General features: G+C 39.7%; 2 protein-coding genes and 2 long non-coding RNA genes across 7 annotated transcripts; 3 read left to right on the forward strand and 1 right to left on the reverse strand.

Moving 5' to 3' along the window:
• Positions 1-1,123: 1,123 nt before the first annotated feature.
• Positions 1,124-1,620, forward strand: LOC116220564. Its single transcript, XR_004163745.2, has 3 exons — positions 1,124-1,214; positions 1,298-1,358; positions 1,603-1,620. It is a non-coding gene; the product is annotated as an uncharacterized LOC116220564 (long non-coding RNA).
• Positions 1,621-12,642: 11,022 nt separating this feature from the next.
• LOC116220555 lies at positions 12,643-59,367 on the forward strand. 4 transcript variants are annotated; one of them, XM_031568398.1, is made up of 10 exons: positions 12,643-12,808; positions 13,253-13,279; positions 13,506-13,799; positions 13,891-14,446; positions 15,201-15,726; positions 15,821-15,852; positions 15,952-15,992; positions 16,062-16,125; positions 16,430-16,470; positions 58,901-59,367. In XM_031568398.1, exons 5-10 carry the CDS (start codon positions 15,659-15,661, stop codon positions 59,045-59,047), a joined length of 393 nt encoding a protein of 130 aa, XP_031424258.1. In that variant the 5' UTR covers positions 12,643-12,808; positions 13,253-13,279; positions 13,506-13,799; positions 13,891-14,446; positions 15,201-15,658; the 3' UTR covers positions 59,048-59,367. The 4 variants fall into 4 exon arrangements, with proteins under 4 accessions (XP_031424258.1, XP_031424259.1, XP_031424257.1 ...); XM_031568399.1 differs by lacking the exon at positions 58,901-59,367 and adding an exon at positions 16,923-17,831; XM_031568400.1 differs by lacking the exons at positions 12,643-12,808; positions 13,253-13,279; positions 13,506-13,799; positions 13,891-14,446 and having other exon boundaries at positions 14,649-15,290; positions 15,708-15,726.
• On the forward strand, positions 36,447-40,963 carry LOC116220561. The gene is made up of 6 exons (XM_042707898.1): positions 36,447-36,749; positions 36,841-37,398; positions 38,649-38,717; positions 38,887-38,940; positions 39,046-39,099; positions 40,417-40,963. The coding sequence occupies exons 1-6, from the start codon at positions 36,626-36,628 to the stop codon at positions 40,443-40,445; spliced, it is 888 nt and encodes a 295-aa protein (XP_042563832.1). The 5' UTR covers positions 36,447-36,625; the 3' UTR covers positions 40,446-40,963.
• An 8,995-nt stretch (positions 59,368-68,362) lies between the features above and the next one.
• On the reverse strand, positions 68,363-70,102 carry LOC116220580. The gene is made up of 3 exons (XR_004163762.2): positions 69,939-70,102; positions 69,772-69,812; positions 68,363-68,397 (listed from the first exon to the last, which is right to left on the reverse strand). It is a non-coding gene; the product is annotated as an uncharacterized LOC116220580 (long non-coding RNA).
• Between the last annotated feature and the right edge of the window lie 1,987 nt (positions 70,103-72,089).

Raw genomic sequence — 72,089 nt, forward strand, 5'->3', positions numbered from 1 at the left:
TAACTTGTTAGGGCAATGGCTTGTTCACAATTGTCGTTAGGAAAGGCCAGGTGATGTACATTTCAAAGCTTTATAAACACTCAGACTCCTCAAACCTTGTCCCAAAATTCAATTAAATACCACTAAATTCTGGAAGCAAACATAACAGGTCACACCTCAAAATCCTCAATTCACTACCTCAAGAGGCACAAGCTGAAGGTTTTGCCTTGGCCCACGGTCACCCAACCTAAACATCATTACAAATCTGTGGCTGGACTCAAACTAAACTAGAAGCCATTGGCAAGGAAGGCCAGGTGAAATCCCCCAAATAACAGTTGAAAGCTGGCTTCAAAAAGCGTTTACAGGCTGTGATACTGTTACTAGGTACTGACCATGCAGGGAACCCAAACCTTTTGCTTTGGGTCTTTTTCATTTTTTGTTATTTTGAAACTGTAAAATGAAAAAAAAAAAAACTTGATGAAAGAAATGTCATCTTTAACTTCATGCCTTTTAGAAATAATCATCTTGTACTCGCTTAGCTACTCACAGTAACATACATTTTAAAATGGCGTGTCCAGACTTTAGCATGCTATTAATTGTGGTGTTCTTCCAGCTTGATAGGGGGAATGATGAGCGTTTCCCTACTATCTTAGACACCTCAGGTAAAAACTGCATCTGCATTATTGATTTTAGTTTAAGTTATTTAAATATGTAATTGTAAAGATTGATTAAGATCCAATTTTCCCTCCAGCTTTAATAACACATCTAACATGAAAACACATCTGGACATGTCGTATGTGATAATCATGACATTTCATTCATAGACTAGCTCTAGGGAAAATATGCTTTATGTTTTATAGGCAACTGGTTTTGTTATCATCTTGAAATTCATTTTGATGCATTGTGGTCATATGACGGACATTCACACTAGTCTAGTAGCCTAGGCTATGCACTGTGTAGTTTGATTGACATTGCCAACTATATCTCCAAAGGTCACCAGCTGGCACATTAGCAAGCTTTTATCGGTGTCAGATGTGCTGTTGTTTGTGTTTACAAGGTTTTTGCATGTCTCAGAAGTTTTAGACCAAAACAGAGACAGAGTAAGATCCTATATGTTTTCAAACCCACCATATGTGTAGTCTATGTACTGGGAGGAACATGTTAATTTACAGACTATTTGTTTTTGTGCTTCAGAGAATCACCCGGACATTATGCCTGCACATAGTACAATTAGAGTAAGTATGTTTACTGTCATTGATACTCTGAAACAATACAAGTAACACAGTGAAATTACAAACTGTGCTTTTTCATCCTTCAGACTGTTGACACTGTTGTAACCTACACCATGATCACCTCAACACCCCTGACTGTAGCTCCAGGTAAAAAAAAGATTATTTTCATTTACAAAGAGGAGTTCTACTAACCTGAGTATTCAATAAGATGCAAAAGATGATCAATCTTCCATTGATGCTCATTCTTATATCTTGTCTCTGCCACACACACACGCACACAAAACCCTCTAAGATATGCAGATTTTCTCTTACAGTATGAAGAAGCTAGTACCATATACTGTATATGACAATTACAGTTATCACATTTGACTCTGTTCATTAAATCTTTCAGATGTTGACAAAAGGGAAGATATTTTCTCTGAACAGGATGATGTGAGTGCTCTATGTGCAAAGTACTGCGCTATGGATGTATAGCAAAAATCAATGGCTTTTCTTTCAGATTAATTTACAGGGCCATCAGATATGTTTAGCTGTGTTTATCGCAACTGTTGTTGTTAAGTATTGATATGATGGTTGTAGTGCACCCTGTTGTCTTATAATACTTAAGCAAAGTTGTTGGGTATGAGTACTTGGATGGATAATGAGAGGTTTAGCTGCTGTGGGAAGCCCCCAACCAATAGCACAAGTAATTTAACATCTACTAGAAATACTGTATTTACTATGTGTGCCAGTAAAAGGCCATAAACTACTTTTATGTTAGTTTATTAAACCTTTAGTTAAATGTGTAGTCTTTTTTTAACTAACGCACTTGTGCTCTCTCCCAGGTAAACCAATATAATACAGTTACATACATCTTGGTGCAGGACCACAGGAGCCCTGTTGTCATACAGCAGGACATGACCTACAACCTTATGCAGATGCACTGATACAGCTGCACATACTGTGTAACTGTATATTATCTAAATATGAACTGTTAACAATTGATTATTTTAAAATGTATGAGGTTACAGCATTTATTATGATTTAAAAGGCTTGTCTTGTGTTGTGTTTATATAGTGTTTGTTTGTAGTATGTGTAGTGTATAAAGTATAGTATATAGTGTTTTGAATGCCAGCATATAAAGAAAATATCTACAATGGCATATTGAGGGTTTAATGGACACCTTATCCAGTGAAATTTCTGTTGTATTTTAGCTAGAATGTAAAGATTTCAGGAGGCAAGTTGAATACCGGTTTGCGGTATATAGGCATATTTACTAACGGTAAATACATTGTTAAATAAGCCACGCCCACATATGCATGTCCCAAAATTGCCCAAAATTACTGTCTCTATGAGTCCATCTGCCAATTAGTTAGTGTTACATCATTAGGCTAGTTATTATTGTTAGACTTTTAGATAAGAAATGTAAACTTTGAAATGTATTATTTATTTAGAAATCCAGATAATGTTGCTTGGTTCTCTGTATATAATAAAAAAAATGGTCAATACAATCTGAATAAAATGGTTATTTTAAGTGGTACTGTAAGTGTGCCGCCTCCGTCTGAATGAACAAAAGCCTGGTAGTATAAGTGCATTCATCTTTGCCAAGAGCTCACTGGTGCATGAGATACGAGGCAAAGCACCTCTACTTCAAAAAGGTAGGTCCGTGAGCATCTTAGTTTGGGACTTAGTTTGTGTGTCATCTAAAAAAAGAAAGCAGACCTGTGGTGAACTTAGAGGAAGTTTTTAGAATGATTCTGGTTGCAAGGGGGCTGCAGGCAATGATGATGTGTCTCTCCTCCTAAAGAAAAGCTACATGACAGTAAGAGCTCAGATAACTAAATCTAATTAAACATTGATATCAAGATCTCTTGGGGTAGAACATTTACACTTTTTCTGTGAGGGGTATTTAGAAACATTGGGAACAAGACTTGCTTTTAAATGTTATAAAATGAAAGGAGAACAAAGCATTTTCTAGCTAAGAAACAGTGGATATGACATGAAGCAGCACAGCAGGCATCCATGTCTTTACCCACAAAGTAGAAATGCCACACTGACACAAGAATGGGCCAGTGAATCTCACAGCTAACTGCTACGTCACTCAAAGAGTTTTATGGGACTCTTTACCTTATTGCACATCCTTAGGAAGCCTTGACTTCTGAGTGGTTGGAAAGAGCAAAGACGCCGCCGTTTGACTGCAAGTAGTTTTAATAGAATGAGGAAGTAGGCAGCTGACAGACAAATAGGAAACTGCTAAATTCAACTAAAGATGGTCTGACACACAAACACCACAATTGTCACTGATGCTTGTTGTTATACTGACTCAGAGACTTTGACCTGACAATGCATGATTATCATATAATTTATCCTAATCAGTTCTTCTAAGAAGCTGCCTGAGCCCAGCCATGAAACAGAAAAGCAGAGAGACTCAGACCCTGGACATTTACCCTAGTGATCAGGGACGTGCACAGATAGACCCCTAGTGGTGCTCAAGCACCTGCCCTTTTGCCCTGGATGAGAAAAGTGCCCCTTCTGCTGGAACCAAATTTTTTCTTCATTCATCAATATTTAAGAATAAAAAATACTCTCTCTGTCATCAATTCCGTCTGTCATCAATTCCCCCCAAATGTGTTTTGATATATGACGGGGCATTTATTTGAGTTCTTGTGAGAATTTCGCCCCGACATGCTCCGCGGCGCTCACAAGCCCCACGCGCCCCTCCCTCATCCTCCTCCACTTAGTGCGTATGCAGTGCTGAGCGCCAGGCCAAACGGCTGCAGCCTACTTCTTCTCTGACCTGCAGCATCAGACAAACAGGTAATGACGTTGTTTGGTGATAAATTAACCACAACATTAGCGCCGCTGAAAACATTACGTCGCAACTGGGGTACGTTCGTCGTAGGATTGAAGCTAAGTTAATCAATTGGCCTTTTAGCCCGTTAAGATTAGCGAGCTGATTGAGAACAGCAAATATCGGTTCGTTAACGGCTGACCCGCATCCTAATCATGTGGTTAATTTCAAGCAGGCTAAAGTTATCATGGCGTTTGCGCGTGCACGTCCTACTTCAAAAGGCAGGAAAGGTCGATCACCAAAACCATGACTTTCTAACGGTATAATGGTTCTAAACTCAAAGAAAAGGGCTCTTTTTTTCTCCGATGGCGAGTAGGAGATGAACATGAACGCTTATGAAGAATACAAGACCATAATCATGGCAAAATTCAACACCACCACCGCTGTGAGAGCAAGGTGTGTTGGGATGTATATACCGTGATATCTTTGTATGAATATCTGATGGCAAGTGTCAACTGGTACAGAGGTTTCCTCTACCGGTTTGAATCTAAGGTTGCTAGTTCGAATCCCCTCACCTCCTTCCTCGATGTAGTTTTACATTTCCTTGGAAGTCGCTTTGAATAAAAGCGTCTGTTAAATGACTAAATGTATTAATAACAAATGCTATAAATTGAAGCAGTGAAAATAAATTGTCTGTATTTCTCTCTATTCTTATCATGCGTCCACCTTAATCATTTTCTACAATAATGATATGCTATGGTGTACTAATAGCACTCATATAATTATGAGTGCTTTGTTCTCTGCATCACCGACACTACAAAAATGTACCACTCGCAAAAAAGCGCAAGACAGTCAATGTTCGACTGTGGTGTTTGCAATAAATTACTCGAGAAGGTCTTGTAAATTAATGATTCCTTGTCGGCTGAATCGGTAGCGCTCATGCAAGAATAATGGATCTTGGCGATCGCAAAGAACTCTCTCCCTCCGCTAATCTAACTCTAATATCAGTCCTTGGTCAATGGGATCCCTCCTTTTTCCGGGGGTGTGGCAAGCTTATCCAGCTACACTTAAGTTAGCCTGCCCTGGAGCAGGTTAGTGCTAATCGATATGTAACTATGGTGATTTATCAAAAGTTGCTTCCACGAACCAAAAAGAGGGGCGTTTTTTTATCTTAACCTGAAAATTAGCTCGCTAAACCGTTTAGTGAGCTACGACGAATACCCCCCTGGTCCGACGTTTCCTTAAACAATAAACAAACACAAAACTCACGAAATCCGTGATTTCAAAGACTTGTCCAGCTGTTTACTGACGTTTGTCAAGTTTAATGAAGGGAGAGAGATACAGGCAGGCAGACAGACAGACAGGCAGGCAGGCAAACAGGCAGGCAGGCAGGCAGATAATTTAAAGGGGCCATATTATGAAAATTCCACTTTTTTAGTGCTTCTACACATTCATTTGGGTATCTGGCGTGTCTACCAACCCAAAAACGCTGGAAAAAAACCATTGGCGATCTTTGTTATGGTTCCTGGAGCTTTGTTATGGTCAGAAACGTCATGATTGAGTCTGCGAATGAGATTCCCGTGTGGTGGCCTGTCACAACACATTGGGAGGTTCCCTTCATGGCCTTGGCCCACCTCCCACCTCATCCCCAGCCCCCCCCCCCCCCCACACACACACACTCATTACATATTTGCCAGAGCGCAAGCCATTATTGCAAAGCTTTGAATAGCTAGCTAGCTAGCAGCATGAAGCAAACTAAGTACTCAAGATGCGCTGTGGTGGGCCGCACAGATCTCTACATCACGTTCCAGCCTCAGAAGACACGAGCGAAATGGATTGAATTCATATTTGAAGGCAATGTCCCTGAATGAACTTTAGGCGAGGGAAATGTAAGTATTTTTAAAAATAATTCTGTTACTTGCCCATTCAGTGTGGTGGTTAACGACGTTAGCATGTTGTAGGGGGACTAATTCAAACAGCGATTTATGAACCGTGTTATTTTAGTGGTGGTTAATTGATACAATCGTGAATAAGTGCTGTGTCTTATCTCCTGAGCAAGCAAGAGTGTCAATATGGGCTAACGAGTTGTAGCTAAAGCCCATAGAAAAGAGCTATACAGCTCGCTAGCTATTAGCACTCTAGCTTGATCAGGAGAGTTTAGCTGCAGAGAGAAGACACAGCAATTATTCACGATTGTATCAATTGTACATCTAGGTTTCTTTGGCGTCTGTTGTCACGTCCAACAGCACAACATATCACGGGCATTTAGAACTTTGTGTGGGTTGTGGCCGTAAACAGCTCGCTAGCTATTAGCGCTCAAGGCAGTATCATAGCTAATAATAGTTGAAAACCAACGGATAATAATGTATCGCTAAAATGTATGATTCCCGTTGTTAAGGTTAGAGAATTCTTGCACCAAAAAGGCATCATTCATAAACGACTTGATAAGCAGCTTAGACTCACCTGCAGTTACCAAAACAGTTTGTCAATGTGGGGCATTTGAGGATTTTGTGTATAGTACAGCACAAGTTAAAAATACTGTTCACTGTATGATTATTTCATAATGATTTATGAGAAAAATGCCGGGTTGGTAGTATGCCAATGTTATTGTACCTACTTTTCTGTGTTGTGAAACTGATATTAGGTGTAATGGAATACAACATTTCTTCAAATGCTAGAGATGTATTGGCTTTTAGTTCATGTTTCATGCATTGCAGTGCAAGGATAATGGTCAGTGAGATGACATTTTATTTACAGTATGGAGTATTTTCCTTTTATTACATTCAGGAAAAAACATGAATAACATTGCTGCTCTTGTGGTTAAGGAAGAACATCTGAACAGTGTCCTAGGCTACATCATGTGGCCTGTCAGACAGATCCTCCAAAGCACCATCTGGAGCAGAAGAGCAGGACCACCCAGATTCTCCGTCCCAGAAAGCCCCAAGACCTGCTAACAAAGCTTCTGTACACCAAATACCTGTAACGTCTGAGCAAAGTTTACATTGTATTTAGAGAATAAATGGTGACACACATCTATTGAGTCTTCCTTTGTTAACAGTATGGCTACTGATGGCACAAATTGTGATTTTGTAATCAATGTTTTTATTATAATTGGTCTTTTTTGTATTTATTACCCATGTACTAGCCAGTACATTTAATAACTATGTTTAAAAAGCTCTGTGGCATTCTTTGAAGCAAGTCTATAGAAACAGTTTTGGTATGTAACATGTCAACAGTTGACACATGCAAGATGAGCAGTAAGCAAAGTAAGACAGAGGGAAGATGAATTTCTTGTATTTTCTTCCCCAGATATATTTGTATTGCAGAAATCACTGATGACTCATATGCATAAAAAACAAAACAACTTACTGCTATATTCCCCTTAGACATAAGGCCCATAGTCTGCTCTATAGATGTTGAATGCATTCTGTAGTGAGAACACATTCAATCACACAGCTAAAAGTCCCGGATGATGCACGTTGGTTGGTTTGGAAGCTGCAGTAGTCTTCTTGTTACCTTGAATATTGAAAGTGTAAGTATCATGGAATATAAAACAAGATGACTGCATAATTACCATGTCATTCACAAATAATTTTACCTGTGGCATCTCCCTGCAGCATCCATTCTCAGGCTCTGTAGGCATTTGCTCACACTTGGCACAATTACGCCTGTATAGATAAAGGGTTTTAAAAAGTGACAACATTGCAGGTGAAGTGTATTTGAATGTTGTGTTACAATTACAGACACAAGTTGACAAATACAACGATATAATGAGAAAACAATGTTTGAACGCTAATAAACGGAGGTAAACACGTTACGTTATGTTCTACATCTGTGTTAGTGCCATTTTCCACATTGTAATTTAGACTCAGATTAAGATATTATTTTGTTTAGATTCATATTTAGTGATTGCTCATTATAATGATTGCATAATTGTATTTTATAGTTTTGCATTTCAGTTTAATATATGTTTAGTGTACATGCAATGCTTAGAATAACCAGATATGCATGGGACATAAGAGTTGCTTTGGAGTGCGCGTGGTAGTGAGCTACGACGTAGTCTGCTCGACATTGATGGAATGTATAAGAACTGCCATTCATTTCACTGTTTTCTACCGTTGTTAAACGCACTAAACACGCGTAAAGACTCGTTCTTTCCGTCTAGAGTGGTTAAGTGAATGAATATGTTGAAAATGAATTCCTGATAACAAGAAGGGAACTTTAGCCACTACAACCTGCTTGGTCCATTACTGTTGTCAGATAACATTTTACTTTCCAGCTGGAGCTTTACTCGTGTAGCAGGCATAATGGCGTTCCCGTTACTTGCATTTACATAAACACTTTTCACAAACAGTAACTTACATAAACACACTGTATTTGTGACATACTCGTACATGCACACACTATTATCTAGCATTGCGATGTTCTCGTCACCGACTAGACCGTATGACCTTAGCCAAAGTAAAAACAAGTGAAGTGACAAAGTGTACTTACCATTCAGAAACGTCCTGTTGTACCCTAAATTCTCGAACTTGTTTGGGAACCTCTTCTTATTCAGGGTCTGAACAATCTCGTATCCAGTCGCCATATTTTACAAAACTAAACTTGGTAAGAATGAGTAGCTAAAAACTAAAAGGTTAGAATGATTAGCCCAAAACCGTAGAGGAGGGGGGAGGAGGGCGGGGGGAGGCTGTGAGAGCAAGGTGTGTTGGGATGTTTATAGGGTGATATCTATGTATGAATACCTGACGACAAGTGTCAACTGGTACAGAGGTTTCCTCTACTGGTTCGAATCTGCAAGGTTGCTAGTTCAAATCCCCTCACCTTCTTCCTTGATGTAGTTTTACATTTCGTTGTAAGTCGCTTTGAATAAAAGCGTCTGTTAAATAACAAATGCAATAAATTGAAGCAGTGAAAATAAATTGTCTGTATTTCTCTCTATTCTTATCATGAGTCCACCTTAATCATTTTCTACAATAATGATATGCTATGGTGTACTAATAACACTCATTTAATTAGGAGTGCTTTGTTCTCCGCATCACCGACACTACAACATGTCGGCATCATCCTCCAACATCTACCTCTAACTGCCCCCAGCTGATCGAGGCCAGAGGGGCCGCATCGTGATGGTTCCATGTGACACAGAGTACCCTGCCTTTGTTTCTGAGCGCACCATCAAAGAGACGGCTGGGAACATTGACTGTGAGGGGTGCATGAGGTACAGCAGCCTGAAATAAACACCAGTACACAGTATACAGAGTTCTGTTCATTCAGGATGTGGTCTTGTCCTCAAGCTCCTGACATGCAGTAGTGTGTAGACATTTAAAAACAGCACCGAAAGAACACAAGAATACCAAGAACACATCCCTCAGAGCCCCCTGTCCACTTATCTTGCTATCCCCTGCAGCATTGTAAAGGTTGATACTGCCAGGTAGTTAACCAGCATTTTCTCACTGAGTTGCTTTCGTTTGTGGGAACCCAACCTCTGCAGTACTGAAAATAGGGTTGGTGGGAAAGTCTTTACAGAACAAACTCAAACTTTTTTTTTTACCTCAACAAAATAGCCTTAAAAATAAAAGACAAGCAATAGTGGGTAGACAGTTCAGTGGCTTTCATGTGTGGGAACCTAGAAGTGAATAAGTGCATGCTAGCTAGTTAGCAGCCCTGTCCACTGTGTTCCTCTACCTCAGCTGGTACAGTAAGTTGATCCAGCTGATCTGTAGGGAACATAGATATAAATACCTTAGCTTCTCTAAAGAACTGATTTCTATTAAAACATATATTTATTGTAAATAAAATGATAAAACATTCACCCGATAAGTCATCTGCCCCCTTTGTTTGCAGGACCTTTGTCATTCAGCAGATTCCCAGCAGTAACCTCTTCATGGTTGTCGTGGACAACAAATGTGATTGTAGCTCCATCTCTTCAGTTACCATGGAGCCTATTGAGATCATGTATATCCTTTCCTGAACTGTTAGTGACAATATTGGCACCAATATGTTTCAGTGTGATAATTATAGAAAGTGTGAAATTTATATCAATATAGACAAGAAATGTTTCCTCTCTAGTTCTATCTAGGCAACAAGGTTATGACGCTAATGTTCATTCGTGCTTCTCACAAAGTGATATTGATGTACACAATGTTTTCCAAGAATACAATAGTGGCTACCTTGTCATATAATACTATTTCCACAAAAGCTCATCTACTGGTGAGTCTGTTTCTGTGTTTGGCCTTTGATTCCTGTGAACACAACGAGTCTCTGAAGTGTGAGCGCCTGAAGTTCCAGAAGGACAGGAAGAAACCAGACTCCTGCCACCCTTTCCATCCTGAGGTGGGACCCACATCCCAAAACAACCACCTCCTTGTGTGTGTGTGTGTGCGTGTGTGTGTGTGTGTGTGTGTGTGTGTGTGTGTGTGTGTGTGTGTGTGTGTGTGTGTGTGTGTGTGTGTGTGTGTGTGTGTGTGTGTGTGTGTGTGTGTGTGTGTGTGTGTGTGTGTGTGTGTGTGTGTGTGTGTGTGTGTGTGTGTGTGTGTGTGTGTGTCTGTGCGTGTGGTCTTGAGAGATTTGGAGTATCAATCCATAATAACCTGACAAATATTTCTTGCCCAGAAATGCATTAGAAATTACACATAGAATTTTACATATTATTAAAATTAGTATTCCCTTAGTATTAGTATACCATGACTAATACAGCACCTACAATCTGCAACTTCATCATGGTTATTGTTTTTTTGCATGCAGGAGAATGCAAGGGAGTGTGGAGGCCGCCTCGTGTCTCTCTCCCCACCTCACAGCTGCTCTGCTCCCCCTACTGATCCCCCTCATCACCAGGTGACCTTCTTGGACCCACGCTGACCTGTGAAGGCCACCTATCAGAGAACACCATACAGATGACTAATATCAGATGCCACCTATCAGAGAACACCATACAGATGACTTATATCAGATGCCACCAGTCAAAGCCAACCATGTTAATAACCTACAATGGAAGCCGCTAATCAGAGCACATCACGCTTAACCAAGAGCAAACGGTGACCTCTATGCATAGAAAGCCTTGCGTATTCGGAGGGAGATTTCCAATTAGAGCTCACTATGCTGTGAACATATAGACGAAACTGCCATCCAGAGAGCACATCGCTGTAGGAAAGGCCATCTACTAGAGAGATCTTTCAAAAACCTCTTTGTTGCTCACTGTGGGCCATAGCTCTGCTGTTGGTCAGACTGACTTTCCAAACTGGAATACCATTTAGACACTGGACAGAATATGTAAGAAAAGTGTATCAAATGTTACAACCAGCACCATTAAGGCTGACATGACAGTATATAGGAATGACGTTTTGCCGTGAATGCCGTCTATTGAATAGTCTGATGTGTTTAAGTTTGGGTTTTAATCAAAAAGAATGACAAATATCCTGCTGTCCATTTCATTCTACCTCTTCATTTTAACAGGTGAGGTGATTTCATATAGACGTAAAACTGAATAAAAAACGGTGCATGTTAAAATTGAGGACCCTGTTCTAGTATATAAGCATATAACCGTCGCAGTGAGCTTTTAAAACCACAGTGTCAGTGGGTTTCACTGCAGAGCTTCAGGCTGCTAATGAAAACCCACAACTACTTGCCTGTTTTAAGAACATCGCTTTTATAAAGAGCTTCAAAGACATACGTACATTTTGTCCTCTCAAGAGTAAGAAAAAACTGCTGTTAAATTAGACATGTTTTCCACTGTGCGTTCTAGTCTTTGTGTATCTCATGTGTTAGCCTGAGTACATGCAGAGTGAGTGTAGTTTGGATTTCAATACATTATATATATTATATATATATATATATATATACAGCAAAGTTTTATTTTCAAAATGTTGTATTGTTATATGAACGTTGTACTGCAGAGGTCAAGAGATCGTATAATGTGGTAAAAATCTTAGGTGTAAGCTTTATTCACGGCACCGGGGAAAGTTACAAGCAACAAATCCAAAGCTCTGTGGGGCAAGGCCCCTTCTTATTACAAACTCAACTCATGTCACACATACAGTCCCATTATTTCAGTAAAAGACATGTGGCTAACAAACATATGACCAAACTAGTTTTGGCTGGTTTCTATCAAGACCAGGAAAAAGTGATGACTCGGGGGGGTCGTAAACTTAAATTTAAGTAGAAAAGGCTTTGACCAGATTCTGGCCTAATGATTACATTCTGTTTCTGTTTCATCAGAAATGTGGACTATTTTTGCAACTCCTTGCCCACAACAGGCCAAACACAGCAGAATAACTTTTTTAAATTGAGTCCAGTTTTATATAATGCTGTTTAGATTGTGAACTACTACAACAGCATTCAAATTCCTGCCACTGTAGATTTTTTAAGGGGACAGCCGATCTGGTCTGTCTCAGCCTGTCTGAAATATATAACACAATCACGATGAATTACAATACAAAGGCATTCAAGCATAGTTATTGCTTTTTTTCCAATTTGTGTCAAAAAAATCAAGCATTGTTAATGCTGTGGGATGTTTTTTCAATTTGTGCCAAACTGCAATGCAGAAAAATTCAAGCTCTGTCATTGCGATACGTTATTGCAGATCTCGGTCAGTCATTTCCAGAAGTTGCAGATCTCGGTGGAAAACCTCTGAGTGTCTAAAGACTTTAACTTGCAGCTTGCAAAGTACTTGTGGGTTTCCTGTCTGCTTGTCCGCAAACTGCCTCCTTATTTCATTAGTATTTAATGCAACACTTGTTGCTTGTTCTCAGTTACACATGAATGGGTAAAATGGCATCTTTCACAGTATTTCTGCCATCCTTTTACTTGTTTTGGATCATCACTCCTTACTGTAAGTAATTCCTGTTTTCTGTTTCTGTTTTGTAGCCTGATGGTAAACCATTTCAGTTATCCAAGGACCTCATGACATTTCTTTGTGCCCAACTGTTCATGTATAATACTATTGAGAAACAACTGAAAACAAACAAAAACAACAAAATACCTCATGTTACCAATGTGCTTTAACATCAGTATTATGTAAGAAATCAATGTGTTATATGGTATTCTCCATTTAATCAGTTTGTTCTTGGTACGTTTTGTATAGGTAGACACAGTTCACACTTCACTTTCAGTAAATTATCTATTCACTCTCAGTTTGAGTAGTTTGTGGGTACTGAATGCTTGGAGTACTGTATTCAGAAAGCCATTAACAGATAGGGAACAGAGCTGATGAAGTTACACATGCAGGGCTCATCTTTGACAGTTGTGCTGATGTTTTTTCATCTCATTTTTATAGTCCTGTTTGCATTCACTCATGTCCATGGTAAGTTTACAAAATATTAATACAAATATTAATTAAAGTAAGATAGATCCCCCTGTAGATGTCTTAGTGAATATGACATGCAAGCATAGGAGTCATACATCTTTTCAACAAACAAGCAAATATGAATCAAATGACTACAATCATTTTAAAGTCGTTTTTTTGAGCTAATGTATTATATTTGTCCTTAATGACGATGACATAACACATATTATTACTTTTGTTTAAGGACTCCCGAAACCTGAGCTGTTTGTATCCTCCTCAGTAATTTTGCCGACAACCACAGTCCATCTGAGTTGTGTAGTCCCTCAGGATCCAGTAGATCAGTGTATTTTCATGGTGGGAAAGACATACACCACCTCTACATCATCATGCGAGCTGACCCTCACAGGAGAACAAATTATAGTCCGGGGACATGTAAACCCACCTTCAGTGCTTCCAGTGAAATGTTTCTACACTGTAAAAGGGTCTGGTGTTAATCGTCCCTCTGATCACTCTTCTCCTGTTTCGGTGCTTGTGCTGGGTGAGTGAAGAAGCATCACTGCTGTTAATTCACTTAACATTCACTCTGTTTGGCATTTCTGAGTTCATTCCTGCCTTCTGTCTGCTGATAGATAATTTGCAGAAACCCAAGGTAAGCGTGCATCATGACCGAACAAATAAGCTGTTCGACATTGTTTGTGAAATACCCAAGCAGTCCTGGAATGTCACTGGATGCCAGTTTTATACTGGACATGGGGAGAACTTGTACCCGACAGCTAAAATAGCATCTGGAAACTGCCATTTGTATTCTGTGGACGAGGATGATTTATTCAGACGTCTGCAGTCAGTGGGGAGCGGAGAGGTGAGCTGTGATTATATAGTGAACACAGAACCTTCATCTCTCTCTCCACGCAGTGACCCTTACACCATTCAAGGTCAGTATGCTCAAAATATTATTAATGTATTATTAAATACATACTATTGACATGACTCCTTATGTCTGTCTGATGTCTGTTTTAACAAGTTTTGTATTGTTGGTCTTGGCAGTTTTGTAAAACAAAAATGACTTTTAAAAATAGTGAATCAGAGACTATCCTGCATCCTGCATTTATTGTGCATTTAAAGTATTTCTTGTTACAGGATACCAGCCCCCGACCAAAAATACTCCTTTAAGACCATCAGAAGCAGGTAAGTCATTTTTGCAACACTCCTGGGTAGACAGCAGTAATAGCTTGTTCTTCGAATCACTTTGGACTCCTCATTAGATTCAAAATTCATCGATCAGATTCAATACATCTCAAAGAACTATCCCAAAGGTCCTCAAAGAACTATCCTAAAGGTCCTCAAAGAACTATCCCAAAGGTCCTCAAAGAACTATCCCAAAGGTCCTCAAAGAACTATCCTAAGGATGCTACAACAGTTGATAAATTCGAAGTTCAAAGATATAGTATTATTGTGCATTGATGAGTGCATAAGTGATGCTATATCTTACTGGTCACTTAAAGTGATGCTTGTATGTACATTATGTGTATGTCAACTGCACAGAACAATACTGTTGAAAAAACATTGGTCTGTTTTCAACAAATTATTTTCTCACACACTGACCCCCTCTACAGGTAAAGTCTCTGAGCATGGTTCACCAGATTCACATGTCTGTTTATGTGACTACCACAGCTAAAACTAAATTTCACACAGGAAAAGTGGGTAACAATTTATAGTAACAGGCCACAATAAATGGCAAAATAACCGTTACCAAATAGTTTGTTGATTGTTGATAGTGAAAACGGTGGTTAACAGTCTGGAAATTAAGGTGATAAAAATGTTTTTAAAATTTCTTGCCAAGCTTTGCTCTGTGTATTTTCCCCAATCCCCTCCTGTTTTCCTTATCTCATGAAAGCTTTCATTATATGAATTATTTGTGCATCTCACTTATTTATTTCAGTGTCATGGGGAACAGTGTTGATCTTGGCGGTGACTAGCCTGTGCATTGGCCTGGCTGGCGTGTCAGCAATCTGTCTCATCTGGACATGTCGTATGTGATAATCATGACATTTCATTCATAGAATAGCTCTAGGAAAACACATTCATGCTGAAGGTAACACATTTGCAACTTTCCTAGGTGTGTTTTATAGACAACTGGTTTTGTTACCATCTTAAAATTCATTTGATGCGTTGTGGTCATATGAAGGACCGATAAAGACTCCTGTCATTCCCACTATTCGCCCAGGCTATACACTGTGTAGTTTGGTGGTCTGGGACAGACACGGATTGACATTGCCAATTATATCTCCAAAGGTCACCAGCTGGCACATTAGCAAGCTTTTATCAGTGTCAGATGTGCTGTTGTTAGTGTTTACAAGGTTTTTGCATGCAGCCTAATTTATTTTATATATCTGAAAGATGCAGCCTTATTTACTCTCTGATAGGCACATCTTATTTTCTCTTTCAGGGAAACATAAACATCAGAGGTGAGATCCTATGTGTTTCATTCTTTCAAAAAACACGTTCATCGTTTTAAAGGACCATAAGCAGCAACTGACTTCCTGTGTATCTTACAAACAGTTCAAAGGGTACTCTAGGCAGGACCAGACAGAGTAAGATCCTATATGTCTTCACACTCACCATATGTGTAGCCTATGTACTGGGAGGAACATGCTAATTTACAGACTATTTTATTTGTGTTTGTGTTTCAGAGAATCACCCAGACATTATGCCTGCACATAATACAGTTAGAGTAAGTACGTTTACTGTCATTGATACTCAATAAATAGTGAAATTACAAACTGTGTTTTTCATCCTTCAGACTGTTAATGACACTGCTGGAACATTCTCCATGACCACCTCCACCTCCCTGACTGTAGCTCCAGGTAAAACAAGATTCTTTTGATTTATTTTCATTTACAAAGAAAAGTTCTTCTTCTTCCACAACTATGTGTCACTAACCCGAGGTCTGTATTACTCGGCACATCTTGAAGACATCCTGATTAAAAGTACACAGTGTATGTTTGCAGAAGTCAGACATACATTGTGGAGAAGTATTTAATAAGATTTGATCGATCTTCCGTTGATGCTCATTCTTGTCTATGTTCATGTCACACAAATATTACAAGGCATGAAAGTTATGTGACAATTACAGTTCTCACATTTGACTCTGTTCATTAAATCTTTCAGAGGTTGACAAAAGGGAAGACATTTTCTCTGAACAGGATGATGTGAGTGCTCTATGTGCAAAGTACTGTGCTATGGATGTATAGCAAAAATCAATAGCTTTTTTATTCAGATTAATTTACGGGGCCATCAGATATGCTTAGCTGTGTTTATCACTACTGTTGTTGTTAAGTATTGATATGATGGTTGTAGTGTACCCTGTTGTGTTATAATACTTAAGCAACGTTGTTTGGTATGAGTACTTGGATGGATCATGAGAGGTTTAGATGCTGTGGTCCCCAACCAATAGCACAAGTAATTGAACATCTTTTCCTGTGAATACTAAAAACTTCTGTATTCAACTATGTGTGTAAAATCACACATCTCATTTCACCATGTTGTTTTTCTCATTTTCAGTGCCAGTAAAAGGCCATAAACTACTTTTATTTTTGTTTATTAAACCTTTAGTTATATGTGTAGTCTTTTTTTTATTTAACTCACTTTTGCTCTCCCCCAGGCAAACCAGTATCATGTCTACAACTCTATATCTGACCCACCAAGTATCTCCAACCAGGGGGACCCCACATACAGTACAGCTTGGTGCAGGACCACAGGAGCCCTGTTGTCACACAGCAGGACATGACCTACAACCTTCTGCAGGTGCACTGATACAGCTGCACATACCGCATATAGCATTTATTATGCTTTAAAAGGCTAATCTTGTGTTTTGGAATGCCTGCATATAGAGAAAATAGCTACAATGACTATGGTCTATTGAGGGTTTGATTGACATCTTATCCAGTGAAATTTCTGTTGTATTTGAGCTAGAATCTAAAGATTTCAGGAGGCTAGTTTGCAGTATATAGGCAGATTTACTAATGGTAAATACATTGTTAAATAAGCCACGCCCACATATGCATGTCCCAAAATTGCCCGGAATTACTGCCTCTCTGAGTACATCTGCCACTTAGTCAAATATTTTCATCAGTAGGCTAGTTATTATTGTTAGAGTTTTAGATAACAAATGTAAACTTTTAAATGTATTATTTATTTATCATTATATATATTGTTGTTAGATACTGTTGCTTGGTTCTCTGTATGTGTAAAATGATTTATTAACAATTTAAAATTCATATTACCGTATTTAAAAAATGGTGAATAAAATGGTTATTTTACGTGGTACTGTAAGTGGTCCGCCTCAGTCTGAATGAACAAAAGCCTGGTAGTATAAGTGCATTCACTGACATTTGTAGAACTGTTCTAGAATATTTAACCCAGTGGACTTTCACTCTCAAGATTATTCCACAAAGTAAATAGATTTGTTTCAAAGATATTAATTTGAAACCTTTTGCTAACAATTTTATATCACCAAGGTTTTTTGTTTCTCTGAAAAACATTTCTTAAATAAAGGAATTTGTACATGAAATTCAGTTGTCCGCTTCTTGTAAAAAAAATTATTTTTGTATGACAATTTCGGTCATTCATTTAAAACATATCTTTATTGTAAATGTTCAAAGGCTGCTTCTACCAGCGGCATCCAGCTGTGCACCCTGTTGTGCAGGCCACTCACGAGACCTGGGGACCACAGAGAGGTCACCCAATCGGGTACTCCCAGAGTTCCGTGGGGGCGCCTGCACAAGGGAAAACTACTGACAGTTTCTAGCCCCAAGCTGGTTTCAAGGTTCCCCTCATCACCCCTATATATGTCCGACCCACCTCTGTCCAGTTTGTTGATCAAGCGAGGTTAACAGAGATAATGGATGTTCACCGTTACGCGGCACGGTATTAAAGGGACAGATCCATATTCATATCGTAGTCGTAATATTCATTGTGTCATTGTTGTACATAATTGATCATATTTCTATGTCTTTGTTATTTATCATTTCTGTAGAAACCACGGATTCATGGTTCAATGTTCATCATACATCACGGATCATTGTATCATGTCCATCCTTTATATGGATCATTATCTCACGGTTCAACTCAGTGAATTCATGTCCATCCTGCCATTCAAGGCTTGAGTGTGTGTGTACAATAAATACAGTTCTTACTTTGACATCATTTGGTCTGACCGGACAAACCTGTGGCGATTGGCACCTATTAAAGCAACCTATTCCATCCTCTATCATACATATCCTTTTGGGATTCAATCACATATCCCCATATTTTATAGGAAATATAATGATAAAGCATTCACCCGATAAGAAAACCTTCCCCCTTTGTTTGCAGGACCTTTGTCATTCAGCAGATTCCCAGCAGTAACCTCTTCATGGCAACTAGGTTATGCCCCTAATGTTCATTCGTGCTTCTCACAAAGTGATATTGATGTACAAAATGTTTTTAAAGAATGCAATAGTGGTTACCTTGTCAGTTGTGATACTATTTCCACAAATGCTCATCTACTGGTGAGTCTGTTTCTGTGTTTGACCTTTGATGTCCATTTCATTCTCTCTTCATTTCCACAGCTGAGGTGATTTAATTTAGATGTAAAACTGAATAAAAAACGATGCATGTTAAAATAGAGGACCCTGTTCTAGTATATGAGTATATAACCGTCGCAGTGAGCTTTTAAAACCACAGTGTCAGTGGGTTTCTCTGCAGAGCTTCAGGCTGCTAATGAAAACCCACAACTACTTGCCTGTTTTAAGAACATCGCTTTTATAAAGAGCTTCAAAGACCTACGTACATTTTGTCCTCTTAAGAGTACGAAAAAACTGCTGTTAAATTAGACATATTTGCTATTACATACACAGCAAAGTGATAGTTTTGAAATGTATTGTTAAATGAACGTTGTACTGCAGAGGTCAAGGGAGAGTATAATGTGGTAATAAAAACATTCAGGCAACATAGGTGTCTGACTGCAGCTTTATTCACGGCACCAGGGAAAGTTACAAGCAACAAATCCAAAGCTCTGTGGGGGAATGCCTCTTCTACAAACTCAACTCATGTCACACATACAGTCCCATTATTTCAGTAAAGACATGTGGCTAACAGACATATGACCAAACTTGTTTTGGCTGGTTTCTATCAAGACCAGGAAAAAGTGATGACTGGAGGGGGGGGTTTACAATGCACTATATACATCCCTCTGTCTTCCAATTGGTCATCACATGCTCCATCCCACAAAGGCAACAGCGCAGTCTGCAATCAGCAGGTCTCAATACGGAGCTGCATGTTACGAACTACAGACAAGTTAGTAAAAAAGATTGATATAGAACAGAGACCGCTGGTTGTTCTAAGTGGTTTTTATTAACCCTTAACTCAAAAAGGGTCCAAAAAGACCACAGGTGTAACAAAGACGCCAAACGGGCAAGCAAATGCCGGTAAGGCAGACACAAACTGCAACAAAAGGACCCACTAGTCCACAAAAGCTGGGGCCAGGCAGCACGGTGAGGCTGCGCGATGTTCCAGCAGAATCGAGTTGGCCAAAGGCCCGAAGGTTCACAAAAAGCTATATCCAATAATCAGTGTATCCAACAAAATGGCGATCTCTCAGGCGTGCTCCCCTGTGAGGCAATGAGGAAGCCTTTTATACCGGGTGTCGGCCAATGACGACCTAATTGGGAAAAGGGCATCAAACTGAAACAATATTAACTCACCACCAGGGTGGGCCAAACTGGCTGGGGAAAATAACTAAGAAAAGGACAGGTTCATAACACTGCAGTGACAGAATGTTTGCTTGTTAAATGCGCTGGACTGTCGCATCAAACGAGCGCTTGTGTAAGCGTAACACCAAAAACTACCAAACAAATACAAGTGATCTGTGAGGTTATCCTCCTTGTAATGAAAAGGATAAATATAAACCTACCTGTATTCTTCCAGCTACAGACAACCACAGGCACCACACGCCTAACAATTCAAACGACCGGCATTACTCCTTGAAGCGTAGGCGGCGTATATAGAAACCGCCCCAGCGCTGCAAGTCAGCCCTACCACACAAGGTTTGAAGGTCTGATTATTTATAAAGCTTTGAAATTTGCATCACCTAGCCTTTCCTAACAACGATTGTGAACAAGCTAATTAAGGGCTGAGATTAAGAACTTGCTAAAAAATCTTTTTGGGTGCCCACATTTTTGCATGGTGTGCCTGTAACCTTATATTTGACGGTTTTGGGTTAATGAAGATTAACAAAGAATTAGTAGAACTTGTTTATTTTATATTTTGTTTTCATGCACCAATTCCAGTTACCTAGTCTGCAGGTTGTGCCCAGTGGGAAGGTCATTTTGGGTTGGCGCATCTTTGGGGAGAACACATGTGAATTGGAAGCCTGTTGTTTTGCTCTGCTGCGTTAGGTAAATAAAGTAAACGATAAAGTAAATGAAAGCGGTAAGCGGTATCTGTAAACCGTTTTCCTTCCACGCCTCAGTGAGACTGGATATTACACTACAGTCACCCAATTTATAGGATCACACGCCTTTCCTTTTTTAACTCTAAAACTGTATAAAACAAAAATAATACATTCATCTTAAAAATGTTGAAAAGAATGTTTAACTTTGTTTAAACAAATGAATGTTAAATCTTTAACTTTATGCATTTTGGAGATCTGTTCATCTTCTACTCACGTAACTGTTCATGGTTACAGAGGTTTGGACCAGGGGTGCCCAACTTTTGCATGTCACTGTAGATCTGTGTTATCTGTGATTGGATTTGATCTTAAAGAGAGGTGAGAGCTCTATGTTTTTATAGATGTGATTCTTCATTCTTAAGGATGAGTTGCCTGACCTTGATGTAAGTGACTGTTGTCTTTAACAACAACATTATAAAATGTAATACATAAGCACCACTAGTTCATTCTCATAACTCACATCATTATTGCCATCCTCTGGACCACATCTGACAGAATCACCTATGAATAAACAAAGTGTATTTATTACAAGCACAATACATTAAACTAAAACACATCCCTGACATTTGTGTTATTGTAGTATGTGTTATTAAAGGGATTAGAGGTGGGTGTGTGGTGATTTCTTACTTCTATAGTGGGTAGTATGCTGAGGTCTGGGCAGGAACAAGAAAAAAAATAAGAAGATATTTGTACTACCTGTGCAGTTACTGTAACTGAACATGTAATGTTGTTGAAGATGTATTTTTGTCAGTCACGGCTGTAACGGCAGACTCGTTAGGTTACCGTCACATAATGAGGGACAAGACACAAGACAGTTTAAATTCAATAATACGAATTTATTTATACCAATGTCAACAATCAACCAAATAGGGGTATGAAAAAGGTAATGTTCAATGTCGTGCATGAATGGGTGAATGAATGTATCAATTTGTTAGGTAAATGAATAAGAAAGTGAGAGACAGAAGTCAAAGAGCCCGTGTGAGAGAGAATATCAATGTAGTGCCTACAAGTACCGGAAAGAAGTGCCTAATGAGAGAGAGAGAGAGAAACCCTTTTATAGCCCCACCCTAAATACAGGTGCAGACAATAAAGCATTTAGGCTCAGGTTCGTCCTTCCCGTGCACTGGCAGGGCGAAGCCTGAAGGGGGGCACAGGTGGGCGTCACACCTCCCTCACTAAGAGGTTTGCTGTAGGTAAACCTCAAACAAACAAACAAAAACAAAGACCTCCTGTGCCACATCAACCTAAATCCTGGGGCCCCCTAGGACTAGGGAAACGCGACACAGACAGTACACATATAGTATGTATCTATACTACAGTGTATGATACTAACCACAGTGAAGATAGACAAAACTATTCTTAGACTCTGGACAACGCATCTGCCACAATGTTGTCCTTGCCTCTGATATGTTGAATCTTCAACGGGTATTGCTGAAGAATTAAGCTCCAACGCATAATGCGTTGATTCTGGTTTCGCATACGATCAATAAAGACCAATGGGTTGTGGTCAGTGAAAATGTCTATTGGACTCGGAGAGGAGCCCAAGTAGACCTCAAAATGCTGTACTGCAAGGATTAAAGCTAGCGCTTCTCTCTCCACTGTGGAGTAGACTTGCTGATGGCGATTAAACTTCCTTGAAAAGTATGCTACTGGGTGCTCTACTCCATCTAATCCTAACTGTAACAGAACTGCTACAGCACCACTCTCACTGGCATCAACAGCAACACTGAAAGGACGGTCAAAGTCTGGAGCAGATAGCACAGGGGAAGAAGCAAGCAACAACTTAGAATTGTCAAATGCTTCTTGACATCTAGGAGACCATTGAAATTGAACCTTAGGACTGAGGAGGTTCACAAATCTGGCTGAGCCAACACGGTCTATGCAGTCATCACATCGGGGTAATGGATAACAGTCTGGCTTTGTAACTGAATTCAGTCGACGATAGTCAGTGCAAAAACGAAAGGTTCCATCTGGTTTGTTCACTAACAAACAGGGGGAGCTCCATGCACTAAAACTAGGTTCAGCAAGATCATGGGCTAACAGATAGTCTACTTCTTTCTGCAACAATTCCTTCTTCCTAGGATTGACACGATAGGCGTGTTGTTTAATTGGTGAAGCTCCACCAACGTCAATATCATGTTCAATCACAGATGTACGTGTAGGAACATCAGGAAACAGAGCAGGAAAAAACTCAATCAAACCAATGATATCAGTTTTCTCCATATCATTCAAATGGGAAAGATGTAAAGGTAACTCTGCTAGGAACTCAGAATTTCGCAGACGACCTTCCACGATCGCCTGTGATGGATCTCACGCCCTCACTGGACTCCTCACTGACAAAATCAAGACTTTCAGAACCGTTATCCACCGAAGAGACCACATAGTCTGGATCACTAGAGCCCCCTAGAGGCGTGGTGGCAATTAATCCAACAGGTGCAGCTGGTAAAGGAGAAAAATAGGGTTTCAAAAGATTAATATGACAGACCTGGACCTTTTTCCGCCGATCTGGCGTACTAATGACATAATTGTGATCATTGAAACATTTCACAATTTCGTACGGGCCACCGAATTTAGCCTGAAAGGGACTATTCAGAATAGGCAACAAAGCTAAAACTTTAGCCCCAAGTTGAAAACTACGTTGCTTCGCCCTGCGGTTGTAAAGACGTTGCATCTTAGACTGAGCTTTACCCAGCTTACGTCTAGCAGCAGCTCTAGCTTCGTACAAACGGTAGCGAAATCCGCTAACATAATCCAACACATTAACAGGTGTCTCAGCAGTACACCACTCATCAGCTAAGACAGCGGTTGGCCCTCTCACAGCATGTCCAAATACCAGTTCATTAGGGCTAAAGCCCGTGCTCTCCTGAACAACCTCCCTAATTGCTAAGAGAAGCCAAGGGAGACCCTCCTCCCAATCAGACCCAAGTTCTACACAGTAGGACCGTAACAGAGACTTGAGCGTCTGATGAAAACGTTCGAGGGCACCCTGACTTTGGGGATGGTAAGCACTTGAGATGTTATGTTTGGCTTTAAGCTGACGTAATGCCCTAGCAAACTGTTTTGACATGAAATTAGACCCTCGGTCACTTTGAAGAACTTTTGGAATACCAAAAGTTGACATGAAATTGGTAAGAGCCTTCAACACCGACTTAGTCGTAATGGACCTAAGTGGGTATGCTATAGGATAGCGTGTAGATTGACACATCACCGTTAGTAGATACAAATGTCCAGCCTTAGAGCGAGGCAATGGACCCACACAATCCACTATGAGGTATTCAAAAGGATTGGACACTGCAGGAATGGGCTGCAATGGCGCGACAGGAATCTGTTGGTTAGGTTTGCCGGTTAACTGGCACACATGACATGTTTTCAGATAGGAGGAAACATCTCTCCTTAACCTAGGCCAACAAAACCGACGCACAATCCTGTCATAGGTCTTCCGCACCCCAGTGTGTCCCGCTACTTCGTTGTGAGCTAGGTCTAGCACCGCTTTCCTGAACTTACAAGGAACTACTACTTGTACAAAAGAATTGGTAAAATTCTCTTTCTGGAACACATACCTTCTACACAACAAGCCATCTTGTACAAAGTAGGAGGACTCATCCTCAGGTTTCTCTTGAGATGCTAAAACAAATAAAGGTTTAAGAGAAGAGTCAACCAATTGCTCTTTAATCAATTCTTCACGTGAAACCTTAAACAAGTCAGGCAAAGAACAGCGCTCAAGCTCATTGGAACTCAAAATTGTGACTTTTGAATCACCATTAATCACTCCCAAAGGAGGCGCTACTTTCACAGACTTACTCTCACCATCTGCGTCATCACCACCTCCAGTGGAGTCGTCCAAGTTAGTATTGGTAGTCTCCAGCTCCCCTACAGGTGATTGTGAGGAACCACTACATGAAACATCAGGTTTAGTAAGGAAAGTGTCGTTTAGAGACACCAAATCAGAATCAAGGCCACGTTTTACCATAGCACGAGTGACAGCACAGCTAGGAAACACATCAGGATGCCGCCGTGCGCACTGATCAGGCTTTGGTGGTACCTCAGGCACCGAATCAGAGACAACAGGTGGCGAGACGGCCTCGGTGTTACCCCAAACCTTCCCCCCAGCTAAATCATTGCCTAAGATAAATGAAATACCTGGTACAGGGAGACCTTGACGAACTCCTACCACCACATCACCTTTGACCAGTTTTGAAGAGAGACAAACTCGATGCAACGGCACCTGGACAGGAGTCTTTTCAAAACCCCTGACTAGAACATGTGTTCCGGTGTAAGTGCTGTCAGACAAAGGCAAAACACCAGACAGCATAAAAGACTGAGCTGCCCCAGTATCTCTTAGTATGCGTACTGGCACACTACAATGCCCATCAGGCAAAGACACAGAGCCTTTGGTGACAAAGGGAGTGTAAATCTGCATCAACTTCACATGTATCTTGCTTAGAAGCAACCACATGTCCAACACTCAAGGTATCGTTTAAAGAAGACAGGGTGCTTCCACAGGAAGCCACTAGGCCAAAACTCTTGGACTTCCCTTTATCTTTCTCTTTCCTCTTACGAAGTTCTACGCAGTCATACTTCATATGGCCTACCTTCTTGCAATAGTTGCAAATGATTTCTGTGTTGTTATAAGGAGGACGGCTAGCATCAGCAGGGGGAGATGAGCGTGGAGCATCATTTCCACCTCCATACTGTTGCTGACTGTTAACAAGTGGTCGTGTTCTGCTCTGATGGCTTACCCAGCCGCTACCAGGTACACGCTTATGCGTAAGCACAAACTTATCAGCAAGAACAGCAGCCTCGTGCAACTTTTGCACTTCCTGTTCACACAGATGGACAGCCACAGCTTCAGGGAGACAGTTCATAAAATCCTCTATGAGGACAAGTTGCCGTAGGTCTTCCCTGGAATCTGCTTTCTGTGAACTGCACCACCTATCAAACAGACGTTCTTTCTCACGTGCCAATTCTACATAAGTTTGCTGTTCTAACTTCCTGGTCTTCCTAAACTTTTGGCGATAAGCCTCAGGGACAAGCTCATAAGCTTGAAGGATGGCCGTTTTCAAATCCTCATAGTTCATAGCTTGTTCCAAACCTAGAGCAGAAAACACTTCCTGCGCCTTCCCTGTAAAAACACACTGAAGCAACAGAGGCCACACATTCTCGGGCCATTTAAGAGTGGTCGCCACTCTCTCAAAGTGAGAAAAATATTTCTCCACGTCTTTCTCTATGAAGGGTGGTACAAGGCGAATATTCTTAGTGACATCAAACCCAGGTTGTTGATGGGCAGGAGAGGGGGGCTGAGATGGCAGTTGTTTAAGTTCAAGATCAAGCTTCTTTAATGTCAAAGCATGTTCTCGCTCATGCTCACGCTCCTCCATCTCCATACGCTTTAGCTGGAGCTCATGCTCGAGTTTGCGAACCTCTAAAGCCCTTTCTGATTCAATCTCTTTTTCTCTAAGAAACCTAGCCTCCCTCTCAGCCTTCAGTTTCTCAAATTGTAACTGATCTGAATCAGATTCCAAAACTCCTTTAAGTATAAGCTGGCTTTTTATAGACTTAAACAATGTTTCTTTCAAGCTTTTCTCTAAAGTAGTTAAGGTCAGTTCATAATGTTCAGCCACTGCACAGAGTTGCACCTTAGTTAAATTAGACAATCCCTCCTCAGACGGCTGGGCAATAAATTCTTCAGGGGTTGCCATTTTAACTCAGTCAAACTCACAAACCAGTACAACCCTAAACCCAGTTCACTCAGAAGTATAGCTATGTGCTACCTATTCTGCCACAATAGGAATTTAAAGAAACACAAGCTATGCTACCATGCACAGCAACGGGCTACCAAGCGGATACAAAAACAAAATCAAAATTTGAGGCACAAAGAAAATTACAGACTAGGCCACTAGTTCTCTTTCACACATGTAAGCTACACCCAATGGCAAACAGACTGTGATACACAAGCAGTGCACCACACCAATGAACTGGTAACTAATAACCAGAACCAAGTAGACACAAATCTACAAACAGATAACTGTTTACCAATATTTAGCTTAGCTAAACATCAAGAACGTTAAAGTTCAAACAAGCACTCACTAGCTCAGTTTACTGCTTCTCAAAGGGCAAAGTTACTGAGAACAAACAAGCCAACGGAGACACCTCCAAACAACGCACAGTAACTTCCAAACTAAGCGTTTTTCAGCTACAAGTTAACCAACTTGCACTGCAAACGCAGACAGCAGTAAACTAATTTACAGACTAACAAAAGAAAAGAACTCACCACATCCGCAAGCACGAACCAAAATAATCCCATGCATCCAGGTGAAATCGTCCATTGATTGCCGGCGCTAATTCCCACTGAAAAGGTGTGTCTAATAAGGCAGTCAACTGGCGTCCTAAATACCTAACCAAATAAGCTAACTGTCCTAGCTAGCTCTTCTGAGACGTGCTGGCCTTGAGGCGACTGGATAACGCTGAACTCGCTACAGACAAGCTGCACAAAGCGTGCCCCTGACAGAGTTATTTAACAACAACTTCGGACCAGGATTGTCTCAAAATAACAAACTAAAACAATAAAGAGAAAACAATAACCAGTACTCCGAAGGAAAGGCAAGGCCCAGCTGGAGCACTCTTCCTTAGCCAGAGACTGCACGAAATTACGAATAGCCAATGTAAAACAGACGTTCTCACCTGAACTCACGAAAGTCTATGATCCGGATTTTTTAAACAGGTATCCCGGACGAGCCCCCAAATTATGTAACGGCAGACTCGTTAGGTTACCGTCACATAATGAGGGACAAGACACAAGACAGTTTAAATTCAATAATACGAATTTATTTATACCAATGTCAACAATCAACCAAATAGGGGTATGAAAAAGGTAATGTTCAATGTCGTGCATGAATGGGTGAATGAATGTATCAATTTGTTAGGTAAATGAATAAGAAAGTGAGAGACAGAAGTCAAAGAGCCCGTGTGAGAGAGAATATCAATGTAGTGCCTACAAGTACCGGAAAGAAGTGCCTAATGAGAGAGAGAGAGAGAAACCCTTTTATAGCCCCACCCTAAATACAGGTGCAGACAATAAAGCATTTAGGCTCAGGTTCGTCCTTCCCGTGCACTGGCAGGGCGAAGCCTGAAGGGGGGCACAGGTGGGCGTCACACGGCAAATAAGTGAGCAACTTACTGAAGCAGAGACATGAGGCAGTGAGGACCAACAGGATGAGGCCCACTAAACCAGGCAAACGTGTCCTGTGACCTTCAGTCAGAGACAGTGTCAGATGTAAAATATGTAAAGGACTCGCTGTAAACCAGGTATCATAAACTATGATATTTCATTTTAAAATTAGTGGTTTACCAAATGTTGAACAATCTCTGCTGGATGAGTGGACCTTGGACTAGTCACGGTTGAAACTGCAGAGTAGACACACCAATGAATTGCATAATGAAGAGGACAATGGCAGTAATATATTATCCATGCATAGTATTTCTTAGATGTTCTATTACAATTACCGAGTATGGTGCTATGGTGTTGGTTTGGAGGCTAATTTAAGTGTTGCTATGGCTAAACATGACAGGTTATAAGGGCTCTTTCTGTCAAGCATATTTCAGTCACAGGGTGATACAATTACACCCTGACCACAAGGCCAAAGAGTCTGAGAAATTTCTAAAGGGTTCACAAACATTCTAGCACCACTGTAAGCCATCAAAGCCAACCATACCATTTTTTTATAGAATCATAGCTTTGTTAAATGTATAGAACATTGTTATCATAATAGAAATAAAAGCAAAAAATAAATGACACACACTTTGTTGCATTATTGCTTAGTTTTGTCACTGTTGCTTTTACTTTACTTCTCATCCAATGTGTTGTAAGTTGCTTTGAACAAAATCATCTGCTAAATACATAAACTACAACTATTAATACATTAAAATACATATCTACCTGGGGGGTATTCGTCGTAGCTCGCTAAGCAGTTTAGCGAGCTAATTGTCAGGCTAAGATAAAAAAAAAACGCCCCTCATTTTGGTTCGTGGAAGCAACTTTTGATAAATTACCATAGTAACATATCGATTAGCACTAACCTGCTCCAGCGCAGGCTATCTTAAGTGTAGCTGGATAAGCTTGCCACACCCCCGGAAAAAGGAGGGATCCCATTGACCAAGGAGCCATATTAGATAGTTAGATTTGCGGAGGGAGAGAGTTCTTTGCGATCGCCAAGATCCATTATTCTTGTATGAGCGCTACCGATTCAGCCGACATGGAATCATTCATTTACAAGACCTTCTCCAGTCATTTATTGCAAACACCACAGTCGAACATTGACTGTCTTGCACTTTTTTGCGAGTGGTACATTTTTGTAGTGTCGGTGATGCGGAGAACAAAGCACTCATAATTATATGAGTGTTATTAGTACACCATAGCATATCATTATTGTAGAAAATTATTAAGGTGGACTCATGATAAGAATAGAGAGAAATACAGACAATTTATTTTCACTGCTTAAATGTATTGCATTTGTTATTTATACATTTAGTCATTTAACAAACGCTTTCATTCAAAGCAACTTACAAGGAAATGTAAAACTACACCGAGGAAGGAGGTGAGGGGATTCGAACTATCAACCATGCAGTTACGAACCGGTAGCGGTATGCTCTGTACTAGTGTACACTTGCCGTCAGATATTCATACATAGATAATGTTGTGTATGCATATTGCCACTTCAGCTCCCATGATCCTTCAGGTCATGGGGGAACTATAAAGGGGATGCGCTCCCCTCTTTCGCTCTCTTGTACATGGACTCTGCCTGCACTCCACTCTGCGCTCCTGATGAGCCAGGGCTACCTGTTCGTACTAGTAATAAATATCAGTTACGTTATCAGCCTCTCCAACGCTTCTTTCTTATTTAATGCGTGCCCCCACCCGGACACAACAGATATCACCCTATAAACATCCCAACACACCTTGCTCTCACAGGGGTGGCGGTGTTGAATTTTGCCATGATTATGGTCTTGTATTCTTCATAAGCGTTCCTGTCATCTCCTGCTCGCCAGTGGAGAAAAAAAGAGCCCTTTTCTTTGGGTTTAGAACCATTATATCGTTAGAAAATCATGGTTTTGGTGATCGACCTTTCCTGCCTTTTGAAGTAGGACGTGCACGCGCAAGTCACTGCTCTGCTAACATTGAGTACCTCATGGTTAAGTGTAGACCGTTCTATCTGCCTAGAGAGTTTACATCAACTGCTGTGACTGCAGCTTATATCCCCCCGGATGCTAACGCTAAGCTGGCAATGAAGGAATTGCATGCTGCCATTAGCAAGCAACAAACTTTACATCCGGAGGCAGCCTTTATTGTTGCGGGTGACTTTAATCACTCCAACCTGAAGACTGTACTCCCCAAATTTCACCAGCATGTCTCCTGTCCCACGAGAGGAGACAAGACTTTGGACCATGTCTATACTAACATGGCTGATGCTTACAAAGCTGTCCCCCTCCCCCACCTAGGTCAGTCTGACCACCTCTCTTTGTTTCTTCTCCCGAAATACACACCACTCATCAAACGTGTGAAACCCACAGTGAGGACAGTTAAAGTGTGGCCAGAGGGAGCAGACTCTGCACTACAGCACCGGGTTGGACACACAGACTGGAGTGTGTTTGCCACCCAGGCCACACTGGACTCCCACACGGACATCAACGTCTATGCCTCATCTGTACTGGACTTTATCAACACCAACATCAACAGTGTCACCACCCTCAAACAAATCACCACTTTCCCTAATCAGAAGCCATGGATGAACAGGGAGGTCCGCCTTTTGCTGAAGGCACGCGATATTGCTTTCAGATCAGGTGACACCCAGGCCTACAGTTCATCCAGGGCCGACCTGAAGAGGGGCATCAAAAAGGCCAAGCACAGCTACAAACTCAAGATTGAAGAGCACTTCAATAACAACTCTGACCCCCGACGCATGTGGCAAGGCATCCAGGCCATAACGGACTATAAACCCACCAACACCTCCCCCCAAACCGGCGAAGCATCACTCCCTGATGAGCTTAACAGCTTTTATGCACGATTTGATAGGGACAACCAGGAGGCGGCCATCAAGGCTGCACACTACAGACAATCAGCCCCTCACACTCTCCTCCACCGACGTGTGTGCTGCACTGAGCAGGACTAATGCACGAAAGGCTGCTGGCCCTGATGGCATCCCTGGACGGGTGCTCAGGGCCTGTGCTGGGCAGCTGACTGAGGTCTTGACTGACTTATTCAACCTGTCACTGGCCCAAGCAGCTGTCCCCACGTGCTTCAAGACCACCTCCATCGTGCCGGTGCCAAAGCACTCCAAAGCAGCGAGCCTTAATGACTTTCGCCCAGTTGCACTCACTTCAACCATCATGAAGTGCTTCGAGAGGCTGGTCCTGGCTCATCTTAAAACATGCCTACCACCCACACTGGACCCCCTCCAATTTGCCTACCGCCAGAACAGGAGCACGGAGGATGCCATCTCCACGGCACTACACTCCGCCCTTTCCCATCTGGACAACAGTAACACATATGCGAGACTGTTGTTCATAGACTTCAGCTCTGCATTTAACACCATAATCCCCTCCAAACTGATCACTAAACCCTCAGAAACTGGATTCTGGACTTCCTAACCAACAGACCCCAGTCTGTCAGGTTAGACAACAACACCTCCTCAACCCTCATCCTGAACACTGGTGTCCCACAGGGCTGCGTGCTGAGCCCTCTCCTCTACTCCCTCTTCACCCACGACTGCACAGCTGTACATGGTTCTAATACCATTGTAAAGTTTGCAGACGACACAACGGTGATTGGCCTCATCAGCAACAACGATGAGTCGGCCTACAGGGAGGAGGTTCAGCACCTGGCAGAGTGGTGTGCCAATAACAACCTGGCACTCAACACCAAGAAGACCAAGGAGCTCATTATGGACTTCAGGAGGACCAAAGGTGGCGCACACACCCCGATCTGTATCAACGGGACGGAGGTGGAGCGTGTCGCCAGCTTTAAATTCCTGGGTGTCCACATCTCCGAGGACCTCTCTTGGACCCTCAACACCTCAACCATAGTTAGGAAGGCTCACCAGCGTCTCTTCTTCCTGAGGAGATTGAAGAAGGCAAATCTGTCTCCTCAGATTCTGGTGAACTTCTACCGCTGCACCATTGAGAGCATCCTCACCAACTGCATCTCAGTCTGGTTTGGCAGCTGCTCTGTTGCGGACCGCAAAACACTCCAGAGGGTAGTGAAAACTGCCCAACGCATCACTGGCTCCCCACTCCCCACCATCGATGCTGTCCAGCGCAAGAGATGTCTGCGGAAGGCGCGCAGCATCGAGAAGGACAGCTCCCATCCCAACCACAGACTGTTTGCCCTCCTCCCCTCAGGGAGGCGCTACAGGGCCCTCCGTTCCCGGACCAGCAGGCTCAGGAACAGCTTCTTCCCTGCGGCTGTCACCCTGTTGAACTCTGCACCACGGTGATAGTTCCCCCTGGCTACCCCCTCACACTCCTTCCTGTATTCCCCTCTCTACCCTGGCTTGACTGCCACACACCTACCTCCAGCCACTGAACATTTGCACTAAATTGTTCATTGTATATATCTATTTATGTTAAATTGTTGTCATCCATATTCATCGTACTTATATCTTATCATGTCTCCTACCTCATTTATAACTTTATAACCTCTACTGCCACCTTCACCTGTACTTCACCTGCACTTTACATATATCTATATCACATCTGCACTAATCACCTTTATTGCTGCTCATGTTCTTACTGCTCATACCACTTATATCTTATGTCATACTGTATATACCATATTTATCTATATTTATATTACCATTTGCACATACTCTGCACTCTTCTACTTTGCACTTCTGGTTAGATGCTAACTGCATTTCGTTGCCTCAGTACCTGTACTCTGTGCAATGACAATAAAGTTGAATCTAATCTAATCTAAAAAAAAAAAATGCCATGATAAGTTTAGCCTGGTTGAAATTAACCACATGATTTGGATGCGGATCAGCCGTTAACGAACCGATATTTGCTGTTCGCTAATCTTAACGGGCTAAAAAGCCAATTGATTAACTTAGCTTCAACCCTACGACGAACGGGCCCCTGGCCCTGAGGATGATAGATATGTTGTTGTTGATGCTGCTGTTGCTGTTGCTGTTGCTGTTGCTGTTGCTGTTGTTGTTGTTGTTGTTGTTGTTGCTGTTGCTGTTGTTGTTGTTGCTGCTGGTGTTGTTGTTGTTGTTGTTGTTGTTGTTGTTACAAGGCTTAACCCTGTCAAACTAATTAATTACATATTAGCAATGAGAGACATGGAATGGGTTTCTCTTCATTCCAATGACTTCTCTATGTTGCATCTAAAGACAGTGACACAGAGGTCAGTTACAGTACACTCAATCACCCAGCATGTACCAGAGGCAAGCTAGACTGCCAAAGAAGCTCAAATACAAACAATAATGATATGAAAATAACTAAGATACCAAACTACTGGTAAAACTAGTGGTATGGGTGCTGTTGCTTTTATATGACAATTCTATTGAAAATAGAATTGAAATTATTCATTAAACATTCATTATTTTGAGACATTCGATTTAAAGGTTGTTTAGATTCATTCCATTATGAAATCCTAAAAGTAGTTTTACAATGACATGAAATATTGAGGACTTTCCATGGGTAAGCAATGACAACACATCACACTAATATACAGTACATGATGCCTACCTGGCTGTGATGGTGATAGATACCTTGTTTTTGTGACAAGGCTTAATTCTGTTGAAAAAAATAGATGGCATAGCAATAGCATTGAGTTATTTTTCACTTTTAGTAAGTGTGATACAGCATCTGACCTGTAAAGATGTATGGTTTACTGTGTGGAGAGAGAGATGGATGTTGTGTGTTCACTGTATAATCACAGCTCACCCCTCTGCTCCTCACTGACTGCAGACGTCTGAATAAATCATCCTTATCCACTCTAAACTGGCAGGAAAGGTCTCCAGATATACTCTTTGATGTCTTCGATTGGAGATAAAACTGAGGTTCATCTCCAGTATAAAGTTGGCAGCTGAGAGCATCACCAAAATGCTTGGGTATGTCACAGACAATGGAGGTGGAGCCATCGTGAAGGACCGTTATGTGTGGCTTCTGCAATCTGTCTATAATGGGAGAGCAGACATTTATCAAATATTGTTTTAGATTTTCTATGGAGTTTGCATTGGGTCATGTCATATATGATTTTAAAAGCCTCTCAGCTTATACTAAATGAACAACACACACAGAAACAAACGCATCACAATAAAATAAGGGGCTGCACCATAATGTGCACCATCAAAGAGACGGCTGGGAACATTGACTGTGAGGGGTGCATGAGGTACAGCAGCCTGAAATAAACACCAGTACACAGTATACATCACCCACAGAGGTCTGTTCATTCAGGATGTGGTCTTGCCCTCAAGCTCTTGACATGCAGTTACTTCAGTTACCATGGAGACTATTGAGATAATGCATATCCTTTCCTGAACTGTTAATGACAATATTGGCACCAATATGTTTCAGTGTGATAATTATGGAAAAGTGTGAAATTTACATCAATATAGACAAGATATTATTCCTCTCTAGTTCTATCTAGGCAACAAGGTTATGACCCTGATGTTCATTCGTGCTTCTCACAAAGTGATATTGATGTACACAATGTTTTTAAAGAATACAATAGTGGTAACCTTGTCAGTTGTGATGATACTATTTCCACAACAGCTCACCTACTGGTGAGTCTGTTTCTGTGTTTGGCCTTTGATGTCCATTTCATTCTACCTCTTCATTTTCACAGCTGAGGTGATTTCATATAGACGTAAAACTGAATAAAAATGATACATGTTAAAATAGAGGACCCTGTTCTAGTATATGAGCATATAACCGTGGCAGTGAGCTTTTAAAACCACAGTGTCAGTGGGTTTCACTGCAGAGCTTCAGGCTGCTAATGAAAACCCACAACTACTTGCCTGTTTTAAGAACATCGCTTTTATAAAGAGCTTCAAGGACCCACATACATTTTGTCTTCTCAAGAGTAAGAAAAAACTGCTGTTAAATTAGACATATTTTCCACTGTACATTCTGTAGTATTTGTGTAACTCATGTGTTGCATTGGGCCATGTCATATATGATTTAAAAAACCTTCTCAGGTTATGCTGAGGTTACTAAAGGCACAACACATAACAAAGATAAGAAACAAATGCATCACAATAAAATAACATACATGAAAGATGGCAGTGAGTGATTACGTGACCAGAAACAGTTTTGACCAGATTCTGGCCTAATGATGACATCTCTGTTTTCATCAGATATGTGAAGACTATTTTACCATCTCCTTGCCCACACAGCAGAACAATAGCTTAAACAACTTCTTAAATTGAGGCCAGTTTTATATAATGCTCTTTAGATTGTGAACTCCTACACCAGTATTCAAATTCCTGCCACTGTAGATGTTTTAGGGGTGACAGTGCTCCCTCACTAGTCCATGCCTTCCTTAGTTTTGGGGGACAGCCGGTCTGGTCTGTCTCAGCCTGTCTGAAATATATAACACAATCACAATGAATTGCAGTGCAAAGGCATTCGAGCATAGTTATTTCTTTTTTTACAATTTGTGCCAAATTGCAGTGCAGAAAAAATCAAGCATTGTTAATGATGTGGGATGTTTTTCAATTTGTGCCAAACTGCAATGCAGAAAAGTTCAAGTACTGTTATTGCGATACATTATTGCAGATCTCGGTCGCTAAGTTGAGATCTTGGTCGGTCAGTTGGACATCTCGGTGGAAAACCTCTGCGCATGTCTAAATACTTTAACTTACAGCTTGCAAAGTAGTTGTGGGTTTCCTGTTGGCTTGTCCGCAACCTGCCTCCTTATTTCATTAGTATTTAATGCAACACTTGTTGTTTGTTCTCAGTAACATGTGAATGGGTAAAATGGCATCTTTCACAGTATTTCTGCCATCCTTTTATTTGTTTTGGGTCATCACTTCTAACTGTAAGTAATTCCTGTTTTCTGTTGAGTTATCCAAGGACCTCATGAAATTACTTTGTACCCAACTGTTCGTGTATAATACTATTGAGATACAACTAAAAACAAATAAAAACAACAAAATACCTCATATTACCAATATGCTTTGACATCAGTATTATGTAAGAAATCAATGTGTTATATGTTATTCTCCATTTAATCATTTGGCTCTTCGGTTTGTTCTTGGCATGTTTTGTATAGGTAGACACAGTTCATACTTCACTTTCAGTTAACTATCTATTGACTCTCAGCTTGAGTGGTCTGTGAGTACTGAATTCAGAAAGTCTTTAACAGATGATGATGACACATGCAGGGCTCATCTTTGACAATTGTGCTGATGTTTTTTCATCTCATTTTTATAGTCCTGTTTGCATTCACTCATGTCCATGGTAAGTTTACAAAATATGAATTAAACATATCAATTAAAATAAGATAGGTACCCTTTAGATGTCTTAGTGAATATGACATGCAAGCATAAGAGTCAAACATCCTTTCAACAAACAAGTAAATATGAATCAAAAGATCTATGGAAGACTACAATAATTTTAAAGTCGTAACATGTACACATCGGTTATTTTTTAAAACTAATGTATTATATTTTTCTTTAATGACAATGACAATGACAAATATTATTACTTTTGTTTTAGGACAGAAGCTGTTTGTATCTACTTCAGTAATTTTGCCGACAACCAAAGTCCATTTGAGATGTATAGTCCCTCAGGATCCAGTGCCTCAGTGTTTTTTCTCAGTGGGAACATACACCCACCCTTCATCATCATGCCAGCTGACCCTCACAGGAGAACAAATGAAAGTCTGGGGACATGTAAACCCACCTTCAGAGCTTCCAGTGGAATGTTTCTACACTGTAAACCCGTCTGGTGTTATTCTTCCCTCTGATCTCTCTTCTCCTGTTTCAGTGTTTGTGCTGGGTGAGTGAAGAAGCATCACTACTGTTAATTCACTTAACATTCACTCTGTTTGGCATTTCTGAGTTCATTCCTGCCTTCTATCTGCTTATAGATCATTTGCAGAAACCCATGGTAAGCGTGGCCCATGACCGAACTGACATGCAGTTCGTCATTGTTTGTGAAATACCCAAGCAGTCCTGGAATGTCACCGGATGCCAGCTTTATACTGGACATGGGGAGAACTTTTACTTAACAGCTAAAATACAGAGAGCATCATTCTGCCATTTTTTCGTGGCCAAAAATGATTTATTCAGACGTCTGCAGTCAGTGGGGAGCAGAGAGGTGAGCTGTGATTATACAGTGAACACAGAACCTTCATCTTCATCTCTCTCTCCACGCAGTGACCCACACACCATTCAAGGTCAGTTTGCTCAAAATATTATTAATTTATTATTAAATACATACTATAGACATGACTCCTTATGTCTGTCTGATGTCTGTTTTAACACATTCTGTTCTGTTGTTCTTGGCAGTTTTGTAAAACAAAAAAGCAAAAATGTAAAAATAGTGAATCAGAGATTATCCTGCATTTATTGTGAATTGAAAGTATTTCTTGTAACAGGATACCAGCCCCGGACCAAAAATACTCCTTTAACATCATCAGAAGCAGGTAAGTCATTTTTGCAACACTCCTGGATAGACAGCAGTAATAACTTGTTCTTGGAATCACTTTGGACTTCTCATTAGATGCAAAATTCATCTATCAAAATCAACCTTTCTCAAAGAACTATTCCAAAGGTGGCGAAAGAATTATCCCAAAAGTCCTCAAAGAACTATCCCAAAGGTCCTCAAAGAACTATCCCAAAGGTCCTCAAAGAATTATCCCAAGGATGCTACAACGGTTGATAAATTAGATTAGAATAGACTCAACATTTTGCGCAGAGTGTACATCTACCCAGAGGCGCAAAAATATAGGCTGTGGCTATTACCGCCTACTTGTGCACTTCAAACACTGCCTTTCAGTGCTTAGGGCGTTCACACTGACAGAACCAGCAGAATTCAGGGCACTGAAAGTACCCGGATTGCGCACTGAAAACGGTAAAAAAAATGCAGTGTGAAACGATGGACACTTCTCGCCCTAAACGGGTGCCATCTTGGCAGAAGAGGAGGAGCCCTTTCGGCAGCTTTTCAGTTTGGAAAGTTGGCTGACTGACACCTCGCAAATCACTTAAACCATTATTGCTGGTTACAATAACTGTGTTATCTGATATTACAGTGTCTATTTCTCGGTAACTTTTGAAAAATCTAAGCGAGAAAACGCCAAAAGATGTACATTTACATACAAAATACGTCCGTCAGCGGAGGTTGGTCCACCTTCTTTGTTTAAAATTTCCAGTTGGCCAGAGGAAGCTGGCGCACAGATTTATGGGTAAAAGGCTCACACATTTACGTCCGTCAGTGTTCCATTTGAGACAACACTAATCGGCGATGGAGTGCACTACAGACTGTATTGCAGTGTACTTCGTAAAGTAGGCGGTAATAGACACGGCCATAGTGTTATTGTGCACTGTGCAGTGATGTGCATAAGTGATTCTATCTTACTTTTGACTTATAGTGTTGCTATATCTTATTTGTGACTTATAGTGATGCTATATCTTACTTGTGACTTATAGTGATGCTATATCTTACTTGTGAACCTAAGCCTCTAGGTTTCCGTAAGTTTTGATGGTTTTCTGTTTTATTATCAAGTAACCCCACTGACATAAGAAAACCTTTTATATGGTTAACACAATAAGACAACAGCCAAATCTCTTTACAAACAGCTGTGAGCGTTCTGCAGTAAATGTTAACATTTAGACCACATTACTCTGCAAAGTCCTTTGATTTAATCGTAGTTGAACTTTGTAACCTCCGGTTTAGGTTTAAGGTCTCAATCTACTTCAGTTAACCTCAAAGCTGCCACAAGAGGTGATGCACACACTGCCACAGGTGAGTTCCTTGCTTTTTGTGGAAATACACTATAAAGTCAGCCCAGTTAGTCTGTTTCACAGCATGACTGAATGTGGATATGAAGATTCTTTTAACATTCTGAATTGGTATGCATGTCTGAAAAATGCTAAATGAAAAAATGTAAATAGAAAATTATCTTTTTTTATAGTCTCTCCGGGTTCAACCCTTCACTTTACATCAGAGACCACCATGGATGCTTCAGGTAAGTGATACATTCATTATCACACTATGACACATTATCATACGTTTTTTATTAGCACAGAATAAACACAAATATATAATTATGATACAATGATCTTTTTTATAGTCTCTCCGGGTTCAACCCTTTACCTTACTTCAAAGACCACCATTGATGCTTCAGGTAAGTGATACATTCATTATCACACTATGACACATTATCAAACGTTCTTGGAACGGAAAATATCATCTTATTTCACTTAATTCTTGCTCATTCTCTGGCCCTAAGGCACAGGCCCAAGTGATCTAGAACTAGTCTGATCCAGTGGTGTCATTAGATCCAATTACGTGGGGCTATAGCCCCGAATATTTTAAGCCTACCTCGGAATATTTTCACCCAGAAAATGGAGGTGTGAATAGCAGAACAACAGACAGAATGTGTAACAGAGTTGAACTTGATTTGCGATGTCTGAGGAGAGGGGAGTAATCAAGCGCTGCACACAAAGCTGGAAGAAGTGCACTCTCAGATGAAAATGGGCTATTTCAAGAAAACTCATAAATCATTGAGCGTGGGTATTACACGACGTATACAATTATGTTCTTGCCAAAAAAATTACACAACTATACCAAACCCAATCAAGATAGCCGTGACACCAATAATAAGCCTATGGTGAACTGACGGCCAAATCTGTCATGTAAAAAAAATACAAGCCTCAGGCAAACTTGACTTAGCTTCTGATCTTTTCAACAGCTGGAAATACCTCTGGTCTGATCATTGATCAGACATGTGCTGCTTCATATGTATGTTTTGCACCACATGTGAAGTCGTATATGTCCTTGAATGTCTAGCGTGGGTAGGCACGGTGGCTGAGTTGCTTGCACTGCTTGCACTGCCGCCTCACAGCAAGAAGGTCATGGATTCGATTCCCGTATGGGGCGCTGTTGGCTCTGGGGGGCAGGTCCTCCCCAGAGTGCACAGTGCTCAGGTGGGCTATCTCCCTGGCTCCTGTGTGGAGTTTGCATGTTCTCCCCGTGTTCACAAGGGGTTTCCTCCAGTAAGAACCCCAACAGAAAAAACATGCAAAATAACAGAACACATGTCCATCCCTGACCAAAGATGGACAGTTCACTTCACTTAGTCCCCGGGCGCTACAAGCTGCCCACTGCTCCTGGGGGGTCCTTGAGGAAGGACAGTCCAGGATGGGAAAAAGCAGAAACTAAATTCACCCTGATCTCAGGCTTACCTGCGTGTGTGTGTGTCCTGTGTCGCCTCCATATATGCACGTGTGTGTTCCAGTGTGTCGGGTGTGCCATTAAAAACCTGACAAAGGTCTTAATTATTGTGTGTGTCAGTGACAAGGGCACTGTTTAGAAGTCTGGGCCCCCTGACAGAATCCTTTACATGTGCGATTATCAACCTTGGTTTTATTTTGGATGACTTTGGACAGTTTGGGTGTTTGACAGTGGACTTTGTGACTGATTTTCATCATATTTACTTCAGAGTACACAGTGGATGCTTCAGGTAAGTGATACATCCATTATCACACAAAGACACTATATGATTATCATATGTTATTTATTAGCACAGAATAAACACATACATGATCAGTTGTTATGTCATATTCGATGTACCAGATTCTGCAATGGCCAGATTTCTATTTACTGTATGTATGCTTGTATGTATATTTATGTGCTGTATGTCAACTGCACTGAACAATACTGTTGATGAAAAAACATTGGTCTGTTTTCAACTAATTATTTTCTCACAGCTCCAACACTAACCCCCTATGCAGGTAAAGTCTCTAAGCATGGTTTACCAGATTCACACTTCTGTTTGTGTGACTGTCACAGCTAAAACTAAATTTCACACAGGAAAAGTGGGTAACAGGACACAATAAATAACAAAGTTACTATTACCATATAGTTTGTTGATGATTGTTAATAGTGAAAATGTAGCTTATTGGTATTACTAAATAGTCTTCTTTTCATTATTTAACATTTATGTGTTTGCATACGAACCATTTCCTACTATAATAGCCCAGAGCAACTTTACATTTACTTCTTCATGACTTCTTAATGACCTGTCAATAATGAAAAACTTAAATGAATGAATTATTCACTACCACATTCTTTGGATGCAAGCCAAATGTCATGACTTTTTGTCCATAAGGGGGTGCTGCAACTAACACATTTTAATATCTTAAGAACCGCTTACGGTAACATTTTTAATATGTTCATATGCTTATACTTAGCTACATTTGCTCACAACTCTTGAAGTTCCATTTGGCTTGCTCAACAAAATGGTCACCAATAATCAATCACAATTCAGCAGTCAATACATGTAAAGGTTCAAACTTAATTAAATATGCTGGGACACCGACCATCACTACTTGCGTCTATATTTAAACGTATTATTATGATAGTGTATACCTGTCCTGTTATAAATGTCAATATTCTATGTTTAATATTGTTTTCATTCATATTCTTGCCTTCAACTAATTATCCTACATTTTAAACATGCCTATTTCTCAAAACTTTGTAAATAAATGCAAGTGTATTTATACTTGCATAAGGAACAATATAAGCTTCTTTATAAATTTCACAAAATGGTCAAATTTAATACAAGAATATATCTGTTATAAATGGCTTATATTCACTAGACTGTTTATTTTTGAGAGAAATGTTATCATTCAAGATAAAACACTTTTCTTGAAATGGAAAATATCTTCTTATTTCACTTAATTCTTGCTCATTCTTCGGCCTGGATTATCACATGGGCCTATCGGGCACAGACCCAGAGGCCCAGAGGTAACCCACACTAACTAAGCCCCGCTGCTCCAGGATTGATCCCTGAGTCCCTAAAAGGCCCCTATCAATCCACAAAGGGATACATGAGCCCCCAGTCTGAACACAAGTGGTCTAGAGCTAGTCTGGTCCAGTGGTGGTCATTTGTGACCATTTTGTTGAGCAAGCCAAATGGAACTTCAAGAGTTGTGAGCAAATGTAGCGAAATATAAGCATATGAACACATAACATTTTTAACCGTAAGCGGTTCTTGAGATATTGAAATGTGTTAGTTGCAGCACCCCCTTATGGACAAAAAGTCATGACATTTGGCTTACATCCAAAGAACGTGGTAGTGAATAATTCATTAATTTAAGTTATTTGGTCATTAGGTCCAATCACGCAGGGCTATAGCCCCTAATATAGCCCTGAATATTTTTACCCTGAAAATGGAGGTGTGAATAGCAGAACGGGTAACAGAGTTGAACTTGACTTGCGATGTCCAAGGAGAGGGGAGTAATCAAGTGCTGCACACAAAGCTGGAGGAAGTGCACACTCAGATGAAAAGCTCTTGTTAAAAAAAAAAATGGGTATTTCAAGAGGCTGGAAGAAGTGCAGACTGAAATGAAAATGAAAAGAAAACTCATAAATTATGTAGCATGGGTATTATACCATGTATCAAATTATATTGATGCCAAAGAAATTACACGACTATACAGCAACCCAATCTAGATAGCCATTACACCAATAATAAGCCTATGGTGAACTGACGGCCGTCTGTTGTGTAAAAAAAAAGTAAAAAGTGAAAAGTCAGGCTGGGTCAAGGTATGCCAGGCCACTAGGAACCAGACAAACAGACACAGCTTCTGCCTGTGGTATTAGTCTCCTTTTGTCCATTAATGTGCTATTTGTTGGCAATTCAAATCCATTAATATAGCTTATTGCATCATGTGTTGATGTGGTGTGACTCCTGTAGGCAATCTACAGGTATTAAATATGTCAAATAAGCACAGGGTAGATAGACAGTGAGTTGCTTCTTGCTGTGCGCGCTGCACACGTCAGGGAGTTTCATGATCCATCCATGCTCACTCTCTCACTCAGTGCAGAATGCAGTACGAGTAATTGTCACTTCTTCTTCATATTTACATGTGGACAAATAAATAGTATCTATTTGGTGTTAATGTGAATCGGGTTTTTTTTTCAGACCCTTATTTGCATGATTTTAATAACTTCTGATTAGATGATTAATGCATCTTTATATACTTATGGGTTTGGACACTTAGAAAACAGGCCAAAGGCAGCAACCTTACATTTAGCTACTTTATAATAAAGGTCCAGCAAAGAATGATTCACATTAAAACAAAATAAATGTACTATTCATTAATGCAGAGGTAGAAGAGGAAGAGAAAAGAATAAAGTTGTGATCATTAAGTAAAATTATGAATTCTCTGCAAGTAAGGGTCTATGATTACATGCAATTACATATATAACTATCTTAATTGATTTATTTATTCATTATTGATAGATCACTTCCAATAATGACAAGAACAGTATTTAGTAATACCAATGAGCTACATTTATAATTATTACAAAATCATCAACAAACTATTTGGCAATGACAAACTATTTGTAAATGGCAAAAATGCAAATGAAATGAAACTGTACAGTATTTGCTCTCTTGAACCTTGATCAATAGGACTTAAAGATGCAACTACAGACCTGTCATTAACACCACTTCATGAGACATCACACAATGGTATCTAATATATTTAAGGTCATATTAAGGAACATTTCAGCAGTGTTAACTGTTGACTAGCTGTGAAGATTCACGCTGGTTAATAGTCTGGAAATTAAGGTGATAAAATGTTTTTAAAATTCTCTTGCCAAGCTTTGCTCTGTGTATTTTCCCCACTCCCCTCCTCTTTTCCCTATCTCATGATACCTTTCATTATATCAATTATTTGTGCATCTCGCTTATTTATTTCAGGGTCACGGAGAACAGTGTTGATCTTGGCGGTGACTAGCCTGTGCATTGTCCTGACTGGCGTGTCAGCACTCTGTCTCATCTGGACATGTCGTATGTGATGATCATGACATTTCATTCATAGAATAGCTCTAGGAAAAATTTGCTTTATGTTTTATAGGCACCTGGTTTTGTTATCATCTTGAAATTCATTTTGATGCATTGTGGTCATATGACGGACAGGTAAAGACTCCTGTCATTTGCACTAGTCTAGAAGCCTAGGCTATGCACTGTGTGGTTTGATTAACATTGCCAACTATATCTCCAAAGGTCACCAGCTGGCACATTAGCAAGCTTTTATTGGTCAGATGTGCTGTTGTTAGTGTTTACAAGGTTTTTGCATGTCTCAGGAGTTTTAGACCAAAACAGAGACAGAGTAAGATCCTATATGTTTTCACACTCACCTTATGTGTAGCCTATGTACTGGGAGGAACATGTTAATTTACAGACTATTTTATTTGTGCTTCAGAGAATCCCCCGGACATTATGCCTGCACATAGTACAATTACAGTAAGTACGTTTACTGTCATTGATACTCTGGATCAGGGGTTTTCAACAGGGGGTCCGTGGCCCCCTGGTGGTCCGCGGCGGCATTGCAGGGGGTCCGCGACATGAGCCTATGTTGATCAGTTCACCATTGATTTTTTTTATTTTTATAAATTCGCTTTGATATTTCAACACATTTCCCGATTACTCTTGAAATAGTGAAAATATCGTCTTATAGGCAGAATATCTGTGCAGGGGGAGGGGGCGTGGTGGCGGCTAGCGATGTACCCTGATAATTTCACATATTTAAGTGTTATAGGCAAAATATCTGTGCAGGGGGAGGGGGCGTGGCAGCGGCGGTTACAAACACGCACGCGCGTGCAGGCACATCAGTGGGCCGCAAATTACTTTTTAGTCAGAATGGTGGTCCCTGGGACAAAACCAGTTGAAAACCCCTGCTCTGGATCAATACAGGTAACACAGTGAACTTACAAACTGTGTTTTTTCATCCTTCAGACTGTTGTAACCTACACCATGATCACCTCAACACCCCTGACTGTAGCTCCAGGTAAAACAAGATTATTTTCATTTATTTTCATTTACAAAGAAGAGTTCTACTAACCTGAGGTCTGTATTACTTGGCACATCTTGAAGACATCCTGATTAAAATTACACAGTGTATGTTTGCAGAAGTCAGGAGTAAGTGTGGAGAAGTATTTAATAAGATGCAAAATATGATCAATCCTCCATTGATGCTCATTCTCATATGTTGTCTCTGCCACACACACACTCACACAAAACCCTCTAAAATATGCAGATTTCCTCTTACAGTATGAAGAAGCTAGTACCATGCATATGACAATTACAGTTTGACTCTGTTCATTAAATCTTTCAGATGTTGACAAAATGGAAGACATTTTCTCTGAACAGGATGATGTGAGTGCACTATGTGCAAAGTACTGTGCTATGGATGTATAGCGAAAATCAATAGCTTTTCATTCAGATTAATTTATGGGGCCTTCAGATATGTTAAGCTGTGTTTATCGCTACTGCTGTTGTTCAGTATTGATATGATGGTTGTAGTGTACCCTGTTGTGTTATAATCCTTAAGCAAAGTTGTTGGCTACGAGTACTTGGATGGATAATGAGAGGTTTAGCTGCTGTGGGAAGTCCCCAACCAATAGCACAAGTAATTTAACATCTACTAGAAATACTGTATTTACTATGTGTGCCAGTAAAAGGCCATAAACTACTTTTATTATAGTTTATTAAACCTTTAGTTAAATGTGTAGTCTTTTTTTATCTAACCCACTTGTGCTCTCTCCCAGGCAAACCAGTATAATACAGTTACATACATCTTGGTGCAGGACCACAGGAGCCCTGTTGTCACACAACAGGACATGACCTACAACCTTATGCAGATGCACTGATACAGATGCACATACTGTGTAACTGGATATTATCTAAATATAAACTGTTAACAAATGATTATTTTAAAATGTATGTGGTTTCAGCATTGGTTAACACACAGCATTTATTATGATTTAAAATGCTTGTGTTGTGTTTATATAGTGTTTGTTTATAGTATGTGTAGTGTATAAAGTATAGCATATATAGTGTTTTGGATGCCTGCATATAAAGAAAATAACTACAATGACTATGGTCTATTGAGGGTTTAATGGACACCTTATCCAGTGAAATTTCTGTTGTATTTTAGCTACAATGTAAAGATTTCAGGAGGCAAGTTGAATACCGGTTTGCGGGATATAGGCAGATTTACTAACGGTAAATACATTCTTAAATAAGCCACGGCCACATATGCATGTCCCAAAATTGCCCAAAATTACTGTCTCTATGAGTCCGTCTGCCAATTAGTTGAGTATTTTCATCAAATGTTACATCATTAGGCTAGTTATTATTGTTAGACTTTTAGATAAGAAATGTAAACTTTGGAATGTATTATTTATTTAGAAATCCAGATAATGTTGCTTGGTTCTCTGTATGTCTTAATAAAATGAAATAAAATAAAAAAAATAAAATCTGAATAAAATGGTTATTTAAAGTGGTACTGTAAGTGTGCCGCCTCCGTCTGAATGAACAAAAGCCTGGTAGTATAAGTGCACTCATCTTTGCCAAGAGCTCACTGGTGCATGAGATACGAGGCAAAGCACCTCTACTTCAAAAAGGTAGGTCTGTGAGCATCTTAGTTTGGGACTTAGTTTGTGTGTCATCTAAAAAAAGAAAGAAGACCTGTGGTGAACTTAGAGGAAGTTTTAAGAATGAAAGAGAGGTATTCCTTTCCCAATTCTGGTTGCAAGGGGGCTGCAGACAATGATGATGTGTCTCTCCTCCTAAAGAAAAGCTACATGACAGTAAGAGCTCAGAGAATTAAATCTAATTAAACATTGATCTCTTGGGGTAAAACAATTACACTTTTTCTGTGAGGGGTTATTAGAAACATTGGGAACAAGACTCGCTTTTAAATGTTATAAAATTAAAGGAGAACAAAGCATTTTCTAGCTAAGAAACAGTGGATATGACATGAAGCAGCACAGCAGGCATCCATGTCTTTACCCACAATTGCCACACTGACTCAAGAATGGGCCAGTTAATCTCACAGCTAACTGCTACGTCACTCAAAGAGTTTTATGGGACTCTTTACCTTATTGCACATCCTTAGGAAGCCTTGACTTCTGAGTGGTTGGAAAGAGCAAAGATGAGGCTGTTTGACTGCAAGTAGTTTTAATAGAATGAGGAAGTAGGCAGCTGACAGACAAATAGGAAACTGCAAAATTCAACTAAAGATGGTCTGACACTCAAACACCACAATTGTCACTGATGCTTGTTGTTATACTGACTCAGAGACTTTGACCTGACAATGCATAATTATCATATCATTTATCCTAATCAGTTCTTCTAAGAAGCTGCCTGAGCCCAGCCATGAAACAGAAAAGCAGAGAGACTCAGACCCTGGACATTTACCCTAGTGATATTAAATAGAGAGTATACCTCTCTGGCACCTGCTGAAAAATCATTGCACTGAGCATAAACTGCAGAGAGACTAAGTGCCCTGGCGTAAACTTTCATGTGCAAACTACTAATGCTCAGGTAAGAAGGAATATTTGTACAAACGTATGTAAACCTTTTCAAAGAAGATATGGAAAAAACCTTTGTTGCATTTTCTTGTTGCTTGTCTTCAGAATGTGCTATGCTCTCCTCTAAATATGACATTCATACAAGACTACAGTACATCCTAAAAAGAGTACAAGAGTCCAGGTTCTGATAATCGAGGCTAATTTATTTGCAATTCATTTAAAATTTTCTGTCACGAGTAGGGACATTTGTTGGCATCTTTACCAGGAAAGTGCACACACATTAATCAAATGTATGCCTGTCCAGATGTGTTTTCATGTTAGATGTGTTATTAAAGCTGGAGGGAAAATTGGATCTTAATTAATCTTTACAATTAAATATTTAAATAACTTAATGTAAAATCAATAGAACAGATGCAGATGCAGTTTGTACCTGAGGTGTCTAAGATGGTAGGGAGACGCTCATCATTCCCCCTATCCAGTTGGAAGAACACAACAATTATATGCATATATGCAGTAGCCTGCAAAAGACTGGGAACCCCTGTTCAAAATGTAACTAAGCGAGTAAAAGGTTTCCAAAAGGTATGAAGTTAAAGATGACATTTCTTTAATATTTTAATCAACATGTTTTTGTTTTGATCTTTTACCATTTCAAAATAAATTCTGTATGAATGATTCTGTACATACAAAACACATCAGATTGCTCCCTCATGCTTCCTCATATCATACACGTTGACCTGACTCAACCACACACACACACACACAAACACACACACACACACACACAGAAGGAGGTGGTTGTTTTGGGATGTGGGTCCCACCTCAGGATGGAAAGGATGGCAGGAGTCTGGTTTCTTCCTGTCCTTCTGGAACTTCAGGCGCTCACACTTCAGAGACTCGTTGTGTTCACAGGAATCAAAGGCCAAACACACAAACAGACTCACCAGTAGATGAGCTTTTGTGGAAATAGTATTATATGACAAGGTAGCCACTATTGTATTCTTGGAAAACATTGTGTACATCAATATCACTTTGTGAGAAGCACGAAAGAACATTAGGGTCATAATAACCTTGTTGCCTAGATAGAACTAGAGAGGAAAAATGTCTATATTGATGTAAATTTCACACTTTTCCATAATTATCACACTGAAACACATTGGTGCCAGTATTGTCACTAGCAGTTCAGGAAAGGATATGCATGATCTCAATAGGCTCCATGGTAACTGAAGAGATGGAGCTACAATCACATTTGTTGTCCACGACAACCATGAAGAGGTTACTGCTGGGAATCTGCAGTCATTTTATTTACAATAAAGATATGTTTTAAGAGATCAGTTCTTTAGAGAAGCTAAGGTATCACCAGACTCAACCACACACACACACACACACACACACACACACACACACACACACAAATTACCCCTATGGTTGGTGCAGTGACCTGCAGGAGGGACTTGGAATTGGGCCTGTAAAGGCCACATGTGGGCAGCCCACAGTATGCACTTTCCAGTATGCACTTTCCAGACACTTTTTACTTTGGAGAAAAGAAAGAAAGTTATTCTTATTTGTCTCGATCACAGAAGCGGCAGTTGGGCCATGCAAAGGTGTGTGAGCTGGTCTGCCCACATTAAAGGGTCCTTTAGTTCCATCATGGGCTTACTGTGCCGCTGGCCTTCTCAGTTTAAAACTCTTTATTATTATATATTATGTATTATTATTAGTGCTGTCAAACGATTAAAATATTTAATCGCGATTAATCGCATTTATGTCATAGTTAACTCAAAATTAATCGCGATTAATCGCACATTTTTATCTATTCTAAATGTCCCTTCATTTATTCATTTTTTCCATCATTTTATTTTTATTTTAATGCCCTTATCAACATGGAAAAGTGGATTGGCTTGCTTTATGCAAATGTTTTATTTTATTGAAAAACAACATTGCCAAACAGGGCGGTACAAAATAAAATTAGAAAGTGCACATTTCAGGTAAACAAGGACTGAGCCTATAGTGCAGTTAAACCATGGCTTAATATTTAATTTGTTTCAAGTTTGCTGGGAACATAGCAGTCAGGCCTCTTATTTCAGAAACAATTAACCGTAACAGTTAGGTTACCAATAAAAGGTAAGCCTACTACTTCTTTGCTTTCAGCCAGCTGCCTGTTGACATTTTCAGACAACAGTGAAGCTCGCTTCTTTTGCACAACAAAACTTTTAAAAGTAAACTTTCCATTCAGAAGCTTTTTATCATCCATTTTGCCGTATCGCGCTCACCATTCACTCAAACCGTAACGTTAGCATACTACACAGTTTGCGAGGCCAAAAAGAGCGTTAATCAAAAAAAAAAAAAAAAAGAATATATTTTTTTTAAATCGCGTTAATCTCGCGATAAAAAAAATTAACGGCGTTAAAATGCGTTTGCGTTAACGCCGTTAATAACGCGTTAAACTGACAGCACTAATTATTATTATTATTATTATTATATTATTATAACATAGAATGTATGCATGTGGCCTTGAACACATTACATTATAGACCCTAAAAGCTTAGAAAAGCTGAGGGATCAGTTCTTGTCAGTCTTTTCTCGGGGATTGAACCAGCGCTTAGCCCAGTGTGCTAGTGAGGAACCAATAGCAGGACGTTGAAAAAAGCAGTGGTAATCCAAAACACAGGAGAGCAGTGGAAAATCCCAAAACTCAGAAGATACAAATCCGGGGCAAAAGGCCATAAACTAAAGAAGCTACTAAAAGTGTAGCTATCAGAAGAACTATACCCTAGCAGCGAGAGGCAATGCTTGAAAGCAACGCGACAAAAAGCAGCTTGAGAACTGCAGCTTGAGAACTGCACCGAGAACCAACCTTGAACTCGCGCTAGGCATAGAGAGGAAACACTAACGACCCGACGAGGGCCAGATAAACTAGACAGGTATTTATACCCAGGCTAATTGTGGCTAAGTGGTAATAATACAAACAGTGTGTAATTACAAACGGGTGAGTGACACACAATGGGTAACAGGTGAGGGTACATAACGGGAAACAGGTGGATGACACAAATCACAACAAATGCACATGTGTGCGAAAACAAGTCCGTTATCTTGTCCCTTGGCCACCAGAGGCCGCCAATGTGCCAAATCGTGGCAATCGCCGCCCGAAGTCCTGACAGTTCTAGTATATGAGCATATAACCGTGGCAATGAGCTTTTAAAACCACAGTGGTGGTATATGAACTTTGAACTACAGGGGTCAAGGGAAAGTATAACTTCTGCATTCAGTGTTTACAGTCTCACTATTTCAGCATTAACTACTATTACATTAAAGACATATTTTCCACTGAACACTGTTTTTTGGCTCATGACTGAAATCGTCATGTGAGTAGAGTGGATATCAATTTCTCTGGCAAAAACACAGCACCCATTCTGTATATCTATTAAAGAGTAACATAAGTGATGTATTGATATTGGTCTTGCCTCCTTCCTTACTGTCTCAGATTTCTTCTGGAGTTCAACCTGTACAGTTGGTGGAATATTGATCTCTCTGTTAAAGGTTGGTATACATTTGCAACCTTACACCCTGATTTTGACAGACAGAGAGAGAGAAGTCAACCACTGTAAATGCTACTCTTTTAGCATGTCCATCTGTCATGCATTATGTCTTCCTGTCACTCTGTCTCTGCTGATCCTCTAACTCAGGGGTTTTCAACCAGGGGTCCGTGGCCCCCTTGTGGTCCACGACGGCATTGCAGGGGGTCCGCGACATGAGCCTATGTTGATCAGTTCACCATTGACTTTTTTTTTTTTTATAAATATACCTGGGCCCGTCGACATATTTATGTCTGAATAGCCAAGTCGCATTGCCCAAAATACTGATGTAGACCCATATTCAGCGAAGAAATTACATTGACAAGTATTATAGGCAGAATATGTGTGCGGGGAGAGTGGGCGTGGCGGCGGCGGTTACAAACATGAAAAAGAAGGGTACGGGACTGTAAAATGTTTTGGGAATCACTGGCACATCAGTGGGCCGCGGATTACTTTCTGGTCAGAATGGTGGTCCCTTGGACAAAACCAGTTGAAAACCCCTGCTCTAACTGCCTCCAGCTGATCGAGGCCAGAGGGGCCGCACCATGATGGTTCCATGTGACACAGAGTACCCTGCCTTTGTTTCTGAGCGCACCATCAAAGAGACGGCTGGGAACATTGACTGTGAGGGGTGCATGAGGTACAGCAGCCTGAAATAAACACCAGTACACAGTATACATTGTCACCCACAGAGTTCTGTTCATTCAGGATGTGGTCTTGTCCTCAAGCTCTTGACATGCAATAGTGTGTCGACAGTTCAGTGGCTTTCATGTGTGGGAACCCAGAAGTGAATAATGCATGCTAGCTAGTTAGCAGCCCTGTGCACTGTGTTCCTCAGATCCAGCTGATCTGAAGGGAGCATAGATAGAAATACCTTAGCTTCTCTAAAGAACCGATTTCTATTAATAAGTAAGACCTTTGTCAGGTTTTTAATGGCACACACGACACACTGGAACACACACCTGCATATATGGAGGCGACACAGGACACACACACACACACACACGCAGGTAGGCCTGAGGTTGCGGTGAATTTATTTTCTGCTTTTTCCCATCCTGGAGCGTCCTTCCTCAAGGACCCCCCAGGAGCAGTGGGCAGCTTGTAGCGCCCGGGGAGCAAGTGAAGTGAACTGTCCATCTTTGGTCAGGGATGGACATGTGTTCTGTTATTTTGCATGTTTTTTCTGTTGGGGTCTTTAGTGGAGGAAACCCCTTGTGAACACGGGGAGAACATGCAAACTCCACACAGAAAGGCCCGGGAGATAGCCCACCTGAGCACTGTGCATTCTGGGGAGGACCTGCCCCCCAGAGCCAACAGCGCCCCATGCGGGAATCGAATCCATGACATTCTTGCTGTGAGGCGGCAGTGCAAGCAACTGAGCCATCGTGCATAAAATGTCTCTAAATGGAATGATAAAGCCTCCTCCTTTGTTTGCAGGACCTTTGTCATTCAGCAGATTCCCAGCAGTAACCTCTTCATGGTTGTCGTGGACAACAAATGTGATTGTAGCTCCATCTCTTCAGTTACCATGGAGCCTATTGAGATCATGTATATCCTTTCCTGAACTGTTAGTGACAATATTGGCACCAATATGTTTCAGTGTGATAATTATGGAAAAGTGTGAAATTTACATCAATATAGACATTTTTCCTCTCTAGTTCTATCTAGGCAACAAGGTTATGACCCTAATGTTCTTTCGTGCTTCTCACAAAGTGATATTGATGTACACAATGTTTTCAAAGAATACAATAGTGGCTACCTTGTCAGTTGTGATGATACTATTTCCACAAAAGCTCATCTACTGGTGAGTCTGTTTCTGTGTTTGGCCTTTGATTCCTGTGAACACAACGAGTCTCTGAAGTGTGAGCGCCTGAAGTTCCAGAAGGACAGGAAGAAACCAGACTCCTGCCACCCTTTCCATCCTGAGGTGGGACCCACATCCCAAAACAACCACATCCTTATGTGTGTGTGTGTGTGTGCGTGCGTGCGTGCGTGCGTGCGTGCGTGCGTGCGTGCGTGCGTGCGTGCGTGCGTGCGTGTGTGTGTGCGTGCGTGGTCTTGAGAGATTTGGAGTATCAATCCATAATAACCTGACAAATATCTCTAGCCCAGAAATGCATTAGAAATTTCACATAGAATTTTTCACATTATTAAAATTAGTATTCCCTTAGTATAAGTATACCATGACTAATACAGCACCTACCATCTGCAACTTTAAAATATATATATATATATATATATACATCAAAGTTTCAGTTTTAAAATGTTGTATTGTTTTATGAACATTGTACTGCAGAGGTCAAGAGACAGTATAATGTGGTAAAAAACTTTCAGGCAACATAGGTGTAAGACTGCAGCTTTATTCACGGCACCGGCGAAGGTTACAAGCAACAAATCCAAATCCAAGGGGCAAGGGCTTCTTATTACAAACTCAACTCATGTCACACATACAGTCCCATTATTTCAGTAAAGACACGTGGCTATCAGACATATGACCAAACTAGTACTGGCTGGTTTCTATCAAGACTAGGAAAAAGTGATGACTCGGTGACCAACATTTAGCAAAACTAGATGGATGTAGATTTTGTATGGAGTTTGCATTGGGTCATGTCATTTATGATTTTAAAAGTCTCTCAGCTTATGCTGAGGTTACTAAAGACACAACACATACAGGGTAGCTTTGTGTAGAAACAAACGCATCACAATAAAATAACAGACATGAATGATGACAGTGACAGTGATTACTTGACCAGATCCTTGTGATACAAAGTCTGTAAACTTAAGTAGAAAAGGCTTTGACCAGATTCTGGCCTAATGATGACATCTCTGTTTTATCAGAAATGTGACGACTATTTTACCATCTCCTTGCCCACAACAGGCCAAACACAACAGAACAACTTCTTAAAATTGAGGCCAGTTTTATATAATGCTCTTTAGATTGTGAACTCCTACAACAGCATTCAAATTCCTGCCACTGTAGATGTTTTAGGGGGACAGCCGATCTGGTCTGTCTCAGCCTGTCTGAAATATATAACACAAACACGATGAATTGAAGTGCAAAGGCATTCAAGCATAGCAAATCCTTTTTTCCAATTTGTGTCAAATTGCAGTGCATGTCATTGCAATACATTATTGCAGATCTCGTTCAGTCAGTTGCAGATCTCGGTCATTCAGTTGCAGATATCGGTGGAAAACCTCTGAGTGTCTAAAGACTTTAACTTGCAGCTTGCAGAGTAGTTGTGGGTTTCCTGTCTGCTTGTCCGCAAACTGCTTCCTTATTTCATTAGTATTTAATGCAACACTTGCTGCTTGTTCTCAGTGACACATGAATGGGTAAAATGGCATCTTTCACAGTATTTCTGCCATCCTTTTACTTGTTTTGGGTCATCACTCCTTACTGTAAGTAATTCCTGTTTTCTGTTTCTGTTTTGTAGCCTGATGTTAAACCATTTGAGTTATCCAAGGACCTCATGAAATTACTTTGTACCCAACTGTTCATGTATAATACTATTGAGAAACATCTGAAAACAAACAAAAACAACAAAATACCTCATATTACCAGTGTGCTTTGACATCAGTATTATGTAAGAAATCAGTGTGTTATATGTTATTCTCCATTTAATCATTTGGCTCTTCGGTTTGTTCTTGGTACGTTTTGTATATGTAGACACAGTTCATACTTCACTTTCAGTAAACTATCTATTCACTCTCAGTTTGAGGGGTTTGTGGGTACTGAATTATTGGAGTACTGAATTCAGAAAGCCATTTACAGATAGGGAACGAAGCTGATGTAGTTACACATGCAGGGCTGATCTTTGACAGTTGTGCTGATGTTTTTTCATCTCGTTTTTATAGTCCTATTTGCATTCACTCATGTCCATGGTAAGTTTACAAAATATTAATTAAAATTATTAATTAAAGCAACATAGGTCCCCTGTAGATGTCTTAGTGAATATGACACGCAAGCATAGGAGTCATACATCTTTTCAATAAACTGCAATTAAACTTCTATGGAAGACCACAATCATTTTAATCAGCTACTTTTTTTAACTAATTTATTTCTCCTTAATGTAATGACACGTATTATTACTTCTGTTTTAGGACTTCCAAAACCTGAGATGTTTGTATCCTTTTCAGAAATATTGCCAACAACCACAGTCCGTCTGAGTTGTGTAGTCCCTCAGGATCCAGTGTCTCAGTGTTTTTTCATGGTGGGAACATACAACCACCCTTCACCATCATGCGAGCTGACCCCCACAGGAGAACAAATGAAAGTCTGGGGACATGTAAACCCACCTTCAGTGCTTCCAGTGAAATGTTTCTACACTGTAAACGACGCTGGTGTTAAACGTCCCTCTGATCCCTCTCCTCCTGTTTCAGTGCTTGTGCTGGGTGAGTGAAGAAGCATCACTACTGTTAATTCACTTAACATTCACTCTGTTTGGCATTTCTGAGTTTATTCCTGCCTTCTGTCTGCTTATAGATCATTTGCAGAAACCCATGGTAAGCGTGCACCATGACCGAACTGACATGCAGTTCCACATTGTTTGTGAAATACCCAAGCAGTCCTGGAATGTCACCGGATGCCAGCTTTATACTGGACATGGGGAGAACTTTTACTTGAAAGCTAAAATACAGAAAGCATCTGGAAACTGCCCTTTTTATTCTGTGGACGAAAATGATTTATTCAGACGTCTGCAGTCAGTGGGGAGCGGAGAGGTGAGCTGTGATTACACAGTGAACACAGAACCTTCATCTCTCTCTCCACGCAGTGACTCATACACCATTCAAGGTCAGTATGTTCAAAATATTATTAATTTATTATTAAATACATATTATAGACATGACTCCTTATATTTTTTTCTGATGTATGTTTTAAAATATTTTGTTTTGTTCTTCTTGACAGTTTTGTAAAACAAAAATAACTTTTTAAAATAGTGAATCAGAGATTATACTGCATCCTGCATTTATTGTGAATTGAAAGTATTTCTTGTAACAGGGTACCAGCCCCTGACCACAAATACTCCTTTATTATCATCAGAAGCAGGTGAGTCATTTTTGCAACACTTTAGCTTGTTCTTGGAATAACTAAGGACTTCTCATTAGACTCAAAATGAATCTATCAAATTCAATATATCTTAAAGAACTATCCCAAAGTTCCTCAAAGAACTATCCCAAAGGTCCTCAAAGAACTATCCCAAGGACGCAGTTGATACATTAGATTAGAATAGACTAACATTTTGCGCAGAGTGTACATCTACCTAGAAGTGCAAAAATATAGCATTATTGTGCACTGTGCAGTGATAAGTGCATAAGTGCTGCTGTATCTTACTTGTGACTTATAGTGAAGCTATATCTTACTTGTGACTTATAGTGGTGCTATATCTAACTTGTGATTTATAGTGATGCTATTTCTTACTTGTGACTTATAGTGGTGCTATATCTAGCTTGTGAACCTAAGCCTCTAGGTTTCAGTAAGTTTTAATAGTTTTTATTTTATTATCAAGTAACCCCATTGGCATAAGAAAACCTTTTGATGTCTATGGTTAACACAATAAGACAACAGCCATATCCCTTTACAGACAGCTGTGAGAGTTTTGCAGTAAATGTAAAAATTTAGACCACATTACTCTGCAAAGTCCTTTGATTTAATCATAGTTGAACGTCTCAATCTACCTCAGTTAACCTCAGTTAGTTGCCACAAGAGGTGATGCACACACTGTCACAGGTGAGTTCCTTGCTTTTTGTGGAAACACACAATAAAGTCAGCCCAGACATTATCATACGTTATTTATTAGCACAGAACACACTCATATATAATCAGTTGTTATGCCACATTCGATGTACCAGATTCTGCAATGGCCAGTTTTCTATTTACTGTATGTATGCTTGTATGTATATTATGTGTATGTTAACTGCCCTGAACAATACTGTGATGAAAAAACATTGGACTGTTTCCAACCAATTATTTTCTCACAGCTACAACACTGACCCCCTCTACAGGTAAAGTCTCTGAGCATGGTTCACCAGATTCACACATCTGTTTGTGTGACTGTCACAGCTAAAACTAAATTTCACACTGGAAAAGTGGATAACACTTTATAGTAACAGGCCACAATAAATAACAAAGTAACCGTTACCAAATAGTTTGTTGATGATTGTTAATAGTGAAAACGGTGGTTAACAGTCTGGAGATATTTTTTTTTTTTAATTATCTTGCAAAGCTTTGCTCTGTGTATTTTCTCCTCTTTTCCCTATCTCATGAAAGCTTTCATTATATCAATTATTTGTGCATCTCACTTTTTTATTTCAGTGTCACGGAGAACAGTGCTGATCTTGGCGGTGACTATCCTGTGCATTGGCCTGACTGGCATGTCAGCATTCTGTCTCATCTGGACATGTCGTATGTGATAATCTTGACATTTCATTCATAGAATAGCTCTAGGAAAACACATTCATGCTCAAGGCAACACATTTGTAACTTTTTTAGGTCTGTTTTATAAGCAGTCATCTTGAAATTAATGTTGATGCGTTGTGGTCATATGAAGGACAGATAAAGACTCCTGTCATTCCCACTAGTTGCCCAGGCTATGCACTGTGTAGTTCGGTCTTCTGGGACAGACAGAACGACACAGACACAGATCGACATTGCCCACTATATCTCCAAACGTCACCAGCTGGCACATTAGCAAGCTTTTATTTGTGTCAGATGTGCTGTTGTTTGTGTTTATAAGACTGTTGCATGTCTTAGGAGTTAGCTTGCTAGTTTTAGACCAAAACACCTTTCTTCTGTATTAAAAGAAAGATACTCCCTAATGTATTTTATACATCTCTGATAAACACATCTTATTTTCTCTTTCAGGGAAACATAAACATCAGAGGTGAGATCCTATGTGTTTCATTCTTTCAAATAACACGTTTTAAAGGACCATAAGCAGCAACTGATTTCCTGTGTCTCTTACAAACAGTTCAAAGGGAACTCTAGGCAGGACCAGACAGAGTAAGATCCTATATGTCTTCACACTCACCATATGTGTAGCCTATGTACTGGGAGGAACATGTTAATTTACAGACTATTTTATTTGTGTTTGTGCTTCAGAGAATCACCCAGACATTATGCTTGCACATAGTACAATTACAGTAAGTAAGTTTACTGTCATTAATACTCTGAATCAATACAGGTAAAATAGTGAAATTACAAACTGTGTTTTTTCATCCTTCAGACTGTTAATGACCCTGCTGGAACCTACTCCATGATCACCTCAACACCCATGACTGTAGCTCCAGGTAAAACAAGATTCTTTTGATTTACAAAATTTTGATTTACTTCTTCTTCCTCCACAACTATGTGTCACTAACCCGAGGTCTGTATTACTCGGTACATCTTGAAGACATCCTGATTAGAAGTACACGGTGTATGTTTGCAGTTGTCAGACATACATTGTGGAGAAGTATTTATAAGATGTAAAAGATGATGGATCTTCCATTGATGCTCATTCTCACATCTTGTCTCTGTCACACACACACACACACACACACACACACACACACACACACACACACACACACACACACACATAAAACCCTCTAAAATATGCAGATTTCCTCTTACAGTATGAAGAAGCTAGTACCATGCATATGTTCATGTCACACCAATATCACAAGGCATGAAAGTTATGTGACAATTACAGTTCTCACATTTGTTCATTAAATCTTTCAGATGCTGACAAAAGGGAAGACATTTTCTCTGAACAGGATGATGTAAGTGCCCTATGTGCAAAGTACTGTGCTATGGATGTATAGCAAAAATCAATAGATTTTCATTCAGATTAATTTACCTGTGAATACTAAAAACCTATGTACCTATGTTAACTTTGTGTATAAAATCACATAAATCTCATTTCACCATGTTGTTTTTCTCATTTTCAGTGCCAATAAAAGGCCATAAACTACTTTTATTTTTGTTTACCTTTAGTTATATGTGTAGTCTTTTTGTTTATCGAACTGACTTTTGCTCTATCCCAGGCAAACCAGTATCATGTCTACAACTCTATATCTGACACACCAAGTATCTCCAACCAGGGGGACCCCACATACAGCTTGGTGCAGGACCACAGGAGCCCTGTTGTCACACAGCAGGACATGACCTACAGCCTTCTGCAGGTGCACTGATACAGCTGCACATACCGCATGTAGCATTTATTATGCTTTAAAAGGCTTGTGTTGTGTTTTGGAATGCCTGCATATAGAGAAAATAACTACAATGACTATGGCCTATTGAGGGTTTGATGGACATCTTCTCCAGTGAAATTTCTGTTGTATTTTAGCTAGAATGTAAAGATTTCCGGAGGCAAGTTAAATACCGGTTTGCAGTATATAGGCAGATTTACTAATGGTAAATACGTTGTTAAATAAGCCACGCCCACATATGCATGTCCCAAAATTGCCCGGAATTACTGCCTCTCTGAGTCCATCTGCCTCTTAGTTGAGTATTTTCATCAGATGTTAAATCAGTAGGCTAGTTATTATTGTTAGTTTTAGATAAGAAATTAAAACATTTTTATGTTAAATGTATTATTTATTTATCATTATAGATATTGATGTTAGATATTGTTGCTTGGTTCTCTGTATGTCTAAAAAAATATTTATTAACGATTTAAAATTCATATTAGCGTATTCCAAAAATGGTCAACACAATTTGAATAAAATGGTTATTTAAAGTGGTACTGTAAGTGTGCCGCCTCTGTGTGAATGAACAAAAGCCTGGTAGTATAAGTGCATTCACTGACATTTGTAGACCTGTTCTAGAATATTTAACCCAGTGGAACCTTTGGACTTTCAGACTATGTGGACAGATATGGGCTTGGCTAGTTTTTGGAAAATCGTCACACCAATATTCGGCGAATAAACGCCTTTGTTATTTTTGTCATTTTCAGATAACTTTATTCTTAAAAATAATAGAAAAAAACTAAATGGCTACTACATAAACTTTTTTGTGTGAAAATAATGCCTAATTTGTCACAGTCATTTGTAACACTGTCAGATGGCAACTTAAAAATAAAATGTGTATAAAAATAACACCTTCACTATTATTTTCACGTATTTCAATCACTGACCTCACGTATTTCAGTTTGCCAAATCCAAATAAAAGAAAGTGTTGCTGTGCTTAAAAGAGATGGATTTGGTGTGATGGCACTAGCGACTCTGGTCAGGCTAAAAGTACTCAAATGTTTAAAAAACGGTCCACTGAAGTGGATTTGTGAAATGTATTTCTGAAGATCCTAGTACAAGCTCATTGTATGGAGTGACAGGCCATTGTGTTTTTAGGGACATACCAAACTTCAGTGTAACACAAATATTTCCTCCTGATGTTATGCACATCTTTTTAATGAGGGAGTTCTTCCTCATGTTTAAAATTGGCTCTGATGCGTCTTCACAAAGAAATAATTCTTGGTGTGCAGGATGTTTGTCATGCATTGACATTATTCACTTTTGGACAAAAAAACCCTCTTCCCATGTCGGACATTGTTAAGGACACTTCCATTCATTATTGCAGATAAAATACCAAAAGGCAGCTAGCATTTTGCATCTTGACTTCATAACGTGCATAAACATTCACATAATAAGACATAAACCTCTATATAATATATATAAAAAATACGTATATACTGAGACTACATCACAATGCACAAAAGAATAAAAGAAATACCAGATGTGAAGAGGGTGAAAGATGTCATCTTGTCCTCTGAGTGGTTGGAAAGAGCAAAGATGAGGCCGTTTGACTGCAAGTAGTTTTAATAGAATGAAGAAGTAGGCAGCACCCCCAGCCTTTGGAGAACCATAAAGGCAACAGAAATGCTAATTAATCCGTCCTATCCGGCGGCACGCCCATCCGAAACGGAGTCTGAGTACCATACTGGCTTACCACTCCCCAAGCAGCATGAAACTAGCTCCATTAGTGCAGGTCGCTTCCAGTCTCGATTTCTGGATGGGAGATGGTAAAAATGTAAAATGTAAAAGCCCAACAATACTGCGGTATAACAGCACAAACAAAACAATCTTACTTTGATTTAATCCATATAGCAGGTAAGCATTTTAACATTTAATGCTCTAAAACCACATGTAGGCCTAACACATCGCCCCATTGCACCAATGTTGTTAGCCTAGGTTTAATTTCTATAGGTTAGTGTGGCATATCAAACCACACCAATTTCACAACTGTTCAGAGACATGTCTCACCTTAAAATAAAAAAATAAAAACCTCCTTTCTTACGGCACTTATGTCACTGCACAATGAAGTAAAAATAAATACTCACTACATCTCACGGATTTTCATTCCCAATAGCATGGGTCCAACAGACTGATGCTGCAAAAGTTGTTAGGCTGGAAAAAACTACAAATTGTACCCCCAAAAAATATAGGGGTCAAATGTCTTTATTAGAGGGTGTAGAACATGATTCTGGAATAAGAAGTGGGGAATTGTCATCCATATAGCATCCACAGCCTTTCAAACGCGTGGCCTATTGACCTCTATAGGCCGAATTGACATACAGTCAAGGAGGAAAGTCTGCACACCCCTTTCACCTTGTCCACGTTCTATTACGTTACAGACATATTGTACAATAGATTGAGTTCATTTTTTGTCTCAAAATTCTACACAAAATCGCCCATAATGACAAAGTGAAAACAGGTTTTTAAAAATCAAAATGTAAAATATCATATGTACACAAGTGTGCACACCCTTTGATATGACACCCAAAAGTGAGCTGAGGTGCATTTTGTTTCCACTGATACTGCTTGAGATGTTTCTACAACTTAATTGGAGTCCACCTGTGATCATTTCAATTGATTGGACATGATTGGGGATGGCCAACTCCTGCCTATATAAGGTCCCACAGTTGACAGTGCATGTCAGAGCAAACTCCAAGCCATGGGGTCAAAGGAATTATCTGCAGACCTCAGAAACAGGATTGTGTCAAGGCATAGATCTGGAGAAGGGTACAGAAAAATCTCTGCAGTTTTACAGGTCCCAAAGGAAAGAATTTTCCTAAACCTGGCCACCCGGCCAAACTGAGCAATCGGGGAAGACGGGCCTTGGCCAGGGAGGTGAGCAGGAACCTGAGGGTCACTCTGACAGAGCTCCAGCCTATCCTTGTGGACAGTGACGTGCGGTGAGGTTCGTGGCTGGTGAGGCACTGATTCTTTCAGAGTCAAATTTACAAATACATAAACCCAATAGAGTATCTAAGATCACCATTCAATTGGCAGCTTTCACATTGACTACTGGTTGTTTTTCATATCGGCATTCTTTACACACACATAGGTAAGCTGCATACAGTAGGCAGCTGCTAGCTTGTGATGAACTCATGTGTAAATATTATGCGCTCATGAATATGAACTCGTGAATATGAACTCTTTCTTACGAAGTTGCACAAGCACCCTGAGGGTTTCTACCTTTTCCCATTAAAATTGTAATAGTTAAATCGAGGAGACTATAACACCAGCTAGATAACCAGCTATTATTTCATGCAAATTGAACTCTTCCGATTTACTCGTAAGGTTATTAAGTGTGTCCTTTGGCTCCGTGTACAGTAAAGTACCAACTACACACTTACTCTCGGTTGTGAGTTATTCCTAATTACTGGCGTTAGCTAGCTAATAAGCTAACGTAGCAACAGGATAACCATTGCAACCAGGAAACACAATTTACCTACAATTTTAAGTTTAATTTCCAAAATTAGCTCACCAATAAAAAGCAGTCTTGGGTTCAAAGTGATCACAACCACTTGTGTGATGTTAAATGGCTTCACATAGACATAAAACAATCCCAAGAGAAATAATGGGAACTCAACGGAGCTGCCGCTGTAAGTTCAAAACCAAATTTATTCTTGAGGTTCCAAACATGTTCAAAGGAATTTGGCTTTGAATGTGAGAAGTCGATCGAGTTCTCTTCTGTCCCGTCGCTTGAAGCATACCTTTTAGCTCCGGCATGGGTCTCCCATTATTAATCATTTCACGTTTGGACTGAAAGTCCAGTTTTGAGAACTGCTTCAGTTTAGCAATAAAATCTTCCATTCCACAGAAGTGTAGAAGAGCAAAGTTCCCCAGCATAACCCCGACAGGTGCGCTCTCGCACGCCCCCTTTATTGAGGCAGACGTACTGTGTGCCTCACCTACATGATTTTTCAATGTGTTTTGAGCTCAGCTCAAAGGTTCTACGCATGCGCACGCATGCGCAAAACCCAGTTTGGAGCGATTGCGCAATCCTAGGTGAGGCACTGCCTCACTAGCTCCCATAGACAATACATGGTGCCTAACCTGACCGCACGTCCCTTGTTTTATCCCGTCTATTTGAATAGGACATGCGCAAATTCAGCGATTTTGATTATAAAAATGCTCGAAATGATTGGAATCATGCAGAAATTATACCGATACCACAGATTAGTAGAGAAATATGAATATTTATTTTATTTTATAATTGTTTTTATAAAAAAAATTTTTTTTACTTTTCAAGATGAGGCTCTGCCTCACCTGCCTCATATGACTGCACGTCCCTGCTTGTGGAGAACCTTTCAGAAGATCAACCATCCAGGCAGGACTCCACCATCAGGCCTTTATCGTAGAGTGGCCAGACAGAAGCCCCTGCTCAGTAAAAGGCACATCACAGCCCACTTGGAGTTTGCCAACAGGCACCTAAAGGACTCTCAAACCATGAGAAACAAGATTATCTGGTCTGAAGAAACCAAAATTTGACTTTTTGGCCTGAATACCAAACGTCATGTCTGGAGGAAATAGGGGTAAAATCTCTTCATTAGAGGGTTTAGAACATGATTCTGAAATAAAAAAAATGGAGAATTGTCATCTGCATGGCATCCATAGCCTTTCAAGCGTGTGACCTATTAATCTCTATTGGCTCGAAATTGAAAGCAAGCAAGACATGTAAATCAATGTGTTTATTGATACTGATTTAATGATGACTGTAATGTGTAAATTCTCAGCTGTCAGTACATAACTTCAATTTCAGAGCAGTTATGTGTCACTGTCAAGATAATTTCACAAAATAAATAGATTTGTTTCAAAGACATTAATTTGAAACCTTTTGGTAATAATTTCTATCACCAAGGTTTTCTGTTTCTCTGAAAAACATTTCTTAATAAATAAAGGAATTTGAACATGCGATTCAGTTGTCCGCTTCTTGTTAAAAATAAATGTATTTTTCTATGACATTTTCGGTCATTCATTTCAATAACATGTAACATGATCCATACGAGGAAGTGTGCAGGGGGCTTAGCATTTCTAGGCTAGTGCATTGGTGTGCTATATTGTTTTGTATATTTTGCATTGTATTGCATAATAATACGGACAGTAAGTGCAGCCACTTCATGACATGAGCAGCAGACGTTCAAGGTAAGTGAAGTGTTTTCAAAATGAAACCCCATGTGAAATAAACAGCCAAGCCAAGATGTCAATAGTTTGACTACACAACCTAACGCTTAGTTTATTTACGCTAGCTTGTAACTATTAACATCTTATTTCACACGGTGTTAAAGTTTGATTGACAAGTCGGTTGTGTGTTTAGCTATTGTCGTAGAAAATTCTAAGAGTTCTCAAGAAACTTCTCAAGGCAAACAGGTATGAATATACTGAATGGTTTAGTTAACTACTGCTGAGCTGGTCCATGGAGCACCTCAAAAACTCTAAGCATAAGGCAAGAGCGATCAAGTAGACAACCCGAGGAGTCCCCAAGCTCTTTTTATAGATCTAGCCCCCTTCTTCTTCCCTGTTCTTGCTTACCTAATCAGACTTAACCACATCGAGAACCGCTGGTACATCTATTTTTAACAGCATGCATATTGCAGTTTCCTGTGATAACAGGTGTCTCAGCTTTTTCAGGTATGGGGTCTTGAAACTGCCTGTCTCGTGGCCTATCAGAAGCGTCTTAGAGGAACCTGTGACCCCGTCATGGCCTCTCAGAAGCGCCTTTCTGAAAGCCTGTGACCTGCCATGGCCTCTCAGAAGCGCCTATCTGAAGGCCTGTGTCCTGCCATGGCCTCTCAGAAGCGCCTATCTGGAGGCCTGTGACGATGTCATGGCCTTTCAGAAGCGTCTTGGCCTGTCTACCATGTGGTTTATCAGAAAAAGTATCTCTGCCACGTGGTTTATAATATTAGGCATGTCTGCTACGTGGTTTATCAGAAAAGGCATGTGTGCCATGTGGCTGCCTTCTCGTCGAACTGCTACCTCTATCTGTTGAGATGTACATGTTCCAGTACCAGCAATACACACATTATTCAACAATAAAATCATCAGTAGATAAAAATAAGACACCATATAACTTCACAGAAAAAAATAAAATTAAAAAAAAATTAAAAAAAATATCGTTTAAAAGTCAGGCAATCGACACCATTACTCAACAAAAAAGTAAAGGTCCAGGCAATCAAGCCAATCAAACGTATCGTTTTTTTCGTCCCAGTCAGGTGACTGGTCTTAAAGTAATGATTGAGTTGAGTGGTTCTTGCCATAATATGGATTAGTACACTGGCATTAGTGGTAGAAATAGGGCTATTCACTTGTACACCAACCCTACCTCTGCACAACACAACTGATGGTCTCAAACCCCAAATTAACTCTGGACAAGGTACACATGTTAATTGAAAACCCTTCCAGGTGACTACCTCAAGAATCTGGTTGAGAGAATGCCAAGGGTGTGCAAAAGGTGGCTACTTTGAAGAATCTAAAATATAAAGCATATTTTTATTTGTTTAAAACCTTTTGTTTACTACATAATTCCGTATGTGTTTTTTCATAATTTTGATGTATTAATCTACAATGTAGAAAATAATCAAAATAAAGAAAAGCCATTGAATGAGAAGGGGTGTCAAACTTTTCACTGGTATTGTATATCAGCACTTTTATGGTTCTAAAGGAAAGTAAAGAAAGTAGTAGAGAGGGTATTAAACCATTTTGGGGTATTATTATCAAAAGCTAGTTAAATGTCAAAAAATCAAATCACATGAGTTTTTAAGTAATATAATTTCATGACTAATGTTTCATGTCCTGCTGTGTGACAACAGGGCTCCCGTGGTCCCTGGCAGTCTTGTCATCAAGCTCTTGACATGCAGTAGTGTGTAGAACAGTTAAAAACAGCACCGAAAGAACACAAGAACACATCCCTCAGAGCCCCCTGTCCACTATCTTGCTATCCCCTGCAGTATTGTAGAGGTTGATACAGCCAGGTAGTTGTTTAGCATCTTCTCATTGAGTTGCTTTCATTAGTGGGAACCCAGAAGTGAATAAGTGCATGCTAGCTAGTTAGCAGCCCTGTCCACTGTGTTCCTCTACCTCAGCTGGTAGAGTAAATTAAAATGTCTTTATTGCAAATAAAATGATAAAACATTTACCCAATAAGTCATCTGGCCGCTTTTGTTTGCAGGACCTTTGTCATTCAGCAGATTCCCAGCAGTAACCTCTTCATGGTTGTCGTGGACAACAAATGTGATTGTAGCTCCATCTCTTCAGTTACCATGGAGCCTATTGAGATCATGTATATCCTTTCTTGAACTGTTAGTGACAATACTGGCACCAATATGTTTCAGTGTGATAATTATGGAAAGTGTGAAATTTATATCAATATAGACAAGACATTATTCCTCTCTACTATCTAGGCAAAAAGGTTATGACCCTAATGTTCATTCGCGCTTCTCACAAAGTGATATTGATGTACACAATGTTTTTAAAGAATACAATAGTGGTAACCATGTCAGTTTTGATGATACTAAGTATTTCCACAACAGCTCATCTACTGGTGAGTCTGTGTTTCTGTGTTTGGCCTTTGATGTCCATTTCATTCTCTCTTCATTCTACAGCTGAGGTGATTTCATATAGATGTAAAACTGAATAAAAAACGATGCATGTTAAAATAGAGGACCCTGTTCTAGTATATGAATATATAACCGTGGCAGTGAGCTTTTAAAACCACAGTGTCAGTGGGTTTCACTGCAGAGCTTCAGGCTGCTAAAGAAAACCCACAACTACTTGCCTGTTTTAAGAGCATCACTTTTATAAAGAGCTTCAAAGACATACATACATTTTGTCCTCTCAAGAGTAAGAAAAACTGCTGTTAAATTAAGAGACATAGACATATTTACATATACATACACACAAAGCAAGTGATAGTTTTGAAATGTATTGTTACATGAACTCTGGACTGCAGAGGTCAAGGGATAGTATAATGTGGTAAAAAAAAACTTTCAAGCAACATCGGTGTAAGACTGCAGCTTTATTCACGGTGCTGACGAAAGTTACAAGCAACAAATCCAAATCCAAGGGGCAAGGCCTCTTCTTATTGCAAACTCAACTCATGTCACAAATACAGTCCCATTATTTCAGTAAAGACATGTGGCTAACAGGGATATGACCAAACTAGTTTTGGCTGGTTTCTATCAAGACCAGGAAAAAAGGATGACTCGAGGGGGGGGGGGGGGGGGGGTTACAATGCACTATATACATCCCTCTGTCTTCCATTTGTTGTAATCACATGCCCCATCCCATGGTGTCAATTATGTATGTCAGCATCCTTTCCTGCTACTGTTCAAGCCATGTATGTTACATTGCAGCTTATGACTTCCTAAAGGTAGGTGGTCCAGATAATATGTTTCTCCTGTTCCTTGTTAGGACAAGGAGTTTGTGTATGCACCAAAATGCATATTGCAGTCATTAGACTTCAGTAGCAGAAAGGAAGACCATATCTTTCACATTTACACAGAATAAAAAGAAAACGTATCTCCACCAAACACTTTAAAGTGTAATAACACAAAAAATAACCTACAATAATTTCTAGATTCATTGTTTACAGTCTCTGTATTAAGGTCCATTTTATCCAAGCAGGCTCTTTCAGCCAAGGAAACACACATTCACTGAGTACATCACACTGTCCCTGCTGAGGGCCACAGCCTCACATTGTCTTTGAACTGCAAATGTACATTATTGTAGCAGTAATCTAAAGACCACAAAACCATTGTAATTAGATCTTCTGCAGAAGGTGGTAGGTCATGCCCTGCTGGGTGTTTTCTGGATCCCTGTAACTGGTGTCCTGATGGTTGGAAACATCTTGTGTGTCAGGTATGGAGCTATACACATGACATGGGTCAGACTGAGAGAGACACACAAAACATGTGGTTTGTTAGTTACAGACTATTAAACATGTATTTTAAGACTGAACTAAGATACAATCATGAGGTTTTTGGATCAGTGCACTGCCCCTATTGACATGTGTTCTGCGGCAAAAAAAAACACTCAACATCTCTACATCTTTACCAGGGAAAGTGCACACACAATAACCAAAGGAATGTCTGTCCAGATGGGTTTTCATGTGTTATCAAGGCTGGAGGGAAAATTGGGTCTTAATAATAATTAAATATTTAAATAACTTAAAGTAAAATCAATAAAACAGTGTTGCAGATGCAGTTTTTACCTGAGGTGTCTAATATGGTAGGGAGACGCTCATCATTCCCCCTATCCAGCTGGAAGAACACCACAATTATATGCATAGATGCAGTAGCATGCAAAAGACTGGGACCCCCTGTTCAACATGTAGCTAAGCGAGTAAAAGGTTTCCAAAAAACATGAAGTTAAAAATGACAATTCTTTAATATTTTAAGTAAGATATTTTTATTTTATTTTAGTTTCAAAATGACAAAAAGGAAAGGCCCAAAGCAAAAGGTGTGGGTACCCATCATGGCTAGTACCAAGTAACAACCCCCTTAGCAAGTATCACAGCATGTAAACGCTTTTTGTTGTAAAGTCATCGTCATCTTCTGCTTTTTTTTACACTTATGTTTGCTTCCAGAATCTACTGGTATTTCATTGAATCCATTCTTCCCTCTAGCAGTGAAATGTTCCCTGTGCCACTGGCTTCCACACAAGCCCAAAGCATGATCGATCCACCCCCGTGCTTTACAGTCTGAGATGTTCTTTCAGGAAATTCTGCACCTTTTTCTCTCCAAACCTACTTTTGCTTATTGCAGACAGAAAGTCAGATTAACTTCATCAATCTACAGTATGCATCAGGCTTGTTCAGATGTTAATTTGCAAACTTCTGATGCTGAATTTTGTGGTGAGGATGCAGGAAAGGTTCTCTTCCATGAAGTTCATATTTGTGCAATAGAACAGTGCACCACCACTCCATATTCTGCTAAATCTACCTGAAGGACTTTAGCAGTCAAACTGGGGTTTTGATTAACCTTTCCAGCAATCCTATGAAGTCTTCTCAGAAAGTTTTTAATCTTCCAGACATCAACTTGACCTCCTGTTAACTGCCATTTCTTAATTGCATTATGAACAGAGGAAACAGCTCCCTGAAAACACTTTGTTATCTTCTTACAGCCTTCTCCTGTTTGGTGGGCATCGATCACTTTAGTTTCCAGAGTGCTAGGCAGCTTTTTCTTCCACGCCTCAGTGAGACTGGATATTACAGCACAGTCACCCAATTTATAGAAATTACACGCCTTTCCTTTTTTAACTCTAAAATTGTATAAAACAAAAATAATACATGAATCTATTCTTAAAAATGTTGAAAAGATTGTTTCATCGTTAACTTTATGCCTTTTGGAGATCTCTTCTTCTTCTACCCACGTAACTGTTCATGGTTACAGAGGTTTTGCCCAGGGGTGCCCAACTTTTGCATGTCACTGTAGATCTGTGTTATCTGTGATTGGATTTGATCTTAAAGAGAGGGCGAGAGCTCTATGTTTTTTGTAGATGTGATTCTTCACAGATATCATGTTCAACTAAAGGATGAGTTGCCTGACCTTGATGTAAGTCACTGTTTTGTCTTTAACAACAACATTTAAAAATGTAATATATAAGCTCCACCAGTTCATTCTCATAACACTCACATCATTATTGCCATCCTCTGGACCACATCTGACAGAATCACCTATGAATAAACAAAGTGTATTTATTACAAGCACAAGACATTAAACTAAAACACATCACTGACACTTGTGTTATTGTAGTATGTGTTATTAAAGGGACTAGAGGTGGGTATGTGGTGATTTCTTACTTCTATAGTGGGTAGTATGCTGAGGTCTGGGCAGGGAAAAAAAAAATAAGAAGATATTTTGGTACCACTTCACAATAAGGCTCCATTTATAAAAGTTTATAAATGGTTTATAATTAGGTTATTAATTAGGTTGTAAACAATTTGTAAGTCATTAATAAGCCGTTATAAATATATATACGGGTCTGGTAGTAACAGATACAAGAATGGTAGGGAGTGTGCAATGGGTTAGTATAGCCAGTTAAGGAATAGACAGTGGGTTGCCAAGATGGGGATCTTCCAAAATAGTGAGCCCGCATCGATGTATAAAAACTGTTATAACTCATTTATAATGGCTTATTAATGACTTACAAAGTGTTTACAACCTAATTAATAACCTAATTATAAACCATTTATAAACTTTTATAAATGGAGCCTTATTGTAAAGTGGTACCGATATTATTTTTACTACCTGTGCAGTTACTGTAACTGAAAATGTAATGGATGTATTTTTGTCTCTCTGTGTTTGATGTGCAGACTGCTGCTCTGTCTTACCTTGCATGTTTATTTGTCTCTGTAGGGGAAAGTTAGGTATTTTACATTACATTTACATGCTTTTCACAAAACATATAATCAAAATCACATTCATACAGTAAATACACACAGATGTCTGTTCTCATATTAAACACAAACACTACTGACGCCCAGCTGCCTTCATTGTCATTGTCACAATAAAACATCAAGAAACATAACTACACACTCTGAGGGAAGGCAGTTTCAGTTACTCTTAATAAAAAGCCCCTGACTTGAGTCAGTCATGGCAAATAAGTGAGCAACTTACTGAAGCAGAGACATGAGGCAGTGAGGACCAACAGGATGAGGCCCACTAAACCAGGCAAACATGTCCTGTGACCTTCAGTCAGAGATAGTGTCAGATGTAAAATATGTAAAGGACTCGCTGTAAACCAGGTATCATAAACTATGATATTTCATATTAAAATGAGTGGTTTACCAAATGTTGAACAATCCTCTGCTGAATGAGTGGACATTGGACTAGTCACGGTTGAAACTGCAGAGTAGACACACCAATGAATTGCATAATGAAGAGGACAATGGCAGTTATATATTATCCATGCATAGTATTTCTTAGATGTTCTATTACAATAACCCAATATGGTGCTATGGTGTTGGTTTGGAGGCTAATTTAAGTGTTACTATGGCTAAACATGACAGATGAAGAGGTTATAAGGGCTCTTTCTGTCAGTCACAGTGTGATACAATTACACCCTGACCACAAGGCCAAAGAGTCTGAGAAATTTCTAAAGGGTTCACAAACATTCTAGCACCACTGTAAGCCATCAAAGCCAACCATACAATCATAGCTTTGTTAAATGTATAGAACATTATTATCATAATAGAAATAAAAAAATAAAATAAATGACACACACTTTGTTGCATTATTGCTTAGTTTTGTCACTGTTGCTTTTACTTTACTTCTCATCCAATGTGTTGTAAGTTGCTTTGAACAAAATCATCTACTACAATCATCTACTAACTATACATAAACTACAGTTTATACATTATACATTAAAAAACATGATATCTACCTGGCCCTGAGGATGATAGATATGTTGTTGTTGATGCTGCTGTTGCTGCTGTTGTTGCTGTTGTTGCTGTTGTTGCTGTTGCTGTTGCTGGTGCTGGTGCTGTTGTTGCTGTTGTTGCTGTTGTTGTTGTTGTTACAAGGCTTAACCCTTTCAAACAAATACATGACATATTAGCAATGAGAGACATGGAATGGGTTTCTCTTCATTCCAATGACTTTTCTATGTAGCATCTAAAGACAGTGATACAGAGGTCAGTTACAGTACACTCAATCACCCAGCATGTACCAGAGGCAAGCTAGACTGCCAAAGAAGTTCAAATACAAACAATAATGATATGAAAATAACTAAGATACCAAACTACTGGTAAAACTAGTGGTATGGGTGCTGTTGCTTTCATATGACAATTCTATTGAAAATAGAATTGAAATTATTCATTAAACATTAATTATTTTGAGACATTCCATTTAAAGGTTGTTTAGATTAATTCCATTATGAAATCATAAAAGTAGTTTTACAGTGACATATGAAATATTGAGGACTTTCCATGGGTAAGCAATGACAACACATC

This window comes from Clupea harengus, chromosome 5 (assembly GCF_900700415.2).
Source record: "Clupea harengus chromosome 5, Ch_v2.0.2, whole genome shotgun sequence".
Lineage (NCBI taxonomy): Eukaryota > Metazoa > Chordata > Actinopteri > Clupeiformes > Clupeidae > Clupea > Clupea harengus.

Coding starts and splice junctions, on each gene's coding strand:
- LOC116220561 (XM_042707898.1), top strand. CDS start 36,626: ATGAAAGTCTGGGGACATGTAAACCCACCTTCAGAGCTTCCAGTGGAA. Junction 37,399..38,648: donor TTTAACATCATCAGAAGCAG/GTAAGTCATTTT, acceptor CCTCCGGTTTAG/GTTTAAGGTCTCAATCTACT. Junction 38,718..38,886: donor TGATGCACACACTGCCACAG/GTGAGTTCCTTG, acceptor CTTTTTTTATAG/TCTCTCCGGGTTCAACCCTT.
- LOC116220555 (XM_031568397.1), top strand. CDS start 12,739: ATGGGTAAAATGGCATCTTTCACAGTATTTCTGCCATCCTTTTACTTG. Junction 13,280..13,505: donor TGCATTCACTCATGTCCATG/GTAAGTTTACAA, acceptor CTTTTGTTTAAG/GACTCCCGAAACCTGAGCTG. Junction 13,800..13,890: donor TGTTTCGGTGCTTGTGCTGG/GTGAGTGAAGAA, acceptor GTCTGCTGATAG/ATAATTTGCAGAAACCCAAG.